General features: G+C 50.8%; 1 protein-coding gene and 1 long non-coding RNA gene across 2 annotated transcripts; one reads left to right on the top strand and one right to left on the bottom strand.

Annotated features, from left to right (window-relative positions):
- Window positions 1-15,302: 15,302 nt before the first annotated feature.
- On the bottom strand, window positions 15,303-34,981 carry LOC125435057 (urokinase plasminogen activator surface receptor-like). The gene is made up of 7 exons (XM_048501070.1): window positions 34,804-34,981; window positions 29,500-29,610; window positions 26,927-27,073; window positions 25,646-25,807; window positions 22,473-22,610; window positions 21,386-21,532; window positions 15,303-16,264 (listed from the first exon to the last, which is right to left on the bottom strand). The coding sequence occupies exons 1-7, from the start codon at window positions 34,856-34,858 to the stop codon at window positions 15,999-16,001; spliced, it is 1,026 nt and encodes a 341-aa protein (XP_048357027.1). The 5' UTR covers window positions 34,859-34,981; the 3' UTR covers window positions 15,303-15,998.
- On the top strand, window positions 34,691-48,028 carry LOC125435058. The gene is made up of 4 exons (XR_007244849.1): window positions 34,691-34,879; window positions 40,919-41,312; window positions 44,538-44,614; window positions 47,780-48,028. It is a non-coding gene; the product is annotated as an uncharacterized LOC125435058 (long non-coding RNA).
- Window positions 48,029-71,441: the final 23,413 nt, after the last annotated feature.

Raw genomic sequence — 71,441 nt, 5'->3', positions numbered from 1 at the left:
CCCCCACCCCCCCCCCCCCCCACCCCCCCCCCCCCCCACCCCCCCCCCCCCCCACCCCCCCCCCCCCCCACCCCCCCCCCCCCCCACCCCCCCCCCCCCCCACCCCCCCCCCCCCCCACCCCCCCCCCCCCCCACCCCCCCCCCCCCCCACCCCCCCCCCCCCCCACCCCCCCCCCCCCCCACCCCCCCCCCCCCCCACCCCCCCCCCCCCCCACCCCCCCCCCCCCCCACCCCCCCCCCCCCCCACCCCCCCCCCCCCCCACCCCCCCCCCCCCCCACCCCCCCCCCCCCCCACCCCCCCCCCCCCCCACCCCCCCCCCCCCCCACCCCCCCCCCCCCCCACCCCCCCCCCCCCCCACCCCCCCCCCCCCCCACCCCCCCCCCCCCCCACCCCCCCCCCCCCCCACCCCCCCCCCCCCCCACCCCCCCCCCCCCCCACCCCCCCCCCCCCCCACCCCCCCCCCCCCCCACCCCCCCCCCCCCCCACCCCCCCCCCCCCCCACCCCCCCCCCCCCCCACCCCCCCCCCCCCCCACCCCCCCCCCCCCCCACCCCCCCCCCCCCCCACCCCCCCCCCCCCCCACCCCCCCCCCCCCCCACCCCCCCCCCCCCCCACCCCCCCCCCCCCCCACCCCCCCCCCCCCCCACCCCCCCCCCCCCCCACCCCCCCCCCCCCCCACCCCCCCCCCCCCCCACCCCCCCCCCCCCCCACCCCCCCCCCCCCCCACCCCCCCCCCCCCCCACCCCCCCCCCCCCCCACCCCCCCCCCCCCCCACCCCCCCCCCCCCCCACCCCCCCCCCCCCCCACCCCCCCCCCCCCCCACCCCCCCCCCCCCCCACCCCCCCCCCCCCCCACCCCCCCCCCCCCCCACCCCCCCCCCCCCCCACCCCCCCCCCCCCCCACCCCCCCCCCCCCCCACCCCCCCCCCCCCCCACCCCCCCCCCCCCCCACCCCCCCCCCCCCCCACCCCCCCCCCCCCCCACCCCCCCCCCCCCCCACCCCCCCCCCCCCCCACCCCCCCCCCCCCCCACCCCCCCCCCCCCCCACCCCCCCCCCCCCCCACCCCCCCCCCCCCCCACCCCCCCCCCCCCCCACCCCCCCCCCCCCCCACCCCCCCCCCCCCCCACCCCCCCCCCCCCCCACCCCCCCCCCCCCCCACCCCCCCCCCCCCCCACCCCCCCCCCCCCCCACCCCCCCCCCCCCCCACCCCCCCCCCCCCCCACCCCCCCCCCCCCCCACCCCCCCCCCCCCCCACCCCCCCCCCCCCCCACCCCCCCCCCCCCCCACCCCCCCCCCCCCCCACCCCCCCCCCCCCCCACCCCCCCCCCCCCCCACCCCCCCCCCCCCCCACCCCCCCCCCCCCCCACCCCCCCCCCCCCCCACCCCCCCCCCCCCCCACCCCCCCCCCCCCCCACCCCCCCCCCCCCCCACCCCCCCCCCCCCCCACCCCCCCCCCCCCCCACCCCCCCCCCCCCCCACCCCCCCCCCCCCCCACCCCCCCCCCCCCCCACCCCCCCCCCCCCCCACCCCCCCCCCCCCCCACCCCCCCCCCCCCCCACCCCCCCCCCCCCCCACCCCCCCCCCCCCCCACCCCCCCCCCCCCCCACCCCCCCCCCCCCCCACCCCCCCCCCCCCCCACCCCCCCCCCCCCCCACCCCCCCCCCCCCCCACCCCCCCCCCCCCCCACCCCCCCCCCCCCCCACCCCCCCCCCCCCCCACCCCCCCCCCCCCCCACCCCCCCCCCCCCCCACCCCCCCCCCCCCCCACCCCCCCCCCCCCCCACCCCCCCCCCCCCCCACCCCCCCCCCCCCCCACCCCCCCCCCCCCCCACCCCCCCCCCCCCCCACCCCCCCCCCCCCCCACCCCCCCCCCCCCCCACCCCCCCCCCCCCCCACCCCCCCCCCCCCCCACCCCCCCCCCCCCCCACCCCCCCCCCCCCCCACCCCCCCCCCCCCCCACCCCCCCCCCCCCCCACCCCCCCCCCCCCCCACCCCCCCCCCCCCCCACCCCCCCCCCCCCCCACCCCCCCCCCCCCCCACCCCCCCCCCCCCCCACCCCCCCCCCCCCCCACCCCCCCCCCCCCCCACCCCCCCCCCCCCCCACCCCCCCCCCCCCCCACCCCCCCCCCCCCCCACCCCCCCCCCCCCCCACCCCCCCCCCCCCCCACCCCCCCCCCCCCCCACCCCCCCCCCCCCCCACCCCCCCCCCCCCCCACCCCCCCCCCCCCCCACCCCCCCCCCCCCCCACCCCCCCCCCCCCCCACCCCCCCCCCCCCCCACCCCCCCCCCCCCCCACCCCCCCCCCCCCCCACCCCCCCCCCCCCCCACCCCCCCCCCCCCCCACCCCCCCCCCCCCCCACCCCCCCCCCCCCCCACCCCCCCCCCCCCCCACCCCCCCCCCCCCCCACCCCCCCCCCCCCCCACCCCCCCCCCCCCCCACCCCCCCCCCCCCCCACCCCCCCCCCCCCCCACCCCCCCCCCCCCCCACCCCCCCCCCCCCCCACCCCCCCCCCCCCCCACCCCCCCCCCCCCCCACCCCCCCCCCCCCCCACCCCCCCCCCCCCCCACCCCCCCCCCCCCCCACCCCCCCCCCCCCCCACCCCCCCCCCCCCCCACCCCCCCCCCCCCCCACCCCCCCCCCCCCCCACCCCCCCCCCCCCCCACCCCCCCCCCCCCCCACCCCCCCCCCCCCCCACCCCCCCCCCCCCCCACCCCCCCCCCCCCCCACCCCCCCCCCCCCCCACCCCCCCCCCCCCCCACCCCCCCCCCCCCCCACCCCCCCCCCCCCCCACCCCCCCCCCCCCCCACCCCCCCCCCCCCCCACCCCCCCCCCCCCCCACCCCCCCCCCCCCCCACCCCCCCCCCCCCCCACCCCCCCCCCCCCCCACCCCCCCCCCCCCCCACCCCCCCCCCCCCCCACCCCCCCCCCCCCCCACCCCCCCCCCCCCCCACCCCCCCCCCCCCCCACCCCCCCCCCCCCCCACCCCCCCCCCCCCCCACCCCCCCCCCCCCCCACCCCCCCCCCCCCCCACCCCCCCCCCCCCCCACCCCCCCCCCCCCCCACCCCCCCCCCCCCCCACCCCCCCCCCCCCCCACCCCCCCCCCCCCCCACCCCCCCCCCCCCCCACCCCCCCCCCCCCCCACCCCCCCCCCCCCCCACCCCCCCCCCCCCCCACCCCCCCCCCCCCCCACCCCCCCCCCCCCCCACCCCCCCCCCCCCCCACCCCCCCCCCCCCCCACCCCCCCCCCCCCCCACCCCCCCCCCCCCCCACCCCCCCCCCCCCCCACCCCCCCCCCCCCCCACCCCCCCCCCCCCCCACCCCCCCCCCCCCCCACCCCCCCCCCCCCCCACCCCCCCCCCCCCCCACCCCCCCCCCCCCCCACCCCCCCCCCCCCCCACCCCCCCCCCCCCCCACCCCCCCCCCCCCCCACCCCCCCCCCCCCCCACCCCCCCCCCCCCCCACCCCCCCCCCCCCCCACCCCCCCCCCCCCCCACCCCCCCCCCCCCCCACCCCCCCCCCCCCCCACCCCCCCCCCCCCCCACCCCCCCCCCCCCCCACCCCCCCCCCCCCCCACCCCCCCCCCCCCCCACCCCCCCCCCCCCCCACCCCCCCCCCCCCCCACCCCCCCCCCCCCCCACCCCCCCCCCCCCCCACCCCCCCCCCCCCCCACCCCCCCCCCCCCCCACCCCCCCCCCCCCCCACCCCCCCCCCCCCCCACCCCCCCCCCCCCCCACCCCCCCCCCCCCCCACCCCCCCCCCCCCCCACCCCCCCCCCCCCCCACCCCCCCCCCCCCCCACCCCCCCCCCCCCCCACCCCCCCCCCCCCCCACCCCCCCCCCCCCCCACCCCCCCCCCCCCCCACCCCCCCCCCCCCCCACCCCCCCCCCCCCCCACCCCCCCCCCCCCCCACCCCCCCCCCCCCCCACCCCCCCCCCCCCCCACCCCCCCCCCCCCCCACCCCCCCCCCCCCCCACCCCCCCCCCCCCCCACCCCCCCCCCCCCCCACCCCCCCCCCCCCCCACCCCCCCCCCCCCCCACCCCCCCCCCCCCCCACCCCCCCCCCCCCCCACCCCCCCCCCCCCCCACCCCCCCCCCCCCCCACCCCCCCCCCCCCCCACCCCCCCCCCCCCCCACCCCCCCCCCCCCCCACCCCCCCCCCCCCCCACCCCCCCCCCCCCCCACCCCCCCCCCCCCCCACCCCCCCCCCCCCCCACCCCCCCCCCCCCCCACCCCCCCCCCCCCCCACCCCCCCCCCCCCCCACCCCCCCCCCCCCCCACCCCCCCCCCCCCCCACCCCCCCCCCCCCCCACCCCCCCCCCCCCCCACCCCCCCCCCCCCCCACCCCCCCCCCCCCCCACCCCCCCCCCCCCCCACCCCCCCCCCCCCCCACCCCCCCCCCCCCCCACCCCCCCCCCCCCCCACCCCCCCCCCCCCCCACCCCCCCCCCCCCCCACCCCCCCCCCCCCCCACCCCCCCCCCCCCCCACCCCCCCCCCCCCCCACCCCCCCCCCCCCCCACCCCCCCCCCCCCCCACCCCCCCCCCCCCCCACCCCCCCCCCCCCCCACCCCCCCCCCCCCCCACCCCCCCCCCCCCCCACCCCCCCCCCCCCCCACCCCCCCCCCCCCCCACCCCCCCCCCCCCCCACCCCCCCCCCCCCCCACCCCCCCCCCCCCCCACCCCCCCCCCCCCCCACCCCCCCCCCCCCCCACCCCCCCCCCCCCCCACCCCCCCCCCCCCCCACCCCCCCCCCCCCCCACCCCCCCCCCCCCCCACCCCCCCCCCCCCCCACCCCCCCCCCCCCCCACCCCCCCCCCCCCCCACCCCCCCCCCCCCCCACCCCCCCCCCCCCCCACCCCCCCCCCCCCCCACCCCCCCCCCCCCCCACCCCCCCCCCCCCCCACCCCCCCCCCCCCCCACCCCCCCCCCCCCCCACCCCCCCCCCCCCCCACCCCCCCCCCCCCCCACCCCCCCCCCCCCCCACCCCCCCCCCCCCCCACCCCCCCCCCCCCCCACCCCCCCCCCCCCCCACCCCCCCCCCCCCCCACCCCCCCCCCCCCCCACCCCCCCCCCCCCCCACCCCCCCCCCCCCCCACCCCCCCCCCCCCCCACCCCCCCCCCCCCCCACCCCCCCCCCCCCCCACCCCCCCCCCCCCCCACCCCCCCCCCCCCCCACCCCCCCCCCCCCCCACCCCCCCCCCCCCCCACCCCCCCCCCCCCCCACCCCCCCCCCCCCCCACCCCCCCCCCCCCCCACCCCCCCCCCCCCCCACCCCCCCCCCCCCCCACCCCCCCCCCCCCCCACCCCCCCCCCCCCCCACCCCCCCCCCCCCCCACCCCCCCCCCCCCCCACCCCCCCCCCCCCCCACCCCCCCCCCCCCCCACCCCCCCCCCCCCCCACCCCCCCCCCCCCCCACCCCCCCCCCCCCCCACCCCCCCCCCCCCCCACCCCCCCCCCCCCCCACCCCCCCCCCCCCCCACCCCCCCCCCCCCCCACCCCCCCCCCCCCCCACCCCCCCCCCCCCCCACCCCCCCCCCCCCCCACCCCCCCCCCCCCCCACCCCCCCCCCCCCCCACCCCCCCCCCCCCCCACCCCCCCCCCCCCCCACCCCCCCCCCCCCCCACCCCCCCCCCCCCCCACCCCCCCCCCCCCCCACCCCCCCCCCCCCCCACCCCCCCCCCCCCCCACCCCCCCCCCCCCCCACCCCCCCCCCCCCCCACCCCCCCCCCCCCCCACCCCCCCCCCCCCCCACCCCCCCCCCCCCCCACCCCCCCCCCCCCCCACCCCCCCCCCCCCCCACCCCCCCCCCCCCCCACCCCCCCCCCCCCCCACCCCCCCCCCCCCCCACCCCCCCCCCCCCCCACCCCCCCCCCCCCCCACCCCCCCCCCCCCCCACCCCCCCCCCCCCCCACCCCCCCCCCCCCCCACCCCCCCCCCCCCCCACCCCCCCCCCCCCCCACCCCCCCCCCCCCCCACCCCCCCCCCCCCCCACCCCCCCCCCCCCCCACCCCCCCCCCCCCCCACCCCCCCCCCCCCCCACCCCCCCCCCCCCCCACCCCCCCCCCCCCCCACCCCCCCCCCCCCCCACCCCCCCCCCCCCCCACCCCCCCCCCCCCCCACCCCCCCCCCCCCCCACCCCCCCCCCCCCCCACCCCCCCCCCCCCCCACCCCCCCCCCCCCCCACCCCCCCCCCCCCCCACCCCCCCCCCCCCCCACCCCCCCCCCCCCCCACCCCCCCCCCCCCCCACCCCCCCCCCCCCCCACCCCCCCCCCCCCCCACCCCCCCCCCCCCCCACCCCCCCCCCCCCCCACCCCCCCCCCCCCCCACCCCCCCCCCCCCCCACCCCCCCCCCCCCCCACCCCCCCCCCCCCCCACCCCCCCCCCCCCCCACCCCCCCCCCCCCCCACCCCCCCCCCCCCCCACCCCCCCCCCCCCCCACCCCCCCCCCCCCCCACCCCCCCCCCCCCCCACCCCCCCCCCCCCCCACCCCCCCCCCCCCCCACCCCCCCCCCCCCCCACCCCCCCCCCCCCCCACCCCCCCCCCCCCCCACCCCCCCCCCCCCCCACCCCCCCCCCCCCCCACCCCCCCCCCCCCCCACCCCCCCCCCCCCCCACCCCCCCCCCCCCCCACCCCCCCCCCCCCCCACCCCCCCCCCCCCCCACCCCCCCCCCCCCCCACCCCCCCCCCCCCCCACCCCCCCCCCCCCCCACCCCCCCCCCCCCCCACCCCCCCCCCCCCCCACCCCCCCCCCCCCCCACCCCCCCCCCCCCCCACCCCCCCCCCCCCCCACCCCCCCCCCCCCCCACCCCCCCCCCCCCCCACCCCCCCCCCCCCCCACCCCCCCCCCCCCCCACCCCCCCCCCCCCCCACCCCCCCCCCCCCCCACCCCCCCCCCCCCCCACCCCCCCCCCCCCCCACCCCCCCCCCCCCCCACCCCCCCCCCCCCCCACCCCCCCCCCCCCCCACCCCCCCCCCCCCCCACCCCCCCCCCCCCCCACCCCCCCCCCCCCCCACCCCCCCCCCCCCCCACCCCCCCCCCCCCCCACCCCCCCCCCCCCCCACCCCCCCCCCCCCCCACCCCCCCCCCCCCCCACCCCCCCCCCCCCCCACCCCCCCCCCCCCCCACCCCCCCCCCCCCCCACCCCCCCCCCCCCCCACCCCCCCCCCCCCCCACCCCCCCCCCCCCCCACCCCCCCCCCCCCCCACCCCCCCCCCCCCCCACCCCCCCCCCCCCCCACCCCCCCCCCCCCCCACCCCCCCCCCCCCCCACCCCCCCCCCCCCCCACCCCCCCCCCCCCCCACCCCCCCCCCCCCCCACCCCCCCCCCCCCCCACCCCCCCCCCCCCCCACCCCCCCCCCCCCCCACCCCCCCCCCCCCCCACCCCCCCCCCCCCCCACCCCCCCCCCCCCCCACCCCCCCCCCCCCCCACCCCCCCCCCCCCCCACCCCCCCCCCCCCCCACCCCCCCCCCCCCCCACCCCCCCCCCCCCCCACCCCCCCCCCCCCCCACCCCCCCCCCCCCCCACCCCCCCCCCCCCCCACCCCCCCCCCCCCCCACCCCCCCCCCCCCCCACCCCCCCCCCCCCCCACCCCCCCCCCCCCCCACCCCCCCCCCCCCCCACCCCCCCCCCAAGAATGCTGCTAGAACACGGCCATACAGCCCGGAAACCACACAGCACCCAAGTTGTTAAATTATTTGAATCCCACCACTGGAACTGGTTGTTGAATTATTTGAATCCCACCACTGGGTAAGATGTTACAGAATCTAACCCGTGAAGCTGCCATTTATCCAGTGTGGAGATTGGACACAGTTCTGAGAGAACTCCTGAAGGTGAGTAAGAACATAAGAACATAAGAACATAAGAACAAGCCAGCTGGATCAGACCAGAGTCCATCTAGTCCAGCTCTCTGCTACTCGCAGTGGCCCACCAGGTGCCTTTGGGAGTTCACATGTAGGATGTGAAAGCAATGGCCTTCTGTGGCTGTTGCTCCCGAGCACCTGGACTGTTAAGGCATTTGCAATCTCAGATCAAAGAGGATCAAGATTGGTAGCCATAAATCGACTTCTCCTCCATAAATCTGTCCAAGCCCCTTTTAAAGCTATCCAGGTTAGTGGCCATCACCACCTCCTGTGGCAGCATATTCCAAACACCAATCACACGTTGCGTGAAGAAGTGTTTCCTTTTATTAGTTCTAATTCTTCCCCCCAGCATTTTCAATGAATGCCCCCTGGTTCTAGTATTGTGAGAAAGAGAGAAAAATTTCTCTCTGTCAACATTTTCTACCCCTCAGACGTCTCCTCTCCAAACTAAAGAGTCCCAAACGCTGCAGCCTTTCCTCATAAGGAAGGTGCTGCAGTCCCTCAATCATCCTCGTCGCCCTTCTCTGCACTTTTTCTATCTCTTCAATATCCTTTTTGAGATGTGGCGACCAGAACTGAACACAGTACTCCAAGTGCGGTCGCACCACAGCTTTATATAAGGGCATGACAATCTTTGCAGTTTTATTCTCAATTCCTTTCCTAATTATCCCCAGCATAGAGTTTGCCTTTTTCACAGCTGCCATACATTGAGTTGACATTCCCATGGAACTATCAACTAAGACGCCCAAATCCCTTTCCTGGTCTGTGACTGATAGCACTGACCCCTGTAGCATGTATGTGAAGTTTGGATTTTTTGCCCCTATGTGCATCACTTTGCATTTTGCTACATTGAACTGCATTTGCCATTTCTTAGCCCACTCACCTAATTTATCAAGGTCCGCTTGGAGCTCCTCGCAATCCTTTGTGGTTCTCACCACCCTACATAATTTGGTATCATCTGCAAACTTGGCCACCACGCTACCCACCCCTACTTCCAGGTCATTTATGAATAGGTTAAAGAGCACTGGTCCCAATACGGATCCTTGGGGGACACCACTCCCTACATCTCTCCATTGTGAGAATTTCCCATTTACACCCACTCTTTGCTTCCTGTTTCTCAACCAGTTTTTAATCCATAGGAGGACTTCCCCTCTTATTCCTTCATTGCTGAGTTTTCTCAATAGTCTCTGGTGAGGAACTTTGTCAAAAGCCTTTTGGAAATCCAAGTAGACAATGTCCACTGGTTCCCCCTTATCCACATGCCTGTTTACATCCTCAAAGAACTCTAGTAAGTTTGTAAGACAGGATTTGCCTCTGCAAAAGCCATGCTGACTCTTTCTCAGCAGGTCTTGCTTTTCTACATGTTTTATAATTTTATCTTTAATGACAGATTCTACTAATTTACCAGGAACAGATGTCAAACTGACTGGCCTGTAATTTCCCGGGTCCCCCCTAGATCCTTTCTTAAAGATTGGTGTGACATTGGCCATCTTCCAGTCTTCAGGGATGGAGCCTGATTTCAAGGATAAGTTGCATATTAAAGTGAGAAGATCAGCAATTTCATGCTTGAGCTCTTTAAGAACTCTTGGGTGAATGCAATCTGGGCCAGGGGATTTGGTAACATTTAGTTTATCAATGGCTGCCAGAACTTCTTCCTTGTCTACCACTATCTTTGTTAGTTCCTCGGATTCGCCTCCTAAGAAGCTTGGTTCAGGTGCAGGAATTTTCCTCACCTCCTCTTGGGTGAAGACAGATGCAAAGAATTCATTCAGCTTTTCTGCAATCTCCCTGTCATCTTTTAGCACACCCTTTGTTCCTTTGTCATCTAACGGGCCTACCGCTTCCCTTGCTGGCTTCCTGCTTTTGATGTACTTGAAGAACTGTTTGTTGCTGGTTTTGATGTTCACAGCCATGTGTTCCTCATAATCCTTTTTTGCCTCCCTTACAGCTAACTTGCTTCTCTTTTGCCACCATTTGTGTTCTCTCTGGTATTCTTTATCAGTTAAGTTGGACTTCCATTTTCTAAAAGACATCTTTTTTTTCCTAATAATTTCCTCAACGTCCCTTGTTAACCATGGTGGCTTTCTTTTGGACTGGGCGCTGCCTTTCCTAACCTGCGGAACACATTCCAGCTGAGCTTTTGTGACTGTGTTTTTAAATAACCTCCAAGCATCTTGGACATTTTTGACTCTCTTGATTTTCCCTTTCAGCTTCCTGCGCACTATCCCCCTCATCTTTGAGAAATTTCCCTTTCTGAAGGCAAATGTAACTACATTAGTAGTTGTCACTTGTTCGCATGCAGAGATACTGAATCTGACAGCATTGTGGTCGCTGTTCCCTATCGGCTCAACAACACTGACTTCCCGCACCAGGTCCTGGGTCCCACATAGAATTAGATCTAGGATCACATCTCCCCTGGTTGGTTCTACAACCATCTGCTCTAAGCCACAGTCATTTAGCATATCCAGGAATGTTCTCTCCTTACTATGACCTGAACATGCATTTTTCCAGTTTATATGGGGATAGTTAAAATCGCCCATTACCACGACATTTTTGCTTTTGTTGGCCTCTCTAATTTCTTTTTCCATCTCAGAATCCTCTTGTGCGCTTTGGTCAGGGGGACGATAATATATTCCTAATGTTAAACTATGCTTCACCCCTGGTATTGATATCCACAGTGCTTCTGTAGGGGAATCAGCTCCCCCTGCATTGTCTATTTTATGTGACACTATGCTCTCTTTGATGTAGAGGGCCACTCCACCCCCAATACGCCCTGTCCTATCCTTCCTGTAGAGCCTGTAACCTGGGATAACAGCATCCCACTGGTTCTCCTCATTCCACCATGTCTCTGTGATGCCCACTATATCAATGTCCTCCTTCAAAACTCTGTACTCCAGCTCCCCCATTTTAGGTCGAATGCTTCTACTATTAGCATAGAGACACTTGTATACTCTGTCTCTGTCCCTAACCTGGGATTTATGTGTTTTGCCCTCTAGCCTTTTGTAGACACTATCACTTATCACATTGCTGTGCTCTTCACTTGTATGTGGTTGATTTAAAAAAACCTCCTTCTCTGTCTGCATCCCCATGGACTCTGTATTCCGAACCGAAGTCACCTCAGCTCCTGTCGGCTTTCCCCCAGGGATCAGTTTAAAAGCTGTTCTGCCACCTTTTTAATGTTGAGCGCCAGCAGCCTGGTTCCTCTTTGGTTAAGATGAAGCCCGTCCCTTTTGTACAGGCCTGCCTTATCCCAAAAGGTTCCCCAGTTCCTGACAAATCTGAAACCCTCTGCCTTGCACCACCTTCTCATCCACGCATTGAGACCCTGTATCTCCGCTTGCCTAGCTCGCCCTGCGCGTGGAACAGGTAGCATTTCAGAGAATGCCACCTTGGGGGTCCTGGATTTTAACCTTTTTCCTAGCAGCCTAAATTTAGCTTCCAGAACCTCCCGGCTACATTTCCCAATGTCATTGGTACCAATGTGGACCACAACTGCTGACTCCACCCCAGCACTGTCTAACAGCCTATCTAGACGTAGCGTGACATCCGCAACCTTCGCACCAGGCAGGCAAGTCACCATGCGGTCATCACGCCTGTCACAAACCCAACTCTCTATATTCCTGATGATCGAATCACCCACTACAAGGAGCCCCCCACCTCCCCGAGGGGTATCCTCAGTGCGAGAGGATATCTGACCACCAACTAAGGAAGGGGTCCCATCTAAGGGAACATCTTCCCCCACCGCAGACTGGCACCCTCTGTCACCCAGACTCTCATTCTCCATGACATCTGAAGAGATGTCACCTTGGGAGTGGGACCCGGCTGCTGGGTCCCTGAAAGCCTTGTTTGTTGCCCTCTCTGCCTCTCTCAGCTTCTCCAGGTCTGCCACCTTGGCTTCAAGAGAACGGACACGTTCCTTGTATGCCAGGAGCTCATTGCAGCGAGGGCACACCCACGACTTCTGGCCTAGTGGCAGATAGTCATACATGTGACACTCAGTGCAAAACACTGGGAAGCCCCCATCCCCCTGCTGGCTTCCTGCCTTCATATCTGCTTTTGTTTATATATTTAGATATTAAACTTTTAGTCAGTGCCCCTTTGAGCTATCTGTACCTACTATCCCTCAAAAAATGTCCTTATTAATTAATTTATTTATTTATTTTTTAAAAAAAGAAGAAGAAATTGCGCGCGCCGCTAGGCGCGCGCCGCTGGTTCCAGAGACTGAACTAAAGACTGAATGACTCAGTTGCCTTGTCCACTGCTGCTCCTTTCTGCTGGTTCCAGAGACTGAACTTAGTAACCCTAATGTTAGTAACCCTAATGTGGCACCATGTTTAATGAATCTGGAAAGAATGCTCCACAAACATGCACTTTCCCACCTCAGTGCATCTGAAGAAGGCTTTGTAGCCAACCTGACTTGGGTGGTGCGGAGGGAGAGAGAATGGTCTTTCTCCCAGAATGCTGCCCTGTCAGACCTGGTAGAACATGCCCTGAACGTAAGAGTCTGGATTCAGAAACTCCATCTTAGGACTGAACTTGTGAGCAAGAATGCCTAAAGGGCATGGGAGCAGCAGTGGCGTAGTGGCTAACAGCAGGTACACTCTGATCTGGAGGAACAGGGTTTGATTCCCAGCTCTGCCCCTTGAGTTGTGGAGGCTTATCTGGGGAATTCAGATTAGCCTGTACACTCCCACACACACCAGCTGGGTGACCTTGGGCTAGTCACAGCTTTTCGGAGCTCTCTCAGCCCCACCCACCTCACAGGGTGTTTGTTGTGAGGGGGGGAAGGGCAAGGAGATTGTAAGCCCCTTTGAGTCTCCTACAGGAGAGAAAGGGGGGATATAAATCCAAACTCCTCCTCCTCCTCCTCCTCCTCCTCCTCCTCCTCCTCCTCCTCCTCCTCCTCCTCCTCCTGCCACCCAAACTTATGCCTGGCACATACTCAGGAAACAACATTTGAATATGAACAATAGCACACCTGGGTGAAACCAGTTCTCTTTTGTCGATATTTGTTAATATTTCCTGTGACTCATCCTCCTTGTGACTATCTGTGTTGTAACACCCATTAACGGTCATTACCTGCATTGTCCAACAGCTGGCAAAACCCATTAAGATAATGGGTCAGCCGTCATGTCAATGGTCTGATGCTCAAGACCATTACTTCACCTGGAACAGCAGGCAAAATCCTTTGTTCAAGGATTTCCTTCGTCCCAGGACATGTTTTTCTCTATAAAAGCTCACCCCAGACCCCAGCCAGTTATTCAATATTATCACACCACCATGGTGCTCGATAGTATTGTTCCAACAGCGCTGACCATCCAGAGCAGTGGTTTTCAACCTGGGGGTCGGGACCCCTTTGGGAGTCGAATGACCCTTTCACAGGGGTTGCCTAAGACTCTCTGCATCAGTGTTCTCCATCTGTAAAATGAATAAATGTTAGGGTTGGGGGGTCACCACAACATGAGGAGCTGTATTAGAGAGTCGCGGCATTAGGAAGGTTGAGAACCACTGATCCAGAGCCTAGGTCTCTGTTTTCTGGACATCCACGACAAGGCTGGTAAATATAATCTTTGATGCCTCATCCCTTCTCTCTCTCTCTCTATCTAAAACCTGTCTTTCACCTCTAAATTACATCCTAGGAAATCTTGTATGCGTGTGTGTTTTAGCCCAGTAAGTAACTGAGTGATTGTGAGTGGGAATTTATTTTATTCCATTTCTTATTTTCTTTATAAAACCCTAGGAAAAATAAATTTATTTTCTCTGCTGGTTTCCTACAGTGAGCTGAAACCCATATACTTAGGCTATATATATAGCGATCAAGTTACCCACGACGCTAAGCGACCTTGTGCTCTGCAGCTAATTTCCCCAACCAAAGAGGGTCATTGTGTCCCACCGTTTTGGGTAACAGCTTGTAATCGAGCCAGTTCTGAATCGAGACAAAGGGAACTTCATTCCGTCATCTCTATAGGAAATGAATCGCTACTGTGCTTATTTTTGCTTCTGCTCAATTTCCCAACACATTTAGAAAGCCATTATCATTAGGCAGAAGTCACGGTGATGAAATATTTGGTGGTGTTCTGTTTTTAAAAAGCTTGGTGGTGGTGTATACTTAGAGGGAAACAGACACGAAAATAACAAAGACTGTTTTAATGTACAAGGTTTGATTACTAGAGGGTGGTGCAACTTAGAAGAGTTTGGTTTAATGCCCTGCTTTCTCGTCTGTAAGAAGTCTCAATGCAGCTTTCAAACTCTATCCCTTCCTCGCTCCACAACAGACATCATGTGAGGTAGGTTGGGTTAAGAGAGTTCTTAAAAAAACTGTGACTAGCTCAAGATCACCCAGCAGGCTTCATGTGGAAGAGTGGGGAAACAAACCTGGTTCACCCAAATAAGAATCTTCTACTCATGTGGAGAACTAGGGAATCAAACCCAGTTTTCCAAATTAGAGTCCACCGTTCTTAACCTCTTAAAGCAGGGGTCTTCAAACTATGGCCCTCCAGATGTTCAGGAACTACAATTCCCAACAGCCCTGCTACTTGGCCATGCTGGCAGAGGCTGATGGGAATTGTAGTTCCTGAACATCTGGAGGGCCATAGTTTGAAGACCTCTGTCTTATAGCATTGAGGACAAAATCAAGACCATAGGGATTGATTTGGATAGTGTTGGGACTGGCAGTGAATTATACATTTTTAACCAAATCCGGGAAATATTGAGAGATATCGAGCATCACTTTTTTTACCCAACAAAAGCAGCTGTATGCTCCCCGCGCTACCTTGGAATACAGCCACGCTACAGAGTAAGAGCCAAATATCTCACATCTCTGTCATCCATTAAGCAACGTCGTTTATTTATGTTCGCACGTCTTAACAGCTTCCCATCAGTGGTAACCTCTGGGAGATACCTTCAGATCCCCAAACTACAGAGACTATGCCGTTGTGGTTGTGGATCTCCTGAAACCATATCCCATATTCTCCTGGAATGTCATCTTCATAGCAGCCCACGTATGATTTTAATTTATCCTTCGCTGCTTCCGAGGCTTCATTATTCTAAATTCCAGACCACTCGTTTTTCGCTGAGTGACTGTAGACCATTACCTTGGCAGTGGCTAAGTTTTGGAAAACATTTTAAATACCAATATTTAAATGTCTAAATGTAAATAATCTGTAGTCTTTTATGCCATTAAAGGTTAAACTGAACCTCTTATAGCATCCTGGTTGCCTTTTAAGTCAGACCACCGGTTCCTTCTAGCCAGGTCGAAAAAAAAATTGAATTGGAAGGGAAATTAAGGACAACATAGTTAAGGCTGTTTTCCCAAATTCATTCCTGACCTCAGCAACGATTCACCAGAATTCACTCTGCAGGTAGAGAATGCCGATAGAGAATCTTGGTGGCGTCATTTCGATCAACATACATCAAACAGGCAAAACATTTGTTGCAATACTATAAAAATACTTTATTGACACAAATAATGCTTATATATAAATTAATAATGGAATAAAAGGGAGACGTCAGTCCCAGGAGGCTAACATATTTCAGAAAGGCAACCTTTGGGGCTCAGACACTGGTGAGGAAAGGATTCGACACGATCTCCATGTCTTCTCAATGATCTCCTGCAAGGGGATTTATCAGGGGGAAGGTATAAAAAGAAGCAGGCAAAAATCCTTGTGGGTGGGAGCCCTTAGCCTCGATAAATAAAAATAAATAATAAGCTGGGATGTCCTGATTTTGATAGTCAGGGCATGATGTCCAACACTCTTGCCTTAGTTTGCCCATCTCCTTGTACTCTCCTACAGCTGAGAAAAAAACTCAGAAATCCTATGTCCTGTTCTTCTCTGTCCTTTAGTCTCTACGCCCTCCACTTGAGTTAGCGGCCAGTTTGGGTTCTGGGAGTCATATCTGTTTGGATCTTATACTTTCTGCCTTGGAGAAGAAGCCAGCCTCTTTAACCCCCAGGGGTTAAGAGCATGGGCTAGCGTTCCTTGCCGATATGGCAACTGAACTCAGCCGAGACCCAGGGGCCACGGCTATTTCACATACTTATTCACTGCTGAGCTGCACAATTGAGAGGGAGAGATTTCAGAGATGTGCCTTGATGAATCTTGGCCCAGATCGAGTTCAGATGGTTGGCGCTGAAAGTCAGGAGCTCTCTGAGCAGAGACAAAAGGCCACCCAGAGAAGCAGTGTTGCCAGAAGCAAGACAGGTTGGGCTGTGGGGTTGCAGCTGGCTTGACTCCTGGGGGAGGGCTTCAGCGTGGTCCCATCAACGATCTGGCTGTTGCAGAGGTCCTCGGTACAGCAGCGAAGGTGAAGGCCCCCCAGGTTCTTATAGATGGACGTGTATGGGCTGTCACACCAGGAAGAGGAAGCACAACCCTTGATGACGAGACTCTGGCCGGAGACACCTGAGTGGAGAAACAAACAAGCCATTAATATCAAAGAAAAACCTCGAGGGGCCTTATTATATCTTCTACCCCCAGCTCCCTGTATTTGGTTGCCGCCAGTGCTGCCTTGGGAAATACTGGCAGATTTCAAGGATGGTGACTGGGAAGATATTGGGGAGGATGTATCTAAGCTGTGAGCAGCAGTGGCGTAGGAGGTTAAGAGCTCGTGTATCTAATCTGGAGGAACCGGGTTTGATTCCCAGCTCTGCCACTTGAGCTGTGGAGGCTTATCTGGGGAATTCAGATTAGCCTGTGCACTCCCACACACGCCAGCTGGGTGACCTTGGGCTAGTCACAGCTACCTCACAGGGTATTTGTTGTGAGGAGGGAAGGGCAAGGAGATTGTAAGCCCTTTGAGTCTCCTGCAGGACAGAAAGGGGGGATATAAATCCAAACTCCTCCTCCTCCTCCTCCTCCTCCTCCTCCTCCTCCTCTTCTTCTTCTTCTTCTTCTTCTTCTTCTTCTTCTTCTTCTTCTTCTTCTTCTTCTTCTTCTTCTTCTTCTTCTTCTTCTTCTTCTTCTTCTTCTTCTTCTTCTTCTTCTTCTTCTTCTTCTTCTTCTTCTGAGTATAGAGATAGAAGGAAATTCCTAGAGCGTCACTCCATTTTCTGGCCATTTTTTCCCTCCTGCTCCTCAGTTTTTCAAGGGCAAAGGATAGAAGCTGACGGGGGGTGGGGGTGGAGGGGGGGCTGCCTGCCACAGACAGGCAAATGACACGCCTATCTCTGCAATATTGGGCTGTCTTTTGAAATAGTCCTGACCCTTCAACTGATCCAAAATACAGCGGTCAGGTTATTGTCAAGGGTTGGTTACAGGGATTGTATCAGCCCTTTGCTATTTGGCTATTTGTTTCTGGGCACAATTCAAAGTAATAGGGTTTGCTTTTAGAAACCTTAGACCAGGGGTCTGCAACCAATTGGCCATGCTGGCAGGGGCTGATGGGAATTGTAGTCCATAAACATCTGGAGAGCCACAGGTTGCAGACCCCTGACCTAAACAGTTTGGGGCTGGATACCTTAAGGACTGTTTGCTCCAGAACTTTCCAGCCTGCCAGTTAAGATCAGTCTCCCAAAGCCCTGCTTTCCGCATTCCTGCCTTCAGACATGAGATGGGTGGCAACTATAGATTAGGCCAGTGGTGGTGAACCTATGGCTCTCCAGATGTTCACGGACTACAATTCTCATCAGCCCCTGCCAGCATGGCCAATTGATTGCAGACCCCTGGTTTAGGTCTTTAAAAGCAAACCCTATTACTTTGAATTGGCCATGCTGGCAGGGGCTGATGGGAGTTGTAGTTTGTGAACATCTGGAGTGTCATAGGTTCGCCACCACTGGCCTAATCTATAGTCACCACCCATCTCATGTTTTGGGATTTTGTGTTCCCATAGCATGGGAGAACACAAGCATTGTCTGCCAAAATGAATCTTTTTTCCTGCCCGCTGGATGGAACTCTTCTCAATTTCACAGTGGTGTCCGCCATTTTGTGCTGCAGCTGATCCTCTGTGAAGATTCCCCATGGAGGTTTCCTCTGCTTGCAGCTCACCTGTTCGCTATTTCACTTTTTAAATTAGGTAAATAAAGTTTGTTTAGCCTAGCGATGCCATGCATGTGTTGTTGTTTTTCTTTTTTGTTGTTGTTTTGAGGGGGCTGTCTGCAAAGCTACAGCAACACAAATATGCACATATTGCAGCTTCTCAAATTGTGCTGCTATAGTTTTACTGACATCCCCCTCAAAAAGAAAAACAACCTGTGATTGGGATCACCAGGCTAAACAAACATAATTCATACTGTGATGTCATTTCTGAGAATGAAATGACAACAGATAACACACTGGGGTTTTTTTGATAATGTGAATCTCAGCTTTTCTAGGAATAAACATCTCAGTTTTTTCTACCAATGTAAATTTAAACTTTTCTGATCTGCTTGCTGAAATACTTATGGGACATACTTATGGTAACACTCTAGAGCCTATTTTATATGCCTAATAAAGGTTGTTGTTAAAAAAATATTTATGGGTAGAAAAATATTAATTTCATTGCTTTATTTACAGTTAGCGATGTGCCAGCCATTCATAACATTTAGCTTTAAATAATGTAAACAATAGCTTTGTTTGGTAACTTGGAATGATTCCCAGAAAGTGCACCCTTGGATAAATAGTAGGCACCTCTTCTCATATAAAAAATCCCGCCCCCCCTTATCTTCTTTCAGTAGATATTAGGAAATAAATATAATAGACTTTAGATGGGATACCTTGAAGAATAATGACTAGTTTTAAAGTGTTTCCCTTGTCAAATGGGTGTTCTGGTTTTCATCCAGCGAATGCTATATTGGGCCACTGCTATAAAGAGTTTAAAGAAAGCCCTATTACCCAAACAAACACTGTTACAAAGCTGATATTAGAGATATGATGAAAGCGGGTGCAAAGATTCACACTCAAATCTACCTTGAGTAACTGGCAGACATCCTGTTACCCAACACCTTCTTGCAAAGTTATAATAATGCCTATTTCCTTAGATCAGCAATTGAGGGATAAGACCAGAGGTGGGATCCAGCAGGTTCTCACCAGTTCTCGGGTTACTAATTATTTGTGTGTGCCGAGAGGGTGTCACTAATTGGGTCCACTTTTCCATCTCCACGCCTTCGCCTCCCTGAGAGGCATCCTGCCTTTGAACATGAAGGTTCCATATAGCAATTGTGACTAATAATGTAACTCCCTGAACTGGGTTAATCCCTTTAAGGTACTGCAATTCATTGATTCTCAGTCTTTCATCCCTTTTATCTCACCAGTCTCTATCAAAGAACCTGTGTGTTTCACCACTGCTGTGTTCAGATTTGTGAGTTGGGGCATTTTCTGTAATATGATGATGATTTAGAAATGACCTGGTGCAAAAAAATTTTTTGGGGTCGTGGTGGGGTGGCTGCCCATGGGGGGGCATCCAACTCAGTTTTTGCCCAGGGCTCCGGTTTGCCTGGGTACGCCTCTGCCCCCTTTGCTGAGGGGGGGCTGGCGAGAGAACCTGTTACTAAAATTTTTGGATCCCACCACTGGATAAGACCCACATATTGCTATGGTAAAACATCCCCCATACTCCAGAATAGTCAGTATTTGGGGTCAGGGTGCAATCTTGGTCTGATTGGCCCCTCATTTTAATGTAAAATCTCCTCCCAGGGGAGGTACCTCGTAGGTGCACCTTTTGGATCATGAATCGTATGAAAGGGGCTTCACATGTGTTAATATGTACAAGGAGGGCCTTCTCTGACCGCACTGATGATGTTATCAGGATGACTGTGTAAACATTATAAAGCTTGAAGTTCTGCCACATATTTTGCTTCTGCCTCTATGAAAATGGGTGCTGCAGCCAAATAAACAATCCCTGCCTCTTTGCCTCATAAGTCCATTATTGGGCCAGTGCTTTGGAGAACATAACTGGTGTATAACCTTGGCACATCAGTACCTCAAGTTGTTACCGCCCAGGAAAATAAACAAAATATTTTCCTGAGTCAGGTTGCTTGACTACACTGGCTCCATGCCCGGATGTGGAGACTTGTGTGGCTCAGAAGTCTTCATAAGGCTTGCAAAGGTTGTGAACGTGCAATCATTCCAATGTTGTATGGTTTCCCTCTTGCTTATGCCCTTTCAAGATGTAATAAAAGCCCCTTCCAAGTTGAATTTATGATGCGCCCGCTGTTTAGGATTTTAGTTTGACTAGGTTCTTCAGTTAGTTTAAGGTTTTGTTATTGTTAATTTAGGAAAGTCTTGCCTATAAGTATATGTGTTTATCCCTTAAGGTTTCCCTAATGTTTAAGTTTAGAAATGTTATTTTTGAAATTTGTGTCTGTTAGCAAAAGCAGTAGCCTGTAGAGGCTGATATTAAGGGACAAGGAAATTGGCTCTGGAATGCAGCTTAGACCAACACCCAGCCGACTCCTTAGCAAAGACAAAAGAACCCCTTTGGACTTGCAAATCAAATCTGTTGCCAGCACCCAGAGGTTCCCAGTCATTGGAAGACGTGCAGGGACCACCATTGGACAGTTTGAACTTTTCTTTGTTGCAACGATGAGAGGCGGGAGACTCAGGGTGTTACTGAAGGAAACAGCCATCTGATAAAGCCCACCTAGATTTTCTGAATGAACTGTTATCTGCTCTCCCTCCATTGTGAGATCCTGCGAGAAGACGTTTGACAGCAGGATTTTGTAATCCCACTCAGAAGACATTTGACAGCGGGATTTTGTAATCCCACTCAGAAGTTGTAACTGTATCTTGCTTTTGTATTGTTGTGTTCTTATTGGTGTTTGGTGAGGGACTTGCCCCCTCACCTCCTCTTTTACCTGCCCCTTTGCCCCTTTGAAGTTTGGGAATAAAAGTTCTTGCACTGGGTTGCAAGAGCGCAATTTCTCCTGCCCGAGCTGTGACTACCATCTCCCAATAAAATCCTTTTGCTTTGAAGACCATCGGCTTCCTGCACCTCATTAAGTTGCTGAGCTGAAATCACTTATTGTTACCCGAGCTGCAGCTGTAACAAAGTCACCTGGCAGATTTCCATGTCAGAATGCAGATTTGAACCTGGGTGTCCCAGTCCCTAGTCTGACACTATAAACCCGTGGTGGCGAACCTATGGCACTCCAGATGTTCATGAACTACAATTCCCATCAGCCCCTGCCAGCATGGCCACTGCTATAAACCATTAAACCATTAAACTCACTTCCACTCCTCCCGTTGTCATTGTCCTTGAGTAGAATTTTAAACTGTGAGCTCTTTGGGGCATAGGCCTCTGTTGTTGGGCACAATAGTGTTGCCAGATCTGGGAGGCAGAGCCTAGGCAGGGTGGGGCTTAGGGGAGAGGAGGGCCCTCGGTAATGCCATAGAGTTCATCCTCCAAAGCAGCCATTTTCTCCAGGAAAACTGATCTCTGTCATCTGGGGATCAGCTGTAATTCTGGGACATCTCCAGCCACTCTTCCGTAACCCTACCATAAAGCTTTGCAAAAAATAATTGTTGACAATCCATACCAGAAAATAAGACTTGGCCACATAATTTGACCTTGGGAGAGAGGCTATGGGGGACAATAATAAGGATACTCACCATCTATTCCTGAGGCCTCTAAGCACTGGTTCATGGGTCCCCGGCACCGTGTCTGGGTGATGTCATCAGGGGCACAACCTTGGCTAAAGTTACCCTCACAGCTGTAGCACATTACCCCATTCAGGGGCAGGGGGGAAGCCTTATAGTCTGCAGAAGAAAAAATGGACCCATGAATGTGAAACAAGAACCAGTGTGGTGCAGTGGTTAGAAACCAGGAGACCTGGATTCGAATCCCCAGTCTGCTGTGGAAGTTTGCTGAGTGACCTTAGGACAATCAAACATATTCAGCCTATCTGGGTTGTTGTGAGGATAAAATATTTTAATCTTATTCTTAAATGTATTCACTCTCCAAAGTTCGCTTCGAAAGGATTCTCCTTTAAACTGGATATGGAGAATGGAGAAATTAACATTAGGTTCCTGCATTTGGTGACTGGAATTGATTGATTTATATTTATTTACAGATATGGAGCCCTAAGTGGCATTTCACTGTTGATACCATCCAGGGTTTCTGGCTTTTGATTTTAAGATATTAATTCCTGTCTACCTGTTAATTCCCAGGAGAGGACCTATTTCTGAGGGTTCATTCTACCCAGCTCTCTCATTTTTCCTCCAAATAACTAACAGGGTTCTCATTTCCTCCATTTTATCTTCACACCGACTCTGTGAGGTAGGCTGGCCCAAAAAGATAGATTGGCCAAAGGTCAACTAAGTCTCATGTCCAAGTGGCGATTTGAACCCGAGACTTTTTAGTCCGACAGTGATGCTCTTAAACCACGACACCACATTTCAATATGTATTTCTGATTAATTCAAGTTTAACTGGGAGGCATTTTTTGGAACTTGATCATGCATGGTTGTGGTAGGTTTTCCGGGCTGTGTGGCCGTGGTCTGGTAGATCTTGGGCCTAACGTTTCGCCTGCATCTGTGGCTGGCATCTTCAGAGGTGCATCAGAGAGAAGTCTGTAACAGGCGAAATGTTAGGAACAGGACCTACCAGACCACAACCCGGAAGGTGGTTGCTTTATATACTCCAGTTCTCCCCTTCCCCAGCTTTGAGGGTCCACCCTCAATCCCAAATGGCATCTTACCTTGTGTCTCTTTGTTGCATAAGCTGGAATCACAGCATTTGATCAGGTAAAAGCTGTTCCCATTATGGAAACCCAAGGGCTCCTGGCAGTGGGTTAGCTGCCCGCAACCCTTGATATGCTGTTCGTCCTGGGAGAACTCTGCCAGAGGAGAGGGAATAGTTATTGGTAATGCAGACTTTAACCTCTAGGGGGCGCCAATGCCAACATGACTGCCAGACAGGGAACGTTCATGAATGCGCATAACTACCGTAGCAAGTGAAGAGCACACACCACCCATGAATTATTAGTGTTGGCAATATCTACAAGGAAAGGTGGAGAATCCAAAGGTCTGGAAATGTGCATTCTGCTTGCTTGAAAGATGACCTGACTCTGAGCATTTCCCCTCTGCACTAATCTAGCTGATGATAATATGCATTGGACCTTTGAATCCTGTACAAGTATACACTTTACACTGCTCCCCAGGGCCATACTGCTTATTGGGACATGGGGTAACCCATGTCCTCAGGTGCACATAGACCTGGGCACCGGCACCAGCTCCAGGCAGTAGACCTGGATGTTGGCATGGGCTCCAGGCAGTATACCAGGATGCTGGTGCAAGCTCTAGGCAGTAGACCTGGACACTGGCGTGGGCTCCAGGCAATAGACCTGGCTCTGGGTGGTAGACTTGGGTGCCGAAGGGGGGGCGGAAAATTCAGATTTTATCTCTAGGCTCCATTTTTCCTAGATATGCCTCTGCTGATCCCACCTTATGAAAGGGATAAAAGACTGAGAAACCTCCATTTCTACTCATATTTGATGAAGGGTACTTTGACTCTCAAAAGCTCATACCCTGAAATTCTTGTTGGTCCCTAAGACACAGCTGGAGTTGAATCTACAAGATCCCAGCTGTGTGGAGAAGGGGGGGATGTAATAGCATAGTTGTTCAATAACCAGAGCGAGATACTTTCCACATGCTTTAAGTCATTTGCTTTTCTGAGTTATTTGCTTCATGCATTCCATGTTTTTGGTTCAGCCTAAGACTGCCTTTTGCAAGCACTGCTAGTTGGACCGATTGGTCACTGGTCTTGTCAGTTTAAAATACACTTGCATGTTACCAAATTCTCAAGAGTTAGGCAGATTTTTGAGCTTTGGATAAGAGATTCCCATTTAATGAATGACTGGCTTCCATTCATTGGCACGAAGATAGTCTGTGTGCTGAGAACACACCATAACCCCAATTAGCCCCACATATTTTAACTTGCTGTCTCATTGACTGAAATTTCCTTTCACTGTCTTTCACCAAACCACTTGTTATACTCTACAGTCTTGTGTCTTTGCTGTCTTAGGATATGAAGTCAGTTTTTACATTTATGTCCCAGTGTTCAGGCTTAGTCAAAAGGCTGAGCACTTCTTTGGACTAGAACACACAGAAGTGGTACCTGTCGAGTCATAGAATCGCAGGATTATCGAATCATAAAGCTGGAAGAGACCACAAGGGCCATCAAGTCCAACCCCCTGCCATGCAGGAATACACAATCAAAGCACTCCTGACAGTTGGCCATCCAACCTCTGTTTAAAAACCTCCAAAGAAGGAGAGTCCACCACCCTCCAAGGCAGCGTATTCCACTGCCAAAAAGCCCTGACAATCAGAAAAGTTCTTCCTAATGTTTAAGTAGAATCTCTTTTTCTGCACCTTGAATCCATTACTCCTTGTCCTAGATTGATTCGGCACTTGCATTATCGACCTAAGTTCGAGCTGTGTTCAACCTAAGTGCTCCGCACAACCACTGGGATCGACTTGGTTTTGTACCAGCTTCGCCCCGTGTAACCGTCAAATTTCCAACTCCAGTTGGGAACCACTATTTTTTTCAGGGAACCACGCTCTAACTCAGCTCGATTCCAGTAAAGTGCGGAATCTCTGGTGCCAGGAGTCCCCCATTCAGCCAATCACAGCTGAGTGTTTCGGGCATGCGTACAGCTGGCCAATCAAAAAATGCCACTTTCGTCCCTCTATTCCTGTGGCAGTTTTTTTAATAACGTGTGTATAAGACGGAACATGGCCGTAGAACAGTAGCCAATTGGAATGGAGTGGCAAAGAGGCACAGGTTGATTCCGCCCTCCGAGCTGGGATCAAGCTGGTTGCAGTGGGGAACCACAATGGCTTCGACCTAGGTTAGTACCCTTCTCAGGGAACTGGGTCAAACCTGTTTTACTTGTGTGTGGAATCGCCCCTAGTCTCTGGAGCAGCAGAAAACCAGCTTGCTCCCTCTTCAAAAAGATATCTCCTCAAGTATTGAAACATGGCTATCATATCACTCCTTAACCTTCTCTTCTTCAGACTAAACATACCCAGCTCCCCAAGTCTCTCCTTGTAGGGCACGGATTCCACACCTGCTACCCTGGATCCATTTCAGCTTGTCAATATCCTTCTTGAATTGTGGTGCCCAGAACTGGAGGTTCTGGGGACAGAACCTGGGACCTTTGGTATGCAAAGCAGATGCTTTACCATTGAGCCTTGGCCCCCGTTTAGCCGCCAGGACTCCAGTGTCAGAGAGAACAGCAGAGCTGGCTAATTAGTCAGAATAGGCCATAAATTTCTAAAGTATGCAAAAAGTTGTACCTCTGAATAACTTCCAGGCTCAAAGAATTAGTCTTTCTCACGCAAACAAGATCATTATTAGCCTCTTTACAAAAATTGTGATTATTCAAAGGTGGAAAGGGTTCTTTAAATAGCCACAGCTGGGAGATCATCAGGAAATGTCCTCCCTGTAGGTAATCTCCTGCCCGACCGCTCTGGGATTCATTGCTGCTCAGGGAAAACTGGGGTGAAATAGACATTGTGCTGATTCTGTGACATCACTTCCAGCACAAACCTGGATATGACATCACATACTCAAGATGATGCTGCAGAATCCCAGAGCATCAAGCCGATGCGATGACACCAGTTCTGGGTTTATACCAAGAGTGACAGCACAGCTTTGCCAATTTCCACATCCCTGCCCCCTAAAGTTTCCACCGATTGCTAGTCCCTGCCCCTCCCTGAAACAGACACGTCACAAGACAAATGAGGTAATACTCCAGGAGACTTATTTTGCTTAGAAGTTACTGCTGAGATTCCTTCCTGTCTTGTGGTGACTTTTTGGAGGGACTTCTCTCTTAGGTGACAGGAAGAATTGTATATGACAAAGACCCACCTTCTGGCTCTGAGAAAGATGTGATGTCCACACACTGCTCTCCGGGTCTAGAACAGCGCATCTGAGCCAGGCTGGAATTGAAACAGGACCCATCAGCTGAGCCACAGGAATAGCAATGCATGAGTTTTTTCGGGCGGCCTCGGGCGAGGAGAACATCCAGTACTGTGAGGGGGGAAAGCAGCAATGGAAATGCATTAATTTAAAAGACAACTCAGCATATGATTGCCTGGGAATAAAAACAAACATTCTGAAGAGAAGAGCAGGCTTCATTTTTGAGAAGCATGTCAGGCAACATCTTAGGTAGTGTTGTGTCAAACTCCAAGTTCAAACAATAACTCACTAGATGGGTTCAAGGATTTTATTGATGGCATGAGAGGAACAGTGAAAGACAGTTCTGGCGAGAAGGTGCCAAAACTGTTGATAATATGTTGCAGTAATCCCCACCCCCCATGTGAACCAAAGGAACTGTAAGAATTCAGCCTGAGAGTCTGCGGAACAGTGGCGTACCCAGGCAAACTGGAGCCCTGGGCAAAACCTGAGTCTGATGACCCCCCCATGGGCAGCCACTCTCCCCCACGGTGACCAAACAAAATTTTTTTTACCACCAGGTCGTTTCAAAGTCACCATCACGTTATAGAACATGCCCCAACTCACAAATCTGAACACAGCAGAAATATTTTTTGAAAACATTTCCAAAATGCTTTCAAAATAGTAATAATAACCTTTATTAGGCATTGAGAGAATAAATGAAATAAAGAAAACAAGCATTGGCAGGAAGGGGGTGGATTTAAAAGGAAAATCTGGGGAAATGCCTGCTGTCAGGGGGTGCCTGCTGTCAGGGGTGAAATTATTAAGATAGCAGCACCAAAATTTCCAAGTATCTTCATGAGGCCCTACTCATGATACCACCCAGGTTTGGTGAAGTTTGGTTCAGGGGGTCCAAAGTTATTAACCCTCAAAGGTGTAGCCCCCATGTCCTATTAGCTCCCATTGGAAACAATGGGGGATGAGGCACTCCCTTTGGGAGTCCATAACTTTGGACTCCCTGAACCAAACCTCACCAAACCTGGGTGATATCATTTGGATAGTCTCCCGAAAAATCCCTGAAATTTTGGTGCTGCTAGCCTAAAAACTGCGCCATCTGCAGGCAAAAAATCCCACAGACAAACCTGCAGTTTTTGCGCCCCTCACAAGGTGGCGCCCAGGGCAACTGCCCACTTTGCCCAATGGGAGGAACGCCTTTGCTGCGGAACACCCATGTGTAGGCTCCTACCAACTGACCGTTTGGTGCATGTTCATTGCAGAGTTCTCTCTCACAGTGCTCTTCGGCTAGAAACACAACCTCATTGTTGGAGAGGTAGGAAATGGAATTGTTGGCCTTCCCGCTAATGTCGCAGTCCTTGTTGTAGTATGTAGAGAGTCCTTGTGCTGCGGGGGGAAAGGAAGGGAGAGTTAAAGATGGTGGAAAGTGGAAGATTTTAAGGCACAGCCCAATACATTCTTGATGTGTCCCCACTGTGCCAAGACAAAAGCTGCATTAGATCTCAGCCCTGCTTCTAGGCTTGGTCAATACCCTAGAAATTCAGTAAAATTCAGATTTGGATTTATTTGGGCATAAAATTATCTGTATGCCTGAATAAGACAAATAATATATTCGGATATACCCGAATATTCAGGTATACCCGTTATACCTGAATATTAGGGTCCGTCTGATTTTTGGGGGGTATTTTTGGTATTTTTTTATCATTCGGAGACTGTCCTGATGATACCACCCAAGTTTGGAAACAATGGGGGATGTGGCACTCCTTTTGGGGGTCCATAACTTTGGCCCCCCTATACCAAACATCACCAAACTGTGGTGACATCATCAGTCTCTGGATGATACCCTGAAATTTTGGTGCTGCTAGCTTTAAAAATGAGCCTCTACAGGCCAAAACGCAAAAAACACCAAACACCCCCCCCCCCAGCCCAAATACCTTGCATTTGGATTTGTTCATATTCAGGCAGGACATTTTCGGCCAATTTTTGCCGAATATGCCCGAATTCACCCAGATTCAGGCCAAATCCAGTATTTGTTGCACCTGACTCTCCAAGCCTACTTGCTTCTTCCTTTCTGATCCTGGCAGATTGTTCAACTATACTTCATCTCCTGCATACTTGATTATCCTTAAATCTGCATTTTTTTTATTTTTGCGACTTCAGAACTTTGTAAGTTAACGTGAGCCACTGTGAATTCTGGAGTATACAGATTTCAATGAAATAAAGAAATGACAGTAAAAATTGAAGCAGAGTAGCAAAATTGCTCTGAAGCCTAGAGGTGGGTGACTTCACAGGGATATACCAATAGGTACTCACCACAATCAGTTTCCCCCTTATTAGAGGAGCTGGATTTTTTTTTACTTCACCTTAGAAACCCACAAGATTTTTCAGGGTATGAGCATTTGAGAATATACACTCAGACCCCAAAAATCTTACTGGTTTTATTGCAGACTAGCAGTTCTATTGCAGACTGAAAATGGCTATCCTCTAAAATATATAATTCCAGAACAGCAGGGTGGCTTTCAAAGCACCTCTTTGATAGAATAGTGTTTCCTTCCTTTTTAAATTATTTTCCTCTACTTAGTAAAATTGAGTGCAAAGTATTAATAATCATATATATATATAACCAACATAAGGAATTCTGTAGAGGAAGTCTAAAGAGGGAATCTGTTGGAGGGGAGGTGGGAGGGGGAGGTGTATTTTAAACTCTACAGTGATCTTTTTCTCTCTTTTATCATTGTTATTTGGTTGACTAGTTTAGTGGGTTAAGATACAAGACTGCAGAATTACCGGAATCTATACATTACTATAACTTAATCACCACTGGATAACCCTGAACCTAGATATTATTGTAAAAACAATGTAAGTTTTTCTTCTAAGCTACATCAACCAAGCTGTAACGAGAAAAGAGTATCACTACTTAAAATCAGTATTGTATTCTTTCTTTTTTCCCCTTTGTATTTTTTCCTTTTTTCTTCTTTCTTTCCTTTCCATTTAAAATGTATGTGTGTTTTGTCTTTTTAATATCAATAAAAAACAAAGCACCTCTTCCACATTTTGTAGTGTACTCCTCCTTTCTTTATCTGCATTTGCACTTATTGTTCCTGGCTTCAGTGTAAAGTTTAGCTGGGATCCTGGTCACATGTGGCTGCCCCAGGCCATTTTGGTACCTGAGACAGAAAATTCAAAATGGCACTCCCTCTTCTATGTGTTAGCACAAAGTGCAGGTTTTCCTGCACAAGGTTCTCTACAGTGCCATCCCAAATCAATATATACATCTTTTCATGTCTCTGTCTACTGCTGCAAAGACATTGTATGCGCAGAAGTAGAGAAATGAACAAATTCCAACAAAGGAAGACTGGATACAGAAAGTCACAGAATATTCAGAAATAGCAAAATTGACAATTTCATTAAGGGACAATATACAGAGAAGTTTGTAGAAAACTGGACACCTTTTATGGACTATCTATTGAAAAAAATATGGTAGGAGAGAAATAATTGCAGGATTTGAGATTTAAAAGAAAAGAGAACATTAGTAACATTAAATAGATGCATAAACCTAGAATGAATTAGAATCCAAAAATGAGATAATGGGAAGTCATTATTTGGTGTAATGGTATAGTAAATCAAACATTAAACAAACAAACAAACAAACTGGGTGAAAGGTGAAGGGTTAAAAGCCCGTCTCTAAACAGTTGTGAGGCATTTGATAAATGGAACAAGCTATGCAAATTATCTTCTCCCAGTCTGAGTGTTTAAGGAAATGCATACAGAAGACATTTTCATGACCGTCTATTGCCGCCCACAAAACTTACGGGTTAGTGTTGACATGACAGTAGTGCGGCATCGATTCTGATGTTCTCGACAGACGTGGGGTTCTAGGCAGTTACTCTCCCCCTCACAGGAGTAGCACTGAAGACCTTGGGCTACAAAAAGACCAAGAACAAAGCCGTTAGCAAACTGAGGGCTGGATGCTAAATGGTCCCGTGGGTAGTTCTGGATTGCCCCATCTCACAGACCATCCCATTAGGGAAACTTACATGAATTTGTGTTTGTACTAACTGCAGCCGGGAAATGTGGGCCTTCTTCCTCTGACTTGTGATGAGCGTATTCCTGGAGGTGTGCAATTGGAAGCTTCAAGCCAAAAGTAGTTTCCACACTTAGCCAAGAAATTAAACCAGAGCAGGATCTCCCAATTGGCTCTGAAGACCTACCCGGATGATTACTGAAAGCTGGACCATTAAACCCTGGGCACTGCTCCTCTCTCAGAGGGGAGGGTAAAATCTAAGATGAAGTCTGCCTGCGTGGGTTGCAAGGAAGAGGCGAGATGCAGCGATATCATCCGGTGGACAGAAGCCAGTGGCAGGAAGCGTGATCCGTGGATCTGGCAACTCTGCTGAGTTCTGGTCCCTGGCACCTTTTATTAGGGTTTTCGGGAGGCAGGAGAACAGGAGGATACATGACTCATAGGGGCTGCATACGTGAGAGAGGAAATGTTCCTGTCCGGGTCTAATCCATACCTGGGGGTATGCACCCCTTTTGTCCCTTTGTCCGGGACGTCTTGTGACAGTGAGTCAGGCATCTCATGACCTATGACTCATGGGGGTCTTGTGACAGGTGAGTGTGTGTGACCAGAAGGGCACAGATGGTGTAGGTGTGCCCGCACTCTTTCTGAGGCTCTGCTGGGTTCGCGGGGCTCACCCCTACACTAAGAGGCTTGCAGTTGTGATCCTAAGAAGGAAGCACCAAAATGGGACTTACTTCTGAGTAGAACTGCATAAAGTTCTTTTCACTCTCCCTCTCCCGGTTACTGCTCTCCCCAGGATGATCAGACCCCCTTCCTGATTTGAGGATGTTTCTGCTCTCACCCTGTTTCTGCTCTCACCACTAGACACTGTTCTCCCCTTTGAAAACTAGGACAAGAACTTAGAACCACTGGATTCCAATGTTGCCATTTTATTTTATTTATTAAACCATCCATCCCCCAACTTTCACTGTGGCTCTAGGTGGCTTACAATAACAGTTACAATCATTTCCAATGGAAATGGGCACCATCTGTGCATGCATCGGTGCATGTATTTTTACCTGTAATTTTTGGAATTGCTGCTATAATGTATTTTAATGAATTTTAATGTTTTATTGTTATTTTATGCCTATTAAAGGTTAATAAAGATAAAGAGAAGTTTTATTGTTATATTGTATTTATGAGATCTTATATTGTATTTGTTTTATGTCTCATTGTACACCGCCCAGAGCCCTTCGGGGGTTGGGCGGTCTATTAAGACCAATGAATGAATGAATGAATGAATGAATGAATGAATGAATGAATGAATGAATGAATGAATGAATGAATGAATGAATGAATGAAAGCAGAATAAAATGACAATCCCAAATTTCATCCTCTCTTAGCTGCTACCACTTGGCATCATTCTGCCCTTATAGAACCACTGGCGTATTTAGGGTGGGACAAGTCAGGGCATGTACTCTGGGCACCACTTGTGTGGAGGTGCCCTGGCTGCCCCTTTGCATGTAAAACCTGGGTTAAAGAAAAAAGTCACTAATGTAACAACTTTCATTTAAACTGGGTTGGGCAAAATAAAACGGCTTAGAAGCATTTGGGGGGCGAGTTTTGTTGGAACCTATTTCCCATAACCCCCTTTTCACACCACTTAACGTGTTATATTTTGCCTGTGCGGTATCACCCAATGTTGATTAATCTGCACTTTAAGGTTTGAAAGGATTCCTTGGCTGGTAGCATGGCCAGCGAATCAAAAGACAGACCCGAGGCTAAAACTTTTTGCTCAACACAAGCTAACCCATCAGAGAGCTGAAGGCCAGGGAGCAGTAACTGCTGGCAATTATATAAAATCAAAATCTAACCTCAAAAAGTGCCAAGACCATTCACAAGAACAAGAGGCTGTTTCCCTAGCATTGCCAGGCTGTTCACACACACGTATGATGGCCGAAGAACCTCAGAACAAGTTTGGATCTCTTGGAACCAAAGTAAGTGCAGATGTCTTGCTGTGAATTTGCATCCATGTCCGCCCCATGGCCTTCATAAAGCATCAGCCCCAGCCCCAGCAAGTTGATAGCGCACAGTGGCTAAATGAATGAATTTCGATCCCTGCAACCTTTCCAATCTTCCCTCTGCCACAAACTCCCTTTACAGCCTTAGTCAAGCCCCTTCTCTGAGTCTCAAGCTTCTATGTACCATATGGGAACAGCAATACTGGCCTTCCCAGCAGTGGCGTAGGAGGTTAAGAGCTCGTGTATCTAATCTGGAGGAACCGGGTTTGATTCCCAGCTCTGCCGCCTGAGCTGTGGAGGCTTATCTGGGGAATTCAGATTAGCCTGTACACTCCCACACATGCCAGCTGGGTGACCTTGGGCTAGTCACAGCTTCTCGGAGCTCTCTCAGCCCCACCTACCTTACAGGGTGTTTGTTATGAGGGGGGAAGGGCAAGGAGATTGTCAGCCCCTTTGAGTCTCCTGCAGGAGAGAAAGGGGGGATATAAATCCAAACTCTTCTTCTTCCTCACAGACAGAAGTGGAGCAAGGGGGAACTGTGCCCCGGGCATGTACCCTGCGCCCCTGCCACAACACCATCCATCACTGCCCCAGAACACCATGCCACGCCCTTACCACATGCCCTCTGTGGCCCGGCCATGCCCCCTCCGCTGCTCTGCCTGGGGCATCACGTCCCACCCGGCCCCGTTGGAGCTACGCCACTGCTCACAGGATATTTGTAAGGACTGAAACATAATGTCTGGGAAGTGCTTTGGACAATGTAATCACTGGCATTGTTTTATAATCATTTATAAACTGGAAACCATCTGGCAAGCTTGGCTGAAACAGTAGCCGCCTAACCTTTCTTCCCCCTCTTTGCACACCTGCAGTATCTGGGATGGTCAGTAACTGCAGGATGTGAGTCTTTCTGAGCTGGACACAAGGAAGTTACGGTGAAGCGGAAAGGAATGATGAACAAATCAGGGAAGGTCTTCGTTTCCCACTCTTATGTGTCCTCCTAATAAAACCATGCCTAAAGAATGGAATCTAGCAGTGCTGGCTTCTTGCTCCTCAGTTCACTATCTTCAGCCAATATCTCCTGTGAGGAAGCCCACCTTAGGAGCAGCAGTGGCGTAGGAGGTTAAGAGCTCGTGTATCTAATCTGGAGGAACCGGGTTTGATTCCCAGCTCTACCGCTTGAGTTGTGGAGGCTTATCTGGGGAATTCAGATTAGCCTGTACATGCCCACACACGCCAGCTGGGTGACCTTGGGCTAGTCACAGCTTCTCGGAGCTCTCTCAGCCCCACCCACCTCACAGGGTGTTTGTTTTGAGGGGGAAGGGCAAGGAGATTGTCAGCCCCTTTGAGTCTCCTGCAGGAGAGAAAGGGGGGATATAAATCCAAACTCTTCTTCTTAACTAATGAAACCTCAATCAGCTGTGTTTCTTTACATGGTGAAAACCCTGCCGGTTTCCCCAGTGGGGATCCAAAGCAACTCACAACGTCCTATCCCTTCCACTTTTCCTCACAACACCCCTGTGAGGTAGGTTAGACTAAGAGTATGTGACTGACCCAAGGTCACCCAATATGATTTCAAGGTGAAGCAAGGGTTCAAATGGGAATCATTCGGACTGCAGTCTGATAGGATGACATCCCTGGTTTTGTGTACCACTCCTCGAAATTCGGTAAATATGAATTTGTTGCCCCATGACGTATTTGCAGGGCAGTCTGTACAAATGAATGTAATAATCTTATTTATCAGTTTGTGTGTGAGAAGTTCGATCACAGCGGGAAGAACTTTCATCTCTCCCAGATGTGATACTTTTTAAAACCTTTGGAAGATGCCACATATTCAACAGCTTGCCCTTAAACATACAGAAATCAAGGGCAGAGAAATCAAACAATGCAGATGTACATCCCTTGATCAACAATGGGACTATAAGCTTTCCAGTGACCTTTTATTCATGTCCTATTTTCTCCAAATTTATTGCTATATGAGATTGCAACTTTTTAAACATTCCGCATGTTTTTGGGTCTATCCTGAAGTTGGTTCGGGCTCTATCTTTCATTTCCCCGCTTCTTCCCTGAGGTTGTAAGGCGAGCTTTCCTTTTAAAGTGAGACCTAATTGGGTTGACTCTATGTGCAAAAACCTTTTCCCAAAAAGGGTTTACAATCCAAATGATCTGAAAACAAAGAATGTGGATTGGTTGTTGTGGGTTTTCCGGTCTGCGTGGCCGTGGTCTGGTCGATCTTGTTCCTAACGTTTCGCCTGCACCTGTGGCTGGCATCTTCAGAGGTGTATCACAGAGAGAAGTCTGTTACACATTGTGATGCACCTCTGAAGACGCCAGTCACAGATGCAGGCGAAACGTTAGGAACAAGATCTACCAGACCACGGCCACGCAGCCCGGAAAACCCACAACAACCAGTTGAATCTGGCTGTGAAAGCCTTCAACAATACAAAGAATGTGGAGTCTGGGTGCTAACTTTGAGTTAGAGCAATCCGGACTTTTTTCCCAAAAGAGTTGGCATCTTGTGTATGGTAATTAATTGATTAACAGTGTCTGGTGATTCATACAAACAACTACTTTTAACCAGGCTGAATTTTAACAGGGTGGATAAGGGGGTTAAGGAAGCTGTGCCTGTATTAAGAAATTTAAATATGAGTCCAGGGGATCCTGGCTGAGAGTCTTCTTTACAGTTGAGGCAAGCAGAAAACATTTGGCTCAGAAGATTACCATTCTAACCATTACACCCCGCTCTCCACCCTCAAGATAAGAACTGAAAACAATTTCCCTTTATGTGACTGGTTTTCCTGACAGCATATTGCTTCTTCCCATCTCATACCCACTAAGACCCTATTTTCTTACTAAGAACAATATCCTCTTTGAGGTCTGACCCCCCCCCCTCTCCCAAACACGCACACACTTTGACTACTGAATGTCACTGCTTTCCAAAAGTTGGAAAGCCCCTCTGAGTGTAAACAGACTTATCTAACCACTGGAACCCACTGCCCTGACTATTCAGGTTGAGAAATTCTTGGCCACTCATACACATCAACTTCCACAGTATACATTCAAGCAGAAAATAATTGGAAGGATTTTTTTTTTACCATGAGACACCAGCGAAGAGAGGAAGAAAAAACAGGTCCAGAAGGAGAAATGCATGTCCTCGAGCAGCAACGTGAGGTAGGAAGACTGGTTTTCTAATTTTTCCCTGCCTGTTTCAGCCCCGTGAGGATTTTCTGCCAACGCTTCTTTGTTTCTGTCTGTTTATTCTTTTAAACAGGTTTTCCCTCTGGCCCCACCTCTGACATGAATTGGAGAGGAACTTCTCTCCCCCTTTTGCTGAATTTGAGAGGATGACGCAGCCAATAGTCAGACCATGACAGGAAAAGGTGTGGGGGGGGGAGAGATGACAGTTAAACTCTGCTGCTTAATGGGTTTTCTTTGGCATCTGCTCTCAATGCATCCGGGAAAAATACGCAATCATTTTTGAAGCAGTAGCATAGTGAGTTTCAAAGGGCCACGGAACACATGCAGAGCGCAGGCTGCTTTCCTCTCTATTGGAGTCCGTCTGCGACTGAGAAGTTCTCTTCTCTGTGTTATCTGCACAACAACCCTGAGAGGTGGTTAGACTGCATGTGGTTGACTGGTTGCCCAGCAAGCTCGATCCCTATCATCTGTGCCTTTTCAGACCTTGATCACTGAGGTTGTGATCTCCTCCTTTGAATTCAGGCAGACTTATTTCTGTACCACAAAGCCTGAATTAGCTTGTAGGAGGAAGAAGAAGAAGAAGAAGAAGAAGAAGAAGAAGAAGAAGAAGAAGAAGAAGAAGAAGAAGAAGAAGAAGAAGAAGAGGAGGAGGAGGAGGAGGAGGAGGAGGAGGAGGAGGAGGAGGAGGAGGAGGAGGAGGAAAAGGAGGAGGAGGAGGAGTAGTAGTTTGGATTTATAACCCCCTTTCTCTCCTGTAGGAGACTCGAAGGGGCTTTCAATCTCCTTGCCCTTCCCCGCTCACAACAAACACCCTGTGAGGTGTGTGGGGCTGAGGGAGCTCCAAGAAGCTGTGACTAGCCCAAGGTCACCCAGCTGGCATGTGTGGGAGTGTACAGGCTAATCTGAATTCCCCAGATAAGCCTCCACAGCTCAGGTGGCAGAGCTGGGAATCAAACCCGGTTCCTCCAGATCAGAATGCACCTGCTCTCAGCCACTACGCCACTGAACCAAACATCCCAAGCATGTGAATATGAAAGGCAGGTTCACACAGTGCACACTCCTGACATCTCCCACATTTCTGCCACATTCTTTTGCTCAGACATGTGCTAGGAGTTTAGTGCTCAAAAAACCTTAATTCCCTGGTGGGTGAAGGGTAAGGTGACCAGATGGTCACCTTTGTGAACCGGGACAGGCGGGTAGGTGGAGTGAAGTGACGTAGCTGCGCATCTTGTGCTACAGCCTTGGGAGCGCCCTGCCTTCTGGGGGGCAGCTACAGACACCACCCTGTGACAGGGGTGGGAAGCGGCAGCGCCCCAGAAAAGCCCGATAACTCCCTCTTGACACTGCAATGGGGAGGCTGCCGCATCTGCCTTGCGCCCCAGAAGGCAGTGCGGCAGCCTTCCAAAAATCGGGACAATTGAAATAACCTGCGGGACGTGGGACAAATTGTTTGAAGGTGGGCCAAAAGCGGGATGTCTGGTCAGCCTAGTGAAGGGTGCAGTTTGGGGCTGTGGTGTGCTGGAAGCAAGGGAGGACACAGGTCTCCTGATATAGCCAGAGACCTCCCACCATTTATCCCCAAGGGTAAAGAGGGGAAATGGGAAAAGGAGAGGAGACAAAATGTAATGACATCACTTCCTTTTATGATGGAAGTGACGTCTTGTGATTCTATTTTTTGTTATAAACTTCCACCAATATATCACAGTATATCCCAGATCCATTCCGAAACACCATGCAACCTACATATCATTCAATTTACAGAACCATAAAAAACAACAAAAGAAAACTAAAAAATACACATCTGGCTCACATCCTTCTAGCCTCACATTTTCATCGTAATGTGATTTCTAACAATCCTTTGTCTAGATTCTCACCATTTTCCAAATGAGTATGTAAACTATTCTTAGCAACTATATTTTAAAATACTCCAACTGTACCACTGTATTACAGTGATTCAGACGATGCTCCTACAAAACAGTTCTCAATCTTAATGTAAATATGTCAACATCATGTGATTCTAGAGCTAGAGAACCCATTCCTGCCCCCAGTTCCCACTGGAGGGCTACTTGCAGCGGCTGGTGAGCCTAACCAGGAAAGGGACATAACCCTGTAATATTTTCCTGATTGTAAAGGGAGCTGCTGTTTGACTCGTTGTGGAAATTTATGTGTATCAGTGGCGAAACCACCAGGGGACAGGGGGTGCACGACACACCGGGTACACCATTTCTAGTCATGTGGGGGGTGAAAAAATCCCCCCTCCCCCTGTGCCCCCCCGCCCCCCGCGGCACCCCTCCGCGGCGCACCACCCCACTTACTTTTAGGAATGGAGCAGGCAGGAAGCCTGCCTGCGCTGCCTGGGCCTGGTGGGAACTACATTTCCCAGGGGCTCCTGGGAAATGTAGTTCCCACCAGGCCCAGGCAATACAGGCAGGCTTCCGGCCTCCTTCTCCGGCCTGCTCCTTTCCTAAAAGTAAGTGGGGTGGGGTGGGGTGTGCAGGGGGCACTGTGGGGGAGCACAGGGGGTGTGGGGCGGGGCACGGGGGGGCATGGGGGGTGTCACGGGGGGAGGCGCAAAAGCCAGAGTGTGCACTGGGCGCAATCTGGTCTTGCTACGCCTCTGATGTGTACTGATGGAGTATGATAAGGGTTGCCAACTCCAAGTTGCCAACTCCATCCAGAGCCCTTCGGGGATTGGGCGGTATATTAAGTCAAATAAATAATAATAATAATAATAATAACAAGTTGGGATATTTCTGAAAATTTGGGGGTAGAGCCTGGGATGGGTGGGGTTTGGAGAGGGAGGGACCTCAGTGAGGTGCAGTGAAATAGAGACCACCCTTCAATGCAGTCATTTTCTTCAGGGGGAACAGTATCCTTCAGATCAGCTTCAATTCTGGTGCAGTTCTGGGACGGCAACCAGAGGTATCTTGTTTCCCTGTCAAGGCAATATCCATCCATCCATCCATCCATCCATCCATCCATCCATCCATCCATCCACCCACCCACCCACCCACCCATCCACCCATCCACCCATCCATCCATCCATCCATCCATCCATCCATCCATCCATCCATCCATCCATCCATCCATCCATCCATCCATCCATCCAAATCCATCCATCCATCCATCCATCCATCCATCCATCCATCCATCCATCCATCCATCCATCCATCCATCCATCCATCCATCCATCCATCCATCCATCCATCCATCCATCCATCCATCCATCCATCCATCCATTTTTTTTTGGAATATGGAAGTTAATTATGAAGCCCAGCAGATGAATGAGGAATTGGCTTCAAACAGCTTTAAGCCGAACAATAATTAAAACAATGAAGGAAATGTGATTTTAGGGCAAGTCTACAAATGACACCACTTAGTAGAGAAGAATTTCTCAAGAAATTCTACCACTTCACAGTAAATGTTTCAGAGAGATGCTCATTTCTGGAGTTGCCAACTTCCAGGAGACACCTGGAGATTGCCTGCTGTTACAATTGATCTCCAGACAATTGGGATCCGTTCCCCTGGAGAAAATAGCTGTTTTGGAGGGTGACCTCTGTGGCATTATACCGTACTGAATTCCCCGCTCCCCAAACTGTGTCCTTCCCTGACTTTTCCTCCCCACCCCCCAATCTCCAGATATTTCCTAACCTGGAGCTGGCAACCCTACCAGCAGAGCTATTTTGAACTGGGAAATGGATAGAAATGGGAGTGGGGCTGGGCTCAAGTTGTCCTTCCTAAATTCTTCTGTGGCCCTGAGCTAAATCCCTGCCCCTCCAAGGCTGCTTGCTGCAAACTGATCACATGTTTGGGGATCTGAATGAGGATCCCCAACATCACATGCTGTTTACCCCAGCGGAGTGATCTTCCAGTCTGGTAGCCAACTGTTCTCATTTCTGCTTCAGGCTCTGAATGCATCTTAAGAACTTGGCAAGAAATTCTCCCTCGCCCTTGTACTGTCTGTAACACAGATCACATGTTGAACTGTGCAATTCATTCAATCAAATTGGAAAAAAAAACACCTAAAGAAAGAACTATTCTCAATGCTAGGATGAGATCCAGAGGGCAAAGGAGAGAATAAAGAAGAACTTAGCTACAAAAATGTCCCATCGACTTCTCTTTTCTCTTTCCATTTCTCCTCGTGACGACCACTCATTGAATCACTGCTGACATGTTCTTTCCTTACCTAAGCCAAATACCAAACCCTTGATTTTTTTTCTTTATTTGGATTTTAAAGCAAAAGCTAACATTTGGAATGGTTCAGAAGAACACGCCGATTCATACCCATCCTGATTGAACGCACAAAGCACAGCCTGCCAGTCACGGAGGTCTCAAAAACAAACAAACCGTTGCCCCCTCCCGCCCCTCCACAAGCATATCCACAGGACAGCCCACTGAGGAGTCAGATCAAACAGCCCCAGTGATTTGCACAACTAAACTAGGCCACGCAGCATAGGAGAAAGCGACATGTTAAAAATAACGTTTCCTGTAAGGGAATTTGAAACATGACAAATGGTACAGGAGAAAACAATGAGGTCTGCAAGTTGATCAAATGGGAAGAGGGGAAAAAATTACAGGAGACTGAGTTAATCTGGAAAACAACCGTTCCAAAGCTGAATTGTTTTCCCATGCAGGGCTGTTATTTGATGTATGTTAAAAAAATACATCTTTTGTTTAGCAAACAAATACAAATTTAAAAATAGGAAATGAATTGGGTGGCTGCCTCTCGGGTTTTACTCTACGGCAGGGGTCTGCAACCTGCGGCTCTCCAGGTGTTCCTGGACTACAATTCCCATCAGCCCCTGCCAGCATGGCCAATTTTGGCCATGCTGGCAGGGGCTGATGGGATTTGTAGTCCATGAATGTCTGGAGAGCCGCAGGTTGCAGACCCCTGCTCTACGGCATAGGTGTCAAACTCAGGCCCTCCAGATGTTCCTGGACTACAATTCCCAGCAGCCCCTGCTAGCAAGGCCAATTGGCCTTGCTGGCATGGGCTGATGGGAATTGTAGTCCAGGAACACCTGGAGGGCCTGAGTTTGACACCTCTACGGCACAGGTATCAAACTCGCGCCCTCCAGATGGTATGGACTACAGTTCACATCATCCCCTGCCAGCTGGCAGGGGATGATGGGAACTGTGGTCCATAACATCTGGAGGGCCACAAGTTTGACACCTATGCTCTACAGCAGTGGTGGCGAAGCTATGGCACTCCAGATGTTCATGGACTACAATTCCCATCAGCCACTGCTAGCATGGCCAATTGGTAGTCCATGAACATCTGGAGTGCCATAGCTTTGCCACCACAGCTCTACGGTGTTAAAACCCACAGAAGTCCCTCCCTTCCCCAAACCTCATCCTCCTCAGGCTTCATCTCCAAAATCTCCAGGTATTTCCCAACCCGGAGTTGGCAACCCTAGAGATTAGGGAAAGTGAGCGTTTATCCACCTGGAAGCTGTCATTCTTACTGGGGAGAGCAGTTTTCAGGGTTGGGAAACCAGCCAACCACCTTCAATTGACCTCAAAGCCTGTATCAAACAGGCATGATGTCATTTCCTTGTGACAAATTTGCCTCCTGGAAGAAGAAACCGGAAGGAAGAGCCGTATTGCTCTCTTTTTCAAAGAAAGCAGAAGGTAATACTCCAAGAAGATAATATAGAGGTGTCTATCCATAGTATCAGTCTATGAACTCAGGGTAAAGAATAGGTTCTTCCAGCTTCCCTTCTTAGTTGTGGGAAGGACGGCAGACCTAACAGGAAGCAAACAGTGCTGAATTTCCCTATGGGCTTGGCAGGCTGATGCCTAGGGCCTCAAAATCCAGGAGACTTCCAGCCAAGGTGTATAATATTTTCAACACTGTCTCATATAGACCTTTCTTACACATGCTGTCATAACGCACTGTCGTCTCTAAACAACCTCTCAGTAATTTTCCTTGCACTCCAATTCAGAATAATACTGTCTTAAGCCGATAACTCGACACTAGCATCGATTAATCTATTGATTTTGTCTTTCTAGGACTTTACTGAAGTGGACCACCCTTTTTGAAAAGATTCATTCCACTTTTTTTATTTTAAACACTTGTCATCCTCCATTTTACTCAGTTTTGTTTAAAATTCCATCATTCTGCAGTCACGAGGGCGAGGGATTGGAATAGCTTAGACCTTTCTTCATCTAAATCCGCCGCTGGAGGCAAAACTCCTGAGTGCTCAATGAAGTGAATCATGATGCCTTCTTGAATAGGTTACTCCTTGCAGTTTCTCCGTTTTTGGTCAGGCCGGCAACTCCTCTTGGATTAGTGGATTCCTTGAAAGTTATCTTTTTTCTTATGCTGTCCAGTCTGCCAGGTCTGATCTTCTTCCTTCTCCTGTGGAGAAAGAACAGTTGAGAGTTGGGTACAAAGCTTGCAAAGGTATGACTCCTGTCCTTTGGAACACTCACCTGGTGCAGGTTTGCCATTTGTCCACTGCTGGCGGGAGAATCTTCACTGAGTGACTTTAGGGTTGCCATTGATATGAACATATAGTTTATAATGTTTTAAGCCATATATTTAATCATATAAAGTGTATTAGAGGTAAGATGCTGTTAGTTAAACAAAGAACTGTAATTTCATTAGTAGAGAGGCTTTGCTTGGAAGAAGGGGGGGCGATTTTTGCACTTTTCAGTAACGTCTGATACACATGCTGTGGAATTTGGGTACGGCCTCTCACCAGAAAGATAAAGGAGACAAAGCGTACAGAAGCTTACAAATACAGATAAAGATGAAGTAAAATCTTAGGCCGTTTCTGCACGGCCCCCTCGCGCCCCCATGCCGGCAGGAGTTCTGTCGGCGTGGGGGCGGGAGCCTGCTCGCACGCAAGCGTGCGAGCAGGCAACGGGGAGGCCGGCAGAAGGCAGGGCGGCTCCGCACGGAGCCGCCTCTGCGCCCTCCCCCGCCCCACTTACGGCGTCCCCCTCGTCGCCTGCGGGGCGTCGCAGCCCCGCCCACGCTGCCCTCCGACCCCTGGAGGTCGGAGGACAGTGTGGGCGGGGCTGCGACGCCCCGTAGGCGACGAGGAGGACGCCGTAAGTGGGGCGGGGGAGGGAGAAAGCGTCTTCCCGGCGGCGCGGTTCGCACCGCGCCGCAGGGAAGACGATCCCTCCCCAACAACAACCCTTTAAAGGGTTGTTGTTTAGGGCGGCTTGACGCCGCCCTGGGGGGAGGGAAGAGGCGTCAGGTCGCTGCTGCTGCGTTGCAGCAGCGGCGCCTGTGCGAACGGCGGCCTGGGGGCGCCTTTTTTGGCGCCCCCAGGCCGTCGTAAAAGGGCCGTGCAGATACGGCCTTAGTTGATATAGCAACCAAGATCTCTGAATGGGGCAAGATGACATAAAGAATACACGCCCAATTGTGGAAAGCAAGGTGGGCTTTGGAGAGGAGTGGAGATTCAAATGGCAATGTGTACGTATTCCAAATCTAGCCAATGGTCAGAAGACAAGGAGGGATGTTTGTAAGAGGGTATAAATTATGTTACGCAAGCAACAGCCCCTTGAACCTCCTCCCTGTTGCTAACAGAGGAGAGTTCCCTCTTCTGCGCAGAATTGAAAGAAAACAATAAATCTCTGAACACTGAAGAAGCTTTTGGGTGGTTATTTTTGTAACCGGTCAGAGCTTTTGCTCTGTGGACAAGGCCTTTGCCCTTGTGCCTATCACCATCTCCAGCTTGGAAAATTCCTGGAGATTTTGCAAATGGCACCTGGGAAGGGCAGGATTTAAGGAGGGAAGGTTGCTCAGCAGGGTATGCCACAGAGTCTGGCCTCCAAAGCAGCCATTTTGCTCCAGGTTTCCTCGAGTCTGGAGATCAACTGTCATTCTGGGGCATCGCCAGGGCCCACCTTGAAATTGGAAACCAAGGTAGTGGGGGAAATGAGAGGGGTGAAATGCTGTCTGTCAATGCAGCTATGTCGCTTTTGACTACACAACAGGAAGTAGGGTTGCCAACCCTCAGTTGGTGGCTGGAGATCTACCCGTTTTACAGCTGATCTCCAGGTGAAAAAGATCAATACACCTGGGGAAAATGGCCACTTGGGAAGGTGGGCTCTGTGGCATTATGCCCAGTGGTGGGATCCAAAAATTTTAATAACAGGTTCCGATAGTGGTGGGATTCAAACAGTGGCGCTGCCGCATACATGCATCTCCAGTCCCTATTGGGCAGGGAGGTTGCTTTAGTAACCTAAGGTAACCAGATTTTCACCCTTTTGGGGCGCTCCCTGGTTTCCCACCCTGTCAAAGGGGAGCGCCCCAGAAGGCAGTGCGGCAGCCTTCCAAAAATCGGGAGATTTAAAAAACCCCACGGGACGCGGGACAAATTGCTTAAAAGTGGGACTGTCCCACCAAAAGCGGGACATCTGGTCACACTATAGTAACCCCTTCTTGGCACTCAGAAAAGATTCGTAACCACTTCTGGAGAAGTGGTGAGAACTGGTTGGATCCCACCTCTGATTATGCCCCTTTGAAGACCCTGCCCTCCTCAAGCCCCGCCCTCCTCTCGTTTCACCCCCAAAATCTCCAGGTATCTCCCAAACTGGAGCTGGGAATCCTAAAGGAAGAGACATCATTGCATCCAGCTACACATCCAGCTTTTACATCACTTCCCATTATGCAGCCAGAAGTGATGTTGTGGCATTGATGGACACCATTTCAGTAAACCATGCTGCCCAGTGGTGGGCTCTAACACAGTAGGCTCTAATCTGGAGAACTGGGTTTGATTCCTAACTCCTCCCAATGCCTGCTGGGTGACCCTAAGTTAGTCACAGTTGTCTCAGAACTCTATCAGCTCCACCTACCTCACAAAGTATCTGTTGTAGGGAGGGGAAGGGAAAGAGTTCGTAAGCCATTTTGATATTCCTTATGGTTGAGAAAAGTGGTGTAAAAATCGAAAATCAACCTCTGAAGTCGGGACGGCGACGCAATGAAGTGACGAGACGCAGCGATATCATCCGGTGGAGAGAAGCCAGCTGCGTGCTAGCGTGATCCATGGATCTGGCTAATCTGCCGTACCGTGGTCCCTGGCACCTTTTATTAGGGTTTGGGGAAGGCGGGAGAGCGGGAGAAAGTTGCGCAATTCATGGCCTGCGGGGGCAGTGTAGGTGCAGGAGGAAACGTCTCCGTCTGGGTCAATTCCACATCTGGGGGTCTTGTGTCCCATGACTCAGGCATCTGGTGACCTGTGAGTCAGGGGGATCTCGCGATGTGCATACGTGGGAGCTCAGGAGGGCACAGATGGCGCAGGCATTCCTGTGCACTTTCTGAGGCTCTACTGGGTCCGCTGACGCACCTCTACACACCTCCTCTTCCTTTTCTTCATCACTGGCTTACTAGGGTTCCTAGCCCTTGTTTGGCCCTTGTGTCTTTCCTGCTGACTACTTTATTGTCTTTTAGGCACCAGGACAATATATGTTTTGGTACCCATGTAATAAACTGAGGGGGTTCCATCTTTTTCAAACTGTTTTTGTGGTCTGCTTCTAGCCTGAGAACTGTTATATGGATATTTTAGACTGCTGCATGCCGTATTATGTTGTTTTTATGCCAATGATTGTTACTGATAATCATTATGCCTTTTTTCTCTTTATTTTACTGGATTGTTTTGCCTTTGTGAAGCACCTTGAGAAGGTCTCTAGAGAAGCAGCATACAAATAACTGGATTGCCCCCAGCTCTGCAAGTCTTCCAAGCGAAGGTGAGAGCCCAGCTACTCTATGGAGCTCCTATTTGGCTGGTTCCGAATAACAGCATTATCAAATCATTCCACTCCAAATTCTTGCACAAATTATTTGGCGTGCCAAACTGCGTCCCATACGCAGTCTTATGTTTAGAATCTGGCCAATATTCTATAGAGGCCACTATTTGGCTAATCATTATAAAATTCTGGTTAAATATTCACTACCGAAGCTCCAGAAACTCATTGACCCAACTTACCTTGAGTGAACTCCACCATTCAAAATGGTGCACAATAGTTACAGCAAAGATTGGGGAACTGGGCTATGACAGTGACTCCTTCAATATGCTAACCTTTACTGAAACTTTTGCCCTCATTAAAGAGAGGCTGTTAGCAATGGACTATCAACAACTGCAGAGCTTGGCGAATAAATCTTGTTCACCAACAAATATGTCAATTCCTTTCACGCAGGGATACCCAGCCTACTATATTACAGCGCTCACAAATCCCATACACAGGAGAGCCTATATGCTGGCTAGATTTAACATCATGCCATCTCCACTACATAGAGGAAGACTTAAAGGTCTTCCAAGCGATAAGAGGTTTTGTACCTGTAGCATAGGACAGCTGGATTCCATCCCACACATCCTCCTGAACTGCATATTATACCAAGAACTCCGATCCAGCCTGCTATCTCAAGCTATAGACCCCATGATTGATTATACTGAATCAGACAAAGTAGTTATGCTTTTAAATTGTCAGGATTTTCATTGTTGCCTTATAGTGGCAAAGTTTTTGTCAGAAGTTTGTAAACTGAATGTATGACAAACGCGAAGTTTTTTACTATTCACTTTTTAACTGGAACTGTATTTTATATTATCGTGTATATGCCAATAAAGGCTTATTGAAATTGAAATAACTGGATTGGGCAGAAATCTATGTATCTGCTTCAGAAGGGTATCAGTCCAGGTTCAAAGAAAGGCTTCTGGGAAATTGCTGTTGCCTCACTAGGATTACAGATAATTAGGGCTTATACTTTTATACCTTGAACTGAGATAGATTTGAGGTGCTTGAACCCAGCTAATTTTTCTTCTGCTAACATTTTCTTCCACTTGAGCACCTGTGAGTCACCTATATGGATCGAAAGAAACATTCCAGATAATGAAGTCACCAGGGGTGGGTTCAGGAGCGACAGCAGGAATTCTTTACACTTTTTTGACCCAGAATGACCTGAGATTGAACAGAGAGGTGTTTGAACTTCTTCGAAGCATCTGAGGTATTTGCTGCGTCATAACGCCAAGCCTCAAAACACCCCCATCGCAGTTTCGAAAGATAACAATTAAAATCCAAAAAGCTGCTTCAGATAGTCAAAATCAGAAAGGAATAGAAAGAAGAAACGCTGGAAATTTAGAGCTCACAGAATTGTAGGAACAGTTTTGATCAGACTGAAGTGTATAGGTTGCAGGCATTTACTATGGCCCCTTCCGCACACGCAAAATAATGCATTTTCAAACTACTTTCACAACTGTTTGCAAGTGGATTTTGCTATTCCGCACAGCTTCAAAGAGCACTGAGAGCAGTTTGAAAGTGCATTATTCTGTATGTGCGGAATGAGCATTAAGGGGAAAGTTATTTGGGGTTTTATTATACGTTGTTTTCAGATTTGGCATTGTAAGCCATCTTGAGCCACAAGGGAAAAGCAGATATAAATATTTGAATACCGTAAATAAAAATAATGGTCCACGTTATCTGGTGTCTTGCTTTCAAGAAGAGCTGGGCAGATGGCTCAGGAAATTGACAAGCAAATGACGTGAAAATGGTGGGCATCTTCCGTTTGCCAGGAGCATTTTGTACGCAGTGGTTTTATTCATCGGAACATGTGAGTTCTGCTGAATATTTTATGAACCTTGGGGCGATACATTAATTTTGCCCTTCACAATTAATTGGTAGGCCCTATTCACAAAAATTGTGGGCCTTTTGTTTGCAAGAGCATGGTTTGGGGTAGACTGTTACATGCCTGTCTTAAAGACCTTTACTACACAGTCTAGTTAAACCATAGTCCACTGACACAAAAGGATCTATTAAATTTCCTTAATACCAAACATTTAAAGGAACTTGTGTGAAGGCTGCCCGCCTGGTAGGCTAGGGAGAACGGAAGGGTCGTCTCTATGGCATCACATCCCCAATGAGTGACTGCCTCTCCCAAAACGGCCCCTTCTCTAGGCACTGCCCCCAAATCTCCAGGAATTTCCTAGATTTCCCATGGGCCCCTTTCCCTGCTTCCTCCCTCCAAATATAGTTAACAGATAAGACTGCATATTTAAATGTACATAATATTTACATAATATGTATATTATATTATTTAGTATGTTCTGTTTAGGGATGATAAAGTTGCGGCGCAGCAGTGGCGTAGGAGGTTAAGAGCTCGTGTATCTAATCTTGGAGGAACCGGGTTTGATTCCCAGCTCTGCCGCCTGAGCTGTGGAGGCTTATCTGGGGAATTCAGATTAGCCTGGGCACTCCCACACACGCCAGCTGGGTGACCTTGGGCTAGTCACAGCTTCTTGGAGCTCTCTCAGCCCCACCCACCTCACAGGGTGTTTGTTGTGAAGGGGGAAGGGCAAGGAGATTGTAAGCCCCTTTGAGTCTCCTGCAGGAGAGAAAGGGGAGATATAAATCCAAACTCCTCCTCCTCCTCCTCCTCCTCCTCCTCTTCTTCTTCTTCTTCTTCTTCTTCTTCTTCTTCTTCTTCTTCTTCTTCTTCTTCTTCTTCTTCTTATTCTTATTCTTCTTCTTGTGATTGACCGTGAGTGCTGAACTACTGGATAGGCTGAGTGTCTTCCTGCTTAAAACTAAAAGCCACTGCCCTGGAGTGAGCTATTCATCTGCTAAATGCAGGCAAAATTAACCAGTATACTGGGATAGCTCAGCCTTGTGGGAGCCCACAGCCCCCCTCTTGTCTAGCCCTGTCCTCAAAATGTGTCTAAAAATAGTGAAAAATCAGTCATCTCTTCCCATCAAGTCCACTAACAATCTCCCTGAAAGCAGTCATTCTATCAAAAGGTCATTGTATTTTGCTGTGTTTCCTCATCTTCTATTTGAAATTCTTCCAGGATGGAAAAGCCTTGGAGTTCTAAACAAATCAAGAACATTCCTGGTCTCAAAATATTTCTGATTTTTTTTTAGAATCCCGCATCATGAAAACTGAACATCTTAGTACATCTTTTCATCTCTTCTATTTCATGTTTACAGAGCTGACAAAGGAAGAAAACATTATTATTATTGTTTGGCATAGCTTGCTACATTTCTAGACGTGACAGTGAGGGATCTGTGATTTTTTTAAAGTGGAAATAAAGGAGCAGCTCTGAAGGTCTGTTGTGTTAGGAAAGTGACCATAAGGTTTATTTTTTTCCATAGGAAAACTGTTCAATAGCACTGCCCCAATTTGATTGTGCAGCTATTGCACTGAAACACATAGCAGTCAGAAAGAGCAGGACAATTTTATGTTATTTTGCTACTTACAGATTACAATCCTGATATAACATATAGTGTTGCCTGGTTTTGTGTAGCAGCACTTGAAAAACGTGGTAGGATGGTCTGTGCTATAAATCAGGTTTAATGAACATTAAGGTCATCTGCAATTTTATAGTTATAGTCTTCTATCTGCCAATTCCACAGGTCCCTTATGCCAACTCCCTTTTTGTTTCCTTTTAACATTGACATTGTTATCCCCTTTCCATAATGTTTCTGTACCTTTCTTGTGTTCCCCTTTTTTAATCTGGCAGGTTATTTTAGAAATATATTTATTGTTTTAGTACATCTTAATTGGTTGTATTTTATTTACCTGGTCTGACTGTAACAAATATTGACTGACTAACTTGCAGAAAATAAAAGGATAACGGGATGAGTATGCATTCTTGGGCTTAGCTTCAGTTGAGGATTAAAAGCTATGGGACTATAGAAATTCTGGCATGGACCTCGAGCTCTGACTGCATTTGTTTCAAAAAGAAACATTTCTCCACCCATTTAAGCATAAAACAGAAATTCCATTTTGCACTATCTGCACTTTGAATTTAGCAATTTTTGGTTTCGTTCCTGGAGCTGACCCACCACTTCAGAAGCATGGATGGTCACAGTGGTGAAATCCAAAATTTTTAGTAACAGGTTCCCATGGTGGTGGGATTCAAACTGTGGTGTAGCGCCAATGGGGCTGGGCTGGGCACAATGGGGGCGTGGTCGGGCATTCCGGGGGCGGGGCATTCCTGGGCGGGGCTGTGGCAAGGACGCAGCTGCTGCGCCAGTCCTTGGGCGGGAAACGAATACACGCAGGCGCAGGCTGCCACGCATGCCGGTGCACCTCCTGCTCGACTGCTTCAAGTTCTGCGCGCTACTGCTGAGAGGAGGGGCGTAACTAAGGCAAAAATCACATGCCAAAATCACCCATTAGTAACCCCCTCTCAGCACACACAAATAATTAGTAACCTGCTCTCGGGAACCTGTGAGAACCTGCTGGATCCCACCTCTGGATGGTCACCTCCAGAGGTGGGATCCAACCAGTTCTCACCACTTCTCTAGAAGTGGTTACTAATTGTTTCTGAGTGCTGAGAAGGGGTTACTAAAGCAACCTCCCTGCCCAATAGGGACTGGAGGTGCGTGTGTGCGGCAGCGCCACTGTTTGAATCCCACCACCATCAGAACCTGTTATTAAAATTTTTGGATCTCACCACTGGTCACCTCCATTTCATAATCCACCAAACCTTGTTTTGCTAACCACCTTAATGCATATGATGGGCAGGCCCATGGGGGGAGGGGTTGAATCCTGCACTGGTCCCCACTCCACTGGTGCAAGAGGCAAATGCACTGTGGGGCACTACTTATCCCAATAGCCAGGCACTGCGTGGCTCTGTGGTGCCTGAACAGGAAGCTACAGACCTCTCCCAGGCCTTCCGGCTGGAAAAGCTGTGCCAGCTGACCTTGGTCATCCTCCACTCCTGCCGGGTCCCCGTGCACTGACAGAACCAGCATCTCCCCTTGTTACCGGTGTTATATAAGCCATTAAAATCTTGGACAGGTATCTCAGCTGCCCCTCACCTGTCCAACATAAAATCTACAAAATGCCGCTGGGCCTTTTCTAGGGCCCGTTTTGATGCTTTTCCATCAGCCATGGGCAGATTTCAAAAAAATACCACGGCATAGGAGATTATGTGTTTGTAACTCAGGGGAAGTGGACTCTGTATTGCATATTTTATTGCATCGTGAACTCCATAAAGGGGAAAGGGAGGCTTTAATTCATCCATTATTCATTCAGTACAGAAATTTAACTATAGTTAATTCCGATTCAGTCCTTGTGAGAATTTTACTGGAGTTTCTTTTATATCTCAGCAGGTTGCTAAATTTTGTATGCTGGCACATAATAAGTGAAGAATCATGTTAGGACCAAGAGCCAGACCACATGATGGTGACCGTAATAATGCTACAAGCTGATGATATTTTTTGTGTATAGACTATGGATTTCTGTACAAATTTGAAATTTGATTTTTTTCCCCTTTGTTTATTGTTCTTTCCTTTTCTTGTTCTTCTCTTCTCTTTTTTGCTGGCCTAATGGCCGTAATAAAACTGACTGACTGACAGAACCAGCATCGGAGATATGCCATGTTTTTGAGGAGAATTTCTGTTATCTCCTGTGGAGGATTCCAACTGGGGTTTTCTGAGCTTCCTGCGTGGTGAGAAAGCCCTTTGGAGACAGAAACTTTTCCTTTCTGACCTCAGAGGGACAGTTTGCTTATCTGATTTCTTAGATCCCAATGCTTTTTCATTTCCAGTTGTTAGAAATGTAATTGTAAACAATAAATCCCCTGTGAGGTTTTACAATAAATAGAATGACAGCTGTATAAAGGGTCATAAGCCCCAACATAAATTACCCTCCTTTGCAAAATAAAAATTAAATTAAATTAAAAGTAAAAAATTAAGGAAGATAAAAGAAGGGTTTAACTTTTGCAAGACTCAAGAAAGATTGTGTGTAAACATGACCCTGAGGTACTTAACATTTCTTACTATCTCTATTTTCTTGCAGGGCTAAGAAACACCACCTTTTCAGTTTATATATTAAGTGATGATTAAAACCTTGGTTTCATCAGACTTTATTTCTAAATATTCTTTAGTGCAATAATTATAAACTCACTTAAAGTTTTCACTGCACCTGGGAGAGTACAGGCTAACAATACTAGATTGTCTACAATGGTAACTGTGGTATTGGCTGGCCATTTAGTTGGAGAGAATAGGATCTCCAGTTCTGCCTAGATAGAAAGTCATTTATGTATAAAATTGAATAAATGTAGAGTCAGGATGCAGCCCTGCCTTACATGCCTTCTCACCTTGATCCGACTTGAAAAGGTAGAGTTGCCTGGTATACAAATCTGCATACAATTTTCAGAATATAAATTCCTAATAAGCATTCAATAATCTGCCAGGCAAGCTTATATTCATTCTTTTTTCAAAGTCTAACAAGAGGAATGGAATCAATGCACCACAAAGATCAATAAATTAATATAGTACTCCACCAGCTTCTCTTGTGAATTTGTTTGCCTGTGATGACAACATAAAGCAATGGTGCAAAGAAGGATTTCCCCCCTAAATCCATAGTGGGCATAGCTTAAAATGTTTAAGTCTTCCATCCACACTTTCAGCCTACTACCTAAGTTGCTAGCATAAAATTTGCCAATAAAAGAGAATAAGCTTATAGGAAGATAATCAGCTGGATCACTTTTGGTCCCTTAAAAAAAATAGAAGCATAGTTGCTAAATTTCTACCTGTTAGATATTTCCCCAGTCTGATTTATCTCAGGAAAAGTACCAAAAGGCTGCCAAACTAGCAATATACAACATACTGATATTATTTGAGTTAATTATTTTAATGTACTTGATGGGTATTCCATGATGAATCTCTTCTTCCACTCTGGGACTTTTACTATCATCTATTATATATCAGAGCTACCAACAGTTCCTGATATCTTTCAGTTGTTAATGTCAGTTATCTCTGTGTCTACCTGGACTAGTTGGTTAGACAAAATTTTTCCCTCCCAATAGAGCAATTGAAGGCTGCAAGGAATAGTATTCGGATAGCAAGCAGTAAACAGTTGCAGAATAAAATCTTAAATGAGGATTGGTCCTAAGTATTTAAGGATGCAAATTGTTTACCTCTCTTCTTCTAGATACCTTTCTTTAATTTCTTAATTGCTGGTCTGTAAATTAAAAAAAACCCTTTAGCAGTACCTTTTCCTTACCAGATTATTTCCACTAGTTAGAAATCCATAAATTTAGTTGAGCTTTTTTATTGGCAATGTTTAATGCCTTAGACTCAGCTGAGACACATAGGAGATGCAATAAAGTTATTGCAGAAGGAAGCAGATGCCCATTTTGACTGGATCGAGAAGACTCCCTAGCCCATGTTGTTTAGCATGTTCACAAAATAATATTGCGTGATATATTACTCCCTGAATAAAATAACTAAAGACACTTTCTGAGAAGCAGATACTGTGTTATCTGATATCAAGTAAATTGGTGAATTGTGTTGGAGATGTGGCAGTTCTTGTTTTTATAATGTCAAGAAGAAATTTTTCATCTCCTTACCCCTTTTGAAAGGGTAAAATGGCAGATTAATAGCTAGGTAAAAATGTGAAGGTGCAAGCACCAGGTCATTACTGACCCATGGGGTGATATCACATCACAATGTTTACTACACGAACTATGTTTATGGGCAGTGGTGGGAATCCAAAAATTTTAGTAACAGGTTCCCATGGTGGTGGGATTCAAACTGTGGCGTAGAGCCAATGGGGCTGGGCGGGGCATGAATGGGCCTGGCTGGGTATTCCGGGGGCGGGGCATTCCTCGGCAGGGCTGTGGCAAGGACGCAGCCGTTGCGCAGGTCCTTGGGCAGGAAACGAACGCACGCAGGCGCAGGCTGCCACGCACGCCGATGCACCTCCTGCTAGACTGCTTCAAGTTCTGAGTGCTACTGCTGAGAGGAGGGGCGTAACTAAGGCAAAAATCACGTGGCAAAATCACCAATTAGTAACCCCCTCTTGGCACACACAAACCTACTCTCGGGAACCTGTGAGAACCTGCTGGATCCCACCTCTGTTTATGGGGTGGTTGGGCACTGCCTTCCCCAATCATCTACACCTTACCCCCAGCAACCTGCATACTCATTTTACTGACCTCGGAAGGACAGGCTTACCTCGGGAGGAAGGCTGAGTCAACCTTGAGCCAGCTACCTGAAACCGACATCTCTCAGGATCGAACTCAGGTGGTGAGTGGAGCTTTGACTGCGGTACTACAGTTTACTACTCTGCACTATGAGGCTCCATAGATGAATAGTTAAATCTGGGGGAATGATCTAGAACAGGGGTCTGCAACCTGCGGCTCCGGCGCTGCATGCGGCTCTTTCAGCCTTTTACTGCAGCTCTGCATGGCCCGGAGGTCAGAGGGTAGCATGGGTGTGTCCCTCAAGCCCTCCAGAGCAGCGCTGGAAGGAAAGGTGAGTGGAGGGGCTGAACCGGAGACGGTTCCATGCGGAGCCGCCTCTCTGGCTCTGTAGATTTTCAGGGCCGTGGAAAACGGGTCCAAATGGCTCTTTGGGTGGTAAAGGTTGCCGACCCCTGATCTAGAATGTGTTTCAACGCATGTTTGCAATGCATGGGTTTCTTTGCTGATGCAAGTTCTGTTTCGCAACATAAATCCAACCCTATGCATCGGATTAACGGTATTGTGATGAGTAAACTTGTCACTATATTACGATTTAGCCACCCTTTTGGTAATCTTTAACTTTAATAAGCCTTTGTTGGCATAAATATGCCATCCTTTTGGTATATCTTATTGGTAATTTGGATCTCTATGTCTGTGGCAATGTGGTATCAGAGAAGGCCAACCCCTGAGAACAACTTTTCAGGAAAAGTCAGTAGAGGGCCTAGAAAATGCAGAGTTATTCTCATTCCTACCCAACTCGGCTGAAATACCATTCAGCGATACACACAAATACGTCCACTCTCTCACACATAGGCCCATATTCTCATTCAAAAACCCAGGGTTTAGCATCTTAATTTAAAAGCGTTACGTTTCTGGGTTTCAAGGTTTCTTGGAATCCGGGACCCCCTATGTTGGTATATACACCCCTTTTACCAAAAAAGGGAGTCAGGCGAGATCAAAACTAGAATTGGGAATCAGGGCTCCTAAAATAGAAAGTCCTGCCGGTGAGTCGCTAGGAGGTCAGTGTAACAGAGTGGCCAAGAAGAGGGTGAGAGAGAAGAGTCCCAGGTTGGCAGTGAGGCCAAAGGCTGCACTGTAGGTGTTCGTTTTGTCTGGAAAGTGGGTTTTGCCCGGGAGGCTGCGTTCCGGATGGATGGCGTCGTTCCGAGTGAGATGTTCTCCCATGACCCGTTTCTCAGCTTCGGGCGAGGACATCAAGTTCACGCCTGGTGGCCTTTGAGACCCTGGCCGCTTACAAGGGGTCTTGTTTTTGGGATGGGTGGTGCCCACACTACTGCCTGAAACCAGCGCCTCTTCATCAGGGTTGAAGTTTCCCCCGGTGATGCCATTGGAGTGGACAGTATGGCTGTTGTCTACATTGGTGTTCTCTGCAGTTGCAGGGGCGTGAGTAGACCCATGTCGCTCTGCAGTGAAGACACCAGCATTGGAATGATCACCCCCATGGACAACAGTGTTTTCTGTGGACTGAGTGGATGCAGCGTTGCGCTCTTTGGAAGCTATAAAATGTTCCCCAGTGCTTATGCCTTTATCTTCCCCCTCACACTCTTCAAACTCAGCTTCATCATTGTTGGACATTCCCATGACCTCTTTGCTGTTGATTGCTCCAGAAGAAGAAGAGGAGGCAGTGGTAATAGCGGTGGTCCTCTTGGGCACAATGATGGGGACAAGCACAACAACATTGCCGTGATTGCTAGCGGAGGTGATGTCAACTTTCTTGTCCAAGTTTGTGGTGGCTGAGGAAACACCCGTTGAGACGTGTCCAGATGCCTTAGCACCTTCAGGGGAGGCAGTCTCCACATCAGAATAGCCAGTAAACAGGTCTTCATGGGAGTCATGATCATCCATAGCCACGTTGCCGGGGTGAAGCAAAGTTGATGTGGCGTTGCTTGCAATGGCTTCATTCTCATGACTGGTCGAGTTGAACGCAAGGGTACCATCATGGGCTGCAGTTGACGTCCCATTATCCACGTGGCTCTCAGGAGGGGCATGCACAACCTCTACTTCACCTTTTTCATCCCTGTAGACACAGCCAGGTCTTGTTGCCTGGCCAGATGGGGAGGTGGTGCTGGATGGGGCAGCACACTCGTCGTCCTCGGAAAAGTCAGGAGAATCAGGGTCGACTCTAGATTCTGTCACCATACCATTCACTATGCGCGTATTGCAGAGACTGCCTTGGCAACACAACACTTCGGTACTGTCTAGCTCCTGCACCAAGGCCAAGAGAGAACTCTGGCACATGGATTCGGAGGCACAGCCTTTGAAGGTCATAAGACCCAAATCCTTATTACCTGCAAGTAGAGAAGAGGGAGGAAAGCAGTCTTTATTTCAGTAGCCACAAGTGGATGGAAACCATGGGCCTTCCAAGGGGGGTGGGAGATGGAACACTCCATTGGTCTGCTGCAAAATACAGGAACTTCCTCAGCCCAAGGGTCTTTGCCACCCAAAGTTTGAATCAGGGGAGGCACGGAAAGGGAAGCAGCAGGGGGAAGATAACCTGAGTCCCAGGGCCAGATTCAGAATTTTAGTCTGCTGTCATGAATGCCAACTGGGAACACATTTAACAGTCTACAGACGGATAATTCATGCAAGTCAGCCAAGTCACAAATTGAATTATTTTTTGGAAAGACCAGACAGTTCAACCCTCAGTAGTTCTCCTGCCCATGCCCATACCAGTGTTGCTTTCAAGAGCAGCTACAGCTACAGCTGCCAAGCCCCCATGGGGGCAGGGAATTCCCTTCCATGGGATCCCATTGCATACCACTGCTTCAAGCAGGATTTTTTAAAGGCACTGTTGCATGCAGCTCAGCATCACTTCCAATAAAAGCCTGGAGATGACACGGGGTAGCTCTAGGAATTGCTGGGAATTCTATGGTTTTACCATAGAGTTTCTGGTGATTCCCAGCGCTGCCCTATGTCACTGCTGGGCATTTTACCAGAATGAATGTAGTGCAACAGCTGGTACCATAGCTCCCCAGATCTTTGCCCACAACCACATGCCAGCTGGCAAAGTAGAGGCTACATGGCATCTTTTTCTGACCAGCTTCTGAAGAGCTTCTCATTGGTCCCCTACTAGTCTCAGCAAACCCCCAACATGTCATCCTCTGGCCATACTAAATGCACCCCTGCCCTGAGGATCCATAGCTTAATCTTCTAGTGTCCCTTATGGAGATTGTATCTTGTGAAGGTATCGTTGCCTGGGCAAGGAGCAGTGCCATCCTATGCTCACCTTTCCGGCTCTTGCCAATCGCTTCCAGGCACATGTTGTGGATGCCGGTGCACTGCACTGTTGAGATGGTTTTGTCAGAGCATCCGGACCCGGATCCATCCCCATCTGCACAGCTATAGCATTCCAAGCCATTCGTTGCCTGGGCATGCAGATGCAAATCTGGAAGGGAGAAGGAAGTAATGGTGGGAATTGATATGATATTAATTCATAGGGTCACCATAAGTTGGAACGGATGGCAGCCCATAACACACATACATTTTCCTTTAAAACACTACCCATTGGAACTCAAGGCTTCAAAAGCTACTTGACAGGGTGGGGGGGGTGTCCATCTTGAATGCCTGCCTCATACTCTGAATGACAGGACAATAGGAATAGGAAGAAGCTGATCTTTATAAAAGCTTGACAATTCATCGCCCTTTCCCTTCCAATGCGCCCAAAAGTCAGGTTACAAGGCTGGGAAGACTTTCATTTTTAGGTCTTCCACCTTTCTAAGGCACTCTTTGAAAAGATCTGAAAAACCTTTGACCAAGAAACAGGGTGTTGGTGAAAAGCAGTGAAGGTGCTGAACTGGACCATGAACAGCACAATTCTTAATTGGGATCAGGGAAGTTCATGAGCCATGGGCAGAGAAATGCCTTCTGAAAAGGGCACTGCTCCAAGATTTCACCCGCAGCTGCATTATCAGGTGAGATGGTTGGTTACCTGGGGTGAAGCTGTTGCAAAGCGGCGTGTCGCAGCAGGTGGCGTGGATGGTACGGGTGCCCGAGTAGAAGCTCAGTGTGTCCTCGCAACGAGGGAAGTTGGCACAGCCTCTTAGCTTCATGTTGGAAAAGGGACCTGCAGGGATCATGAGACAGGGTTGATAAAGTGAGAATACCTGAGTGTGGTGCCCTTCGGCCTCGCTGGCTTCCCCAGTTCTTGACGATGGGTCTGTAGATTGGGCGGCCATTTACCGAGCTGCATCCTTGGATGAATCAAACTGTCCTAGGGCAAGCAGCAGATGACAGCCAGTAGGGTTACCAACCATGGGTGGGACCTGGGGCTGTCCCAGAATTGCAACTGTTCTGCAGATCAGAGAGATCAGTTTCCATAGAAAAAATGGCAGCTTCGGTAGGGGGACTGTCAGGGCCTTACAGTGCCAATCAAATCTGACTCCAGGAAAGTATCATGGTGGACAAACAAAGCCAATCCTTTGCCCTCAGTTGAAGCACTGCTGTGTGGAAGGGAACATCTTCATTGCAAGTGCAACCATGTTGCCTTGACATCTGGAACTTTCCTGTCTCTCCATACTGTGTTGTGGTAGCTTCAATGCAGCCCACAGAGCCAAGATGGAAAGCATTTGCTGAAGGGTTGTCAGTTTCTGGATGAAACCTGGAGAAATCTCAGAATTACACCTAATCTCCAAACTAAGGAAATCAGATCACTTGGAGGGTGGACTTTGCAGCATCATATCCACTTAAGATTCCTCCCGTCCCTAAACTCCATCTTCTCAGGTATCACCTGCAAATCTCCGGGAGTTTTCCAACCTGGAATTCACAAGCCTAGTCAACTTTGGATGTCAGGAATGTGTTCCCTTCTCCCATAAATGTCTTTCCCTCCAAATGTGGACACTTTGGGGGCATGGATAGAAATGTGCAGAAAATGCCATCTTTCCAGTTCTACCAAGTGTGTGTCTGCTTTCCACCCAATGTCTTCTATTGACAGCTCCCCCCACTTCATTTAGCCTTGAAATTAATTCCCCTCCTACTTACCCACGTTTCCGGTGATGTCAAGATTAATGCATTGGTCCTGGTCTCCGACACAGCTGATCTGAGTGCGGGCTCCTTCGGGGCACCACGGGCCCTGCGTGGCACAGGTGTGGCATCGCATGTGGTTGGCAGGGGCTGGATGGGAGACTGGGTGGAGATAGGCAGTGGTCACTATAGGTCTAGGAAAGGTAGTGGCAAAGGAAGGAAGGGCAGAGGGAGGACAGCAACATATAGGCAGCCAATAAATGACCCAGCCTTCAAAATTGTGCTCAGTTCTGCAAGGACTGTACCACAGTTGCTCGGATGTCATGTCAGATCGGAGCATCATTTGTTAATCTGGGTCTGTGGCAAACCAGCTGTAGCTATCCATTGCATGAAAAAGACCCCAAGGGTGGACAAGTCCCCTGTGCCAGATGTAAACATTTCTTTTTGGATCAGGCTGAGGTCCATCCAACCTGATATTCTTCACTTTTTTAACAACAGAGGTGTCACGAAGAAAGTTGTATTTGAGTGGATAAAGGCTACTCCCCCCCCCTTCTCTCTTACTCTCCTTTTCAGCTCAAAAGCACATACCTCAATCTACTTTTCCAGAGTTTCCAAATAATGAAAAAGCAGAGTGGAGCAGGGGAGTCTGAGCTGAAGATAACTCTGAAAAGGGTTAAAAGGGCCATCTGCTGCCAAGATGCACTCTCTAGGTGTGAGCTAGGGAAAAATCATGGAACTCTGAATCTGCAATCCAGTGTAGTGTATTGTGGATGAAGAGTGTTGGTATTTGGCAAGTACCAGTCACACAATCCAGTAATGAAGGAGTTAATTTTGTGCATGCTAATTAGTCAGTGAGGTCAGAAGTCAGTGACCAGATAATTGACCCCTATTGGTCAAGCAGACCTGGCATGGGACACATACAGGTCTGCACTTAGACAATGGGTATATATTCTTTGTTGCTCTCTGCACGTGCTCAGTGTGTGTGTAGTAGCTTATTAGCCATATGATAGTCAAGCTGAGGGCTAGCCAATTAGAAAGATATTTTCTTATTTTGCATCCAAGTTCCCTTACCCTATCTTGTAGTTAGTAAACTTCATTTATAGTAAGCATCTGGCTCTGTCTCGTTACTGCAAACTCTACATAAGTAAGGAGTGTGATAGCCATATCATAATTAAAACATCAAAGAGTCAGTCATGGACTATGGAGGCCTGGGTTCAAATCCTTGACCAGAAATAACCCAGAAGTCTCAGCCTAACATACCTCACAGGATTGTCGTGAAGGTATAAGCATAGGGGGAGAAAATCGTGGATGCTGCCTTGAGAAGTGCAGGTTTAAAAATAACTAAAATAAATAAATTTCCCCTATTTTCAAATGCCACACATCAGAGGTGGGATCCAGCAGGTTCTCACAGGTTCCCGAGAGTAGGTTACTAATTATTTGTGTGTGCTGAGAGGGGGTTACTAATTGGTGATTTTGCCACGTGATTTTTGCCTTAGTTACGCCCCTCCTCTCAGCAGTAGCGCCACCAGAACTTCGGTGGTGAAGCGCAGTCGAAAGCAGGAGGTGCACCGGGCGTAGGGTGTTTCAGCCTGCACCTGCAGGTATCTCGCTTCAATTCCGCCCAAGGATTGGCGTATTGTTGTTGCGTCCCTGCCAGCGCTCCTGCTCCAGGAATGCGTTCGCCACGCCCCCGTCATGCCCAGCCCAGCCCCATTGGTGCTACGCCACAGTTTGAATCCCACCACCATGGGAACCTGTTACTAAAATGTTTCGATCCCACCATTGCCACACATCACTGAAATTCTTTTCCCTCACAATACCTACAGATGTCTTCACCTCAGTCAGACCCTTTCACATCTTCTTGGAATTTCACAGTGGATTAACCTGGGTGGCAACTATGAGAATGTCGCAAATTTCCTTGAGAAATTTCGCCTGCCTGTTCTTCAAAATCCCAGTTTTGCCTGACTGGAATCTCTCACTTCCCATTCCAGTTTCTGGTGCCAGTGACGGAACTCACCAAAATAGGTCTCGTTGTTACACCCGTCCTCAGAGCAGAACCGTGACTGATACGAAAGAGACATCATATGTGAGTTCAGGGAGATGGATTCTTGTGGGAACAGCTGGCGAGCACAACCTTTCTTTATGGTCTGGAAGTCCATGAACGCTGGAAAAAGAAATACCCATCAGGTGGTGCTAACTTATTACTGATACCTGGAGCACAAGGTTGGATTTTTTTTCTCCTCTGGATAAAAACTGGAGACATATTTCACCCATGCTCACAAATGCATTCTCAGTTCCAAAACAATGGGGAGGCAGACTGGTTGCAACAGTGAGACAGCCACATTTAAATTGGCTCCTAGAATGGGAATCCCTGTTTTGCTCAGGGCTGAGGAACTGGACTAGGCCTGGAGATTCAGGTGCAACAAATACCAGATTCTGCCTGAATCTGGGCACATTCAGGCACATTCGGGCCCAAATCAGCTGAATATGTCCTACCTGAATATGAACGAATCCGAATGCAAAATATTCTGGCCTTTTTGGTATTTTTGGTGTTTTTTCACGTTTTGGCCTGCAGGGGGTGCATTTGTAAAGCTAGCAGGACCAAAATTTCAGAATATCATTTGGAGACTGTCGTGATGATACCACCTGAGTTTGGTAAAGTTTGGTTTTGGGGGGTCAAAGTTATGGACCCTCAAAGGCGTAGCCCCATCTCCAGTTAGTTCCCATTGGCACACCTTTTGGGGGTCCATAACTTTGGCTCCCCTAAACCAAACTTCATCAAACTTGTGTGGTATCAACAGGACAGTCTCCAGATAATACCCTGATGATTTGGTGCAGCTAGCTTTAAAAATGCGCACCCTGCAGGCTAAAACGCAAAAACCCACCAAAATACCCAAAAAGTCAGATGGGGCTGAATTTTTCGGGGTATATCCGAATATTCGGGTATATCCAGATATGTTATTTGTCTTATTTGGGTATACAGATAATTTTATGCCAGAATATATCAGAATCTGAATTTTACCAAATTTCTAGGCCAAATTTCTAGACCAAGTCTAAATTGGACACTGGTTTATAAGCTGTCATGATGCTTACGGTTCCCTGTATGTTTCACACCTGTATATTTCAGGCCTGACCTGGAAACCACAGGAAACTAGGGCAGGAGGCATGGAAGGGTCATCATCAGGGACAGGGTTATGTCATTTAGAAAGAAACATGGAAATGACTGTCATATTTCTCTAGGGCCCCTTCCGCACATACAGAATAATGCACTTTTAATCCACTTTCACAATTGTTTGTATGTGGATTTTGCTATTCCGCACAGTAAAATCCACCTGCAAAGTGCATTAAAAGTGGATTGACGGTGCAATATTCTGCATGTGTGGAGGGGGCCAAGGAATGCCTTTAAGCATCAAGAAGGGTCGCACTTACAGACTGAAGCCTTGCGGACAGATGTGCTGCAGCTCGCCCAGGGCTCTTTGCATGTTACCGTTTCTCCAACGCAGTCATATTCTCCTTGGCAAGTGTTGCACTGCAGGCAAAATGCTGGAAGAGATGGAAAAGGACTCTCTTATGACAATCTTGTGACTGATACATATCACCTCCCAGCATGCCTGGGAGAAAAGTATTTAAAACAAAAAATAAAGTAGTTAAAACAAAACATTTGTTTTATCCCTTCTGTTTTATAGAGTGCTCACACTCTGCCTCCTTTATCCTTGCAGAAACCCTATGAGGTAGGTTAGGCTCAAAGAAAGTGACTGACCCAAAGTCACCTAGTAATCTTTGAGGCAGAATCAGGATTTGGACCCTGATCTCCACAGTCTACAGGCGATTCGACACTAAGGTGACCAGATTTTCACCTTTTTAAAGCAAGATACCATTGGGGGAGGGTGCGCGTGCATGTGCGCACACAGCCGCAGGAGCGCACTGCCTTCTGGGGCACTCCCCTGTTTCCCGCCCTGTCACAGGGCAGGAAACGGGAGCGTCCCAGAAGGCAGCACGGGAGGCTGCCACACTGCCCAAACCCTGTTTCCCGCCCTGTCACAGGGGAGCGCCCCAGAAGGCAGTGCGGCAGCCTTCCAAAAATCAGGACATTTTAAAAACCCCGCGGGACGCAGGACAAATTAGTCAAAAGTGGGACTGTCCCGCCAAAAGCGGGACGTCTGATCACACTATTCTGTACCATACCAATGCAGCTTTATCAGCCTGAAAGTTGTCTTGTTACTCTAGCAGGTCTCCTATTCCCTTAGCAGCTTCACAACAGGCAAACGTTCCACTGGTGCACCTTTCCCCACAATGAGAAGATGTTGATAGTGAAAACTACACTATTTGTCACAGAACAGTGGTGGGTTCTGCACAGCACAAATACAATGTCCTCAGGACATTATAAATAGTGTTTTTGGAAAGAACTTTGCATAGCTCTCTTCCACAAAATGAATTCAGCCCGTTATATTTCTCTCAACCCAGGTTTTTCAAAAATTGCTAAACTAGTGATCTTTCCCCCCACCCCCTCAACCTGGGTTGAGGATGATTCCTGCCTGCTGAGTAAATGCCAGCAGGCATGAAACACTTTAGTTCTCCCACCCAAACCTCTTAGTTTTGTTTCCACTGCTCATGTCCACCATTTTTTATGCTGCAGGAGATCCTCTGTGAAGGTTGCCCATGAAGGTTTCCTCTGCTTGCAGCTCATTAATTTGCTATTTTTCTGTAAAAAGTAGATGAATACAGTTTATTTTTCCTAGCAATCCCACACATGGGTCATTTTTCCTTTTTTTTGTTTTGAGGGGGATGTTAGTGAAGATACTGTGACATGACTAGAGAAGCTGCCATACGTGCATATTTGTGTTGCTGTAGCTTTGCAGGCAGCCCCCTCAAAACAAAAAAGGAAAAATGACACGTGTATGGAATCGCTAAGCTAAACAAACTTTGTTCATCTACTTTTTTACAGTGAAATAGCAAACGGATGAACTGCAAGCAGAGGAAACCTTCAGGGGAACCTTCACGGAGAATCTCCTGCAGCATACAAAATGGTGGACATGAGCAGTGGAAACAAAAGTAAGAGGTTTGGGCAGGAGAAATAAAGCATTTCCTGCCTGCTGGCATTTGCTCAGCAGACAGGAATCATCCTCAACCTAGGTGGGAGGGGAAAGATAGCTAGTTTAGCAATTTTTGAAAAACTTGGGTTGAGAGAAATATAATGGCTATGGGAAATCTCCACAGAGAATCTGCTACAGAACCCAAAATGTCAACCCCTACTGTGAAACTGACAAGAGTTCTATGCAGCAGGTGGGGGAAAAGATCCGGTTTGGCTGACAACTCTTGTGTTCTCCTGTGCTTTGGTGGCCCAAAATGCCAAAACGGATCGTTTTATAACATCCTAAAGATATTATATTTATGCTGTGCAGAATTCACCAGTGAAAGCCCCAAATCTCCCAGCATGATTAGGACTGGGTCACCTGTTTAGCCCTGAGGGCTGCCTTGGAAGGATGCCTCATTCAAGTAAGCTGCTCCCCTTGGAATCGTTTTATTGCATCCTACAAATACCACCTCTTGGGTTTCGACTGGCAAGATTGATCTTGCTTCCATGCTTGTTTTCTACAAATGCAACAGGTGTCAGCCTACAGCTTGCTAACGCCCAATGCTTAATCCTGCAAGATCATTCTGGAATGTTCAGTGACCAGGGATAACTAACATTCCATGCTCACAATTTCTGAGGCAGGAAAAAAAATCCCTAGCTCATCCTGGGGCAGGAATGTACTTTATTGAGTTGCGTCGCCCTAGGTACAAGACGCTGGAACTGAGGGGGTGTTCCTTGGTTCCAGCTTTTGAAGTGGCCCGGTGGCGATGCTGGCCAATCACCGCCATTCGATTCCCCACCTTTGGTTTTCGTTCGCTGAACCCTCCCGCCGCCGCGTAGGGTCGCGGGTCCGAGGGTACCAGGGGCTGCTGGGAAATGCAGTCCTGACATTCTGCACATGCAGAATAATGCACTTTCAATTCACTTCCACAATTGTTTGCAAGTGGATTTTGCAATTCCGCATAGTAAAAGCCAGCTGCAGAGTGCATTGAATGCAGATTGAAAGTTCATTATTCTGCATGCATGGAAGAGGCTTTAGTGATTCTGGGGCAAATGTCTAGAATCACTGTCCCCCCCCCCACTCCCCCCACCCCAGCACTGGCCTCCACTGCAAGGAACAATGTTTGCACCATGTGAGGTGCCATCCCTGGAAACTGGCTGGCTGCCCCTGAGCTAGAATAGGGTTGCCACCCTCCAGGTACATCCTGAAGATCTCCCAGAATTACAATTGCTATCCAGACTGCATGGAGGAAACAGCTGCTTTGGAGTGTGGACTTTATGGCCATTTATGCATTGATCACACATTCCCTTTGAGGTGGATGCTTGGTTATGAACATGTTTCCCCATCTTTGGAAGTCCCTGAACTCAGAGAATCCCTGTGGTTTCTGAAACCAGTTGAAGTGCGAGTTTTTCTCTCCCTTTGTAGGGAAAGTGAAGAAGATATTGTGTCTGAAGCTTATTTTGTGTTTTCTTGCTACTTTCTGCCTTCCCTACCCAAACTTCCTGTCTTCCTTACCCCCTCCTTGGGCTACCATTACCAAATAATAAGAAGGACTTTCATTTGTTCTTGTTTTAACACCTAATATCTATTGCTGGAGTGATAGACCCTGACACTGACATGGAATTGGCCCAGTCTAGCAAAGAAACAATAGACCAAAGATGGTACACACAGAGAGAATGTGGCAGGTAACCCCCCCCCCCCCCCGAGGATGCATGGAAGCAACAAGGAAAATTGCAGGTGGGCAAAATGGCACCTCAGCTTGATGAAGAACAGTTTGCAGGAGGAGAATCCCCATGCAAACAAAAAAATATGTGGGAAACCCCACTGTGAAGCAAACAGACATGCAGTAGGTACTACAGGCCTAAATGGCCTATGGCATTTTCACCCATGGGGTCCCTCCCCAAACCCTGCCCCCACTCTTCCCTCACTTCTCTAGAAATTTCCCATCCTGGAGCTGGCTACCCTAGGTGAAGCTTGGATGAGTCTGAGTGGCAGCAGTAAAAGCCTGTGCTTTTTCACCTTTTATTCCTTCCATCAAAGGGGCGTGGCCATAGGCAAAGCCCGCCCCAGTGGCTGTCCTTGTTGCCCCTGAATTCATTCATAAAGCATGAAGTGGAAAGCTTTTTTAAATATTTGAAACCCCTTTTATCACTACTGCAGGGGTCTGCAACCTGCGGCTCTCCAAATGTTCATGGACTACAATTCCCATCAGCCCCTGCCACCAAGGCCAAGGTGACAGGGGCTGATGGGAATTGTAGTCCATGAACATCTGGAGAGCTACAGGTTTCAGACCCTGCACTAGTTAAATGTATTCAATCGGCAGGTGTACTATAATTGCTGGGAGACTAGAACATTTTTCTAAACAAACATACAAAAATCAGAACTATTACTCAGATTAACTGATCTCCCCTTAGGAAAATTTTAGCCTGCAATTTTAGAAATCACAGGAATGGAAAAGATAAGGACAGAAGATTCTTTTTAACCTCTCTCCTTGTTTCAAAGCCCTTTGCATTTCTTTCTTTAAAGCTGTTCATCTGCATTATTTTACAAAAAGCAAAAGCTATATTTTAGCACCTTTGGTGGGATGCATGAATCTCACACATATCCCACCCCTGAATGGCAACTTAGGAATTCCTGGGCAAAAGAACTCAGATATCCAAAGCAGAAAAGCCAAGAAATAAAGTTTGGGTCTGCTAATTGCTCTCCCTTAATCACAAGCTGCACTGTGCATTCCGTGTTCTCGGAAACAACAGAGGCTGGGCATTCATTTAAAACGTGGGCTAAAGTTTTCTCAGGGTGGAGACACTTTCTGCCATAATGCTTGCAAGCACAAACTTGCAAGAAACCAGGTAGGTGTATCTGGGAGACAATTCAGTGTTTGGCCGGCCAGTATCTGGGGCAAAGCACGAAAGGACCGAGGGTGGTTTCTAAAGTCCGAAACAGGAAATTGTCAGAGTAAGTAAAACATCACTGGGCATATTGTGAGCAAAGCAGATGAAAAAGATCTAATTGACAGCACATCTGGCTGATGCAAGAGGCAAAGGGCTGGACCGAGCCAAAGTAAACTGGTTCTGGCTGGACTACCTGACCTTTGAGCCCATTTACTTGCATAAAAGACTGAACAGGTGTGATAGCATTGTTCGGCAGGGTTTGTGGAGTTTGAGCGAAGCATGCTGTCGGTCTGTTCTATGAGTCTGTAAATAGTTTTGTATATAGCTGCGCTATAAATGCACTTCACCGAAGATTAACTGCTTCCTGTGGTGTTTTTGCCTATCTTGGTGGTGCAGTAGAGTGCCAACTCTGCATTTTTTCTTTGTCTCTTACTCTTGGTAACAGGCCTTCCGCTGGCCAGGGTTCTACTTAAGAACATAAGAACATAAGCACAAGCCAGCTGGATCAGACCAGAGTCCATCTAGTCCAGCTCTCTGCTACTCGCAGTGGCCCACCAGGTGCCATTGGGAGCTCACGTGCAGGATGTGAAAGCAATGGCCTTCTGCGGCTGTTGCTCCCGAGCACCTGGTCTGCTAAGGCATTTGCAATCTCAGATCAAAGAGGATCAAGATTGGTAGCCATAAACCGACTTCTCCTCCATAAATCTGTCCAAGCCCCTTTTAAAGCTATCCAGGTGAGTGGCCATCACCACCTCCTGTGGCAGCAATTGGCCATGCTGGCAGGGGCTGATAGAAATTGTAGTCCATAACATCTGGAGTGCCAAAGGTTCGCCACCACTGCTATAGTCTGAAGTTGCACTTCAATTCCTGGGTATCCTCAAGCATTCCAACATCCCATCAACTTTTTTTCAATTAGCCAACCCCATATCCTAGTCTTTCATTTTTAGCAATGTGTATTAAGAAGAAAGTTTCAGACACTTAAAAATGATAAAAGGCTGGCCTTTGCCCCCTACCCCCAAGCATTTTAAATAATGCTGGTGGTTCCTGACCCCTCAATGATGCGGCTGGCCTCCACACGGGGGGGGGGCCTTTATGGCCCTGGCCCCAGCCTGGTGGAACACTCTTCCTCCAGCTGTCCGGGCCCTGCGAGACCTTAATGAATTCTGCAGGGCCTGCAAGACTGAGTTGTTCCATGGGCCTTTGGAGTGTCCAGCCACTGATCAGGGCGCCCCCCCCCCTTTACTCATTTACTTTTACCATTCTTTTGTTTACATCTACGCTACCCTCTTAAAGAGGAGTCAGGCCATTCCCTCCTTTTGGGGAGGTTTTTTAATTAATTGGGTTATGGGACACCTGTTATTATTGTATTGACCGCTGTTTTAATGGTTTTAATGGATTTTAATACATGCAATAATTGTTTATTTTGTCATAATCTGGATATATGTTGATGTTGTTGTACACCGCCCAGAGCCCCTAGGGGACGGGGCAGTCTACAAATCTAAACAATTAAATAAATGAATGAATGAATGAATGAATGAATAAAGAATGCATTCACAATTTGAATACACTTTTTGACTTTTTATCAGTCATAATAATTCAGAGGAATAATCTCAACAAGCAAAGTTAGCAGTAACATCAATACTTATTCTTAGTAATTTAGCACTGGCGCAGAGTTTTCATTCAAAGCATTTGGTGTGTATTAGAGCAGCCCTGGCAGGTAGGTCAAAGCCGATGTCTCTATATTGCAGATGGAGGTGGTATTGAGCAACATTGCTAAGCTATGCCTCAGGTGACTGAATGAATCCATGAAGATTCGAACCAGGGACTTTGCAACTCACACTTTCTCACGAAAGCAGCTTCTGATATTGGCAAAGGATGAATTACAGCAGGAGCAGCGTGCTACCTTCCCCAAGAAAGAGCAGCTGTGAATCAGCGCAGCCGCAGTTGGTGCCCGGGACAGGCAGGAAGGAGTCCCCAGATTCAGCCCGAGTTAGGGTGGAAGGGGGCTCCTAGTAGCCATGCTCTGGAAGGGCAGGCAGGCGTTGCGGTGCTCACCCCGTGACATCATCTGAGAGAGACCGGCCAAAGTCGATAAAAGGCTGGGCCAGCCTTTGTGCCGGCCATGTTCTCCGGCCGGCCAGCAACTTGCCCGCCCACCTCTCCCCTTACAGCTTTGGTGATGTGTTAATGCATGCTTTTTTGTCATAGTCATTCTCAGTTTGGCACATGGGTATTGATCTGAAAGGGCCAGGGGAGGAGAGCTAGGGAGCTACCTCCCCCCTGTTTGTAAGGAATGCTACAGCAAGAGGCCGACTGTCCAGCTGAGCATCACAGCAGGGTGAAGCTCCAGTAAGAGGTCGCCCGCCCGCCCAGTGGAGCTCCGTGGCAGCATTCCAGATCAGATCAAAATCCCATGATGTGCCTTAGGCTTCTAATTGCATAGTAAACGGTGGCTATGACCAAATAATTTACCCCAGCCAGGTGTGGTTATTGGATCAAAGGGCTCCAACTAAGGGTGGCCCCGCACTCGGGTGGCAAACAGAATCAATTTTCTGGTCCAAGCGGCTCTTGACTATCAACTTGACCAGCCTTGACACTGTATTGAATATTGAGGATTAGAAACTTGTTTTCCCATCTGGGAGAAAACTTATAGAAGTCTAGTTTAGAAAATGGGCTGTCTATTTTCTAAGAAAGTAATGACTTCAGACTGGCCCACATTTAGAGGGACAATTTTTCCTTCAGGTAAGTTTCTCCCTCCTTCAACCTTCTCTATGGCCCCTTCTTCACGGGCCAATAAACACAAGTGTAGGACACTAAAAAACCAATTGGGGGGGGGGCTTTGAATAGATCCTTCCCTCAAAATGAATCTGCCCCATATTATTTCCCCCCACTTTTTATGAAGATTGCTAAACTAGCAAGTCTTTTCAAAAATCCTGGGTTGCAGCTGCTCGCAAGCAAACGGCTGGACAGGAGTCGCTTTATTTGCCTTTCTTTCCCTTTTTAAAGATGTTTGTGGCTTGCATTTGCGTAACTACACAGATGCAGATAGTCATATCGTGGGACATTGGTCATATCGTGGGACGTTTGTGCAGGCTTGCATGCATGTGTGGGAAGTAATGAATGTGAAGGGTTTTTCTGGTGTGAAATATCATCTGATATAAAATCCTTGAGAGTCAACATACTGTCTATATAAGAAATAGACATTGCATGTGCAGATTTCTTGAGATAAAAGGATACAGCGCTGGACTGTCCTAACAGTCTCAGGCATGAGATTTAGGAAGATGTTTTCCTAAAGTATGTGCCTCACAGTCAGCCTCACAGTCAAAATACCCGGGGGGGGGGGGGGGGCCCCGGAATCATACATACCGGGATGTTTCTATCTCGGTTTCTCCCTCTACACAGCAGCTCGTCAGCAAGTTCAGGCTTGGAGGAAGAACTTGCATAGCCCCCAATTTAGAAGAAGAAGAAGAGTTTGGATTTATATCCCCCCTTTCTCTCCTATAGGAGACTCAAAGGGGCTTACAATCTCCTTGCCCTTCCCCCCTCACAACAAACACCCTGTGAGGTGGGTGGGACTGAGAGAGCTCCGAAGAACTGTGACTAGCCCAAGGTCACCCAGCTGGCGTGTGTTGGAGTGCACAGGCTAATCTGGATTCCCCAGATAAGCCTCCGCAACTCAAGCGACGGAGCTGGGAATCAAACCCCGTTCCTCCAGATTAGAGTGCACCTGCTCTTAGCCACTGCTCTTAGCCACTATGCCACTGCTGCTAGCTTTATTTCCCTCCCTGACGTTGTTGCACATGTGTGAACTGTCCCGTTTTTCTGCCATTCTGATTGGCTGTACCTGGCGAGGCAGGAGAAATAAACCGACCTGACTCCTGTGGTGTTTGCATGAGAGCGGGATCGGCGCGTTTTTTAAAAAAAGAACCCCCAATTTCATCGTTTTTTGAAAGGTGTGGGATAAGGGAAATCTCATGGGGTGGGCCCGAGTTAGACCCAGAAGCCATGCAGAAATCATGGCTGAACCAAGATGATTCACCTCCTTATCCCAGGACATATTGCCTGTGGGGAGAACACCTTGGACTTGCAATTGACTGCAGATTTTAATCTTGCAACCTGACTTTTGAGCAGGTATTTACATATTGCTGAACAGCTTTGAAAGGAGGAAGTTGTCCCTTTTCTCAGTCACAGTATCTCCAATGGTCAGCTATTTCTGGATACGGACTACAAGGAGGTGCCATCTTTTCACTAGTTTTTTTTGTGCAAAAAAGGATCTAAATTTGTCCAGCAGTGAACAAAGAAAGGTGATTTAGCAGACTTGTTGTCTACTCCATGAATTTAAGGGGAGTACAATTGGGACCCAAAAAGCCAAATACATCCCATCAACCTTGTATTAGGAGCTTGCTTAACACCTTTAATTCTACAGTCTGAGGCAGGCTAAAAGACCAGGAGGTATCCTTCTGAGAGACCTTTTGATCTCATGAGGTCACAATACTTCAGGCCTGTTTTGGTTACTCACTGCAACTCTTGCTCAAAGTTCATACTTATATGATGCTCACCGTGGGAAAAAAATAAAAAAAATGCTTCCTTAGGAGCAATTCCTATTTCTATCAACAGGACTCAGAAGTAAACAAGGTTAAGATCAGCCTACAATATTAATGAGTTCAGAGCGGGCTACAACATTAACGACAGCTACTGCCGAAATTTCGTCAGATGAAAAACTGAAGCAAACCGGTGCCTGAGGTAATTTGTCAAAAGCCAAAACTTTTTTTTTAACGTCCAGTAAAATGTCTTAAGAGGCATTATGCAAATCTCCATATTATCGGCAAGTTTAATGGAGGGGAAAAAAAAACCTTCAGAATCAATTTGGAGGTCGCGCCTTGAATGAAACATCTGAGGGAAAGCAAAAGAATTTGTGCAACTGTTGCACGTGCCTAATACCAACAATAAATAACATTCTATCCATTACAGATCTGCAGTCCTGAATTTATCATTACCTTGGCTGAGGAGTACAAATAGCAGTAAAATTGCCAGGGTCCTGGCCATCTTGAGGCACCTTTGAGTTCCCCCGTGTGTCCTTTTCTCTCTTAGTGGCCAGCTGTCAGATACTGCCTGAAGAAACCTCTTAAACTCCCCCACCCATTCCTTGGGGACCAGCCCCGAACAAGATGTCTCAATTGGCCTCTCGCTGGGCTCCACCTCTTTTCCCTACAGGTGGAAGGGGACAGTGCTAATTAACATGGCTTGAGAGAGAAAACAGCAGAAGAGCAGACACTGGATGGGAACCACCCAGTATCAAGGTGAGTCACAGCTGAGATTTCAGAGTAGCTGGGAGCATCCCAAAGGATAAGTGAGAAGGAGGGTTTTGCAAGGCATCAGGAATCTAATCCATCTGGTTGGGAAAGAGAGAACAAAGAAGAAATAAACCAAGCCAGAGAGAGAGAGAGAGAGAGAGAGAGAGAGAGAGAGAGAGAGAGAGAGAGAGAGAGAGAGAGAGAGAGAGAGCCTGAAAAGAGAGTCAAGGTGGGGTCAAGGATCAAGTATCAAACTAGGACTGGAAAACTAGGGTTCAACTCCCCTACTCAGACATAAAGGCCATGCTAGCAGGGGCTGATGGGAACTGTAGTCCATGAACATCTGGAGTGCCATAGGTTGGCCA

This window comes from Sphaerodactylus townsendi, linkage group LG06 (assembly GCF_021028975.2).
Source record: "Sphaerodactylus townsendi isolate TG3544 linkage group LG06, MPM_Stown_v2.3, whole genome shotgun sequence".
Classification (NCBI taxonomy): Eukaryota; Metazoa; Chordata; class Lepidosauria; order Squamata; family Sphaerodactylidae; genus Sphaerodactylus; species Sphaerodactylus townsendi.
This window is presented reverse-complemented; position numbering and strand designations above follow the sequence as displayed.

Coding starts and splice junctions, on each gene's coding strand:
- LOC125435057 (XM_048501070.1), bottom strand. CDS start 34,858: ATGCATTTCTCCTTCTGGACCTGTTTTTTCTTCCTCTCTTCGCTGGTG. Junction 29,611..34,803: donor CTCTTCGCTGGTGTCTCATG/GTAAAAAAAAAA, acceptor GTCTTTTTGTAG/CCCAAGGTCTTCAGTGCTAC. Junction 27,074..29,499: donor TGTCATGTCAACACTAACCC/GTAAGTTTTGTG, acceptor TTCCCCCCGCAG/CACAAGGACTCTCTACATAC.